Raw genomic sequence first — 71,319 nt, 5'->3', positions numbered from 1 at the left:
TGAGTTTATGTAAACTTCTGACCCACTGGGAATGTGATGAAAGAAATAAAAGCTGAAATAAATCATTCTCTCTACTATTATTCTGACATTTCACATTCTTAAAATAAAGTGGTGATCCTAACTGACCTAAAACAGGGACTTTTTACTGGGATTAAATGTCAGGAATTGTGAAAAACTGAGTTTAAATGTATTTGGCTAAGGTGTATGTAAACTTCCGACTTCAACTGTAGCTCCTAACACTAAAACAAAAACTGAATTGAAATAATATAAAAACTAAATAGAAATATGTTTATRCAACTTCAACTAACAAAAAATGTGCATATCAGGTCTGAAAACTAACTGAAACAAAACTGAATTTCTAAGAAAAATCAAAAAACAAATAGAAATATAAACTATCATATAAACACAAAACTATAATATCTTGKTTGGATGGAAAGCCAGGAAAAACACTGTCTCTTTGCGGGTAAGATTAGAAGCCACTGAGAAGGTATTTATGATTTAGCAAATGGCAGTGATGATGACAGCTTCATTTCGGTCATCAGGTTAAGCTACTCACAGTATCAACACCACAAAGGTTATTTAAATATCCAATATCAAAGTTAAGCTTTCCTGATTGATTCTCATAATCATTGGTTCTCTATAACTCTCACTATCCCACTTTTACCACAATAACAATGTATTAAAATTGATGAGGTTCAAACATGAAACCTTCCGTGTGAGGTTTTCATTTATCTTGTGGTTTAACTGTCAAGCCTTGTCATATCTGAAACCACAAATCTATAATATACACCAGTTTCGTGTTACCTTGATGCAAACAATTATCCCCACTAGATTTCTCGGATTTAGTACTTTCAACCACTGCCTTTTCTTTGTTCCAATAGATTTGGGGCCATAGATGAAAAGTATCAAAGAGAGAGTGAAAGCTAACATGCTAAGAGGTAGAATCTGTGTGCACAGACTGCAGAGAGAAAAATGAAACCTGTATAGATGCTTAGAGAGCCAGTCCAAATCAAACAGACACCATGCCAATATTTTGGCCTCGGCCAACATCCATCATCCAGCCAGGACATTATTATGAACATGTTTTGGACATCTGATGATTCCAGAGAGGYACAAGGAAGTTGGGTTTTTGGGATGTAATTGCAGTCAGAGGGCCAGACCAGACGGTGAGAGAGGATATTAAAAGGGGTTGTCCTTTAAGGTTGGACTATGTCGTGTTTGGAGACAAGGGATTTCACCCTCAGTCCAACTGATCCACAGCCAGTTCTGAGGAAAGGGCTTTTCTGTTCCAACCTAGGCGTTAGCTGGTAGGCTMACAGGGTTGGGGAGTAACTGATTGCATGTAATCGGTTACATGTAATCTGATTGCAAAAAACTGTAACTGTAGTTGGTACGTTACCAGCTAATATATTGTAATCAGATTACAGATACTTTTGAAAAACTAGATTACTTCTTGGATTACTTTGAAATTGTTGTTTAAATTCATTAAATTCAGCATTGAAAATAGGCCTAAGTTTAAGTTTTTCGACCTGAGCGAGYCTGACCACAAGTCAGAGACCATTATCATGACACACCAAATGCATTTGATGGATCCTTTTTGTCTTCTTCTAATGCCTCTTAAGGGGAAAGTAATTCAAAAGTAACGAAAAGTAATTTGATTAAGTTAGTGAGTTTGGGTAATCCAAAAGTTACGTTACTGATTACAATTTTGAACAACTAACGGATTACATTTATAAAGTAACCTACCCAACCCTGTACGCTAATAACGTGTAAGTGCCTTATTCGTGAACTAAGGGAAACGGGAAGTTCGCATAATGGAAATTATGGCAAATACTGTATCTCACGGTCCAATATTTTAATTCAATCTGGTCTTTACTATCAATAGACGCAACAATATCCAAATATTATTCCAAAGGAGCAATCTGGAGAGCAATACTTGAAGCCAGAGAGATGAACTCGGGACTTACTGGATGATCATCATATGTGGATTCATTTTCTCTCTAGTCCCTGGGCTCCGCCCCAGACCAACTTGTTGCAGTGCCAAAAGCCTCTCCGCTTATGGAAATCAGGCCTAGAGGCAGAGTCATTAACAGCTGCACACATCACAAACGCACAGTACAGTCAAACTCAACAGAGCTGTGGATTCCATGTGTGAATGAGGTAATTACACCAATACCTGCCCTATGATAATGCTATGGCTCATTTAGCTCTTCCTACAAACAATTCCCAGTCAAAATGTATAGTCGGAGAGGAATTTTCCCCAAAGAATCAGGGAAGTTTGTGCTTCTCTGTGCAGTGAGCGGAGGGGGAGGAAAAACATCGGATAACACCAGCTGCAACGGATCAGAGTTCCCCTCCTCACTGCTATAAGAAACCCCTTATTCTTTTTGATTTATTGCCTCAGAAAAGTTTGCCTATACAAACGGCTTGCGGGATTCCTTGCTTGCCTCCATTCAAACGGGACATGAACCAGGGAAACAGAAAGAAGATCCCWGGCAATGTATGCCATCACTCTACAGAGAATAACCTAACTCTCGAGCCTTTTGGACCAGACTAAAAGGGTGTTTTAAATGCCAAATACCAATTGTTCTGGCAGTCAAAGGACCTCACAGGATGACTTGTGATAACCTTCTGGTAGCATCATGCAAAGTGCACTACACTTCCTTGTAACCAGAATGGATGGATACAGTCTCAGCCCCGCAGTCTTTAAACTCATTCCCCAGCCCTCACGTCTTTGCCATATGGGATGCATTGAGCTATGACAGCAGCTCCGCTCTCATCCTGAACCAGGCACAGAGAAATCAGCCTCTTTCCAGKTTTTTTTTGCCCACACAACAGGAGCAGAGGCCCTGATTTGGCAGCAAGGATAATTGTGAGGCCAAAATGTGTAAAAATGTGTCTCTTTCATAATCCTAGTGTACATCATCATTGTGTTTATTATTGTTACCGCTATTATCAATCATTTTCTATCTCTATTCAGACAGGATGCAGGTATATACACATGTCCTGTAGTTTGAAAATGACCCCCAATTGCAGCTGCAGTTTAGTTCTCTCTCCCGCCGGACCTCGGGTCGGTTCAAGTCCAGATAGATTCTTTATTGTACTGATGGAAGAGCACCTGCGTTGCATCCTCATAGCAAACAATGGCAAGATTGAGTGGCCGTCAATAGGCCCCACGGTAATAACCCCCGCTCCCTGACTGCAGCTGCACTGCTTCACCCTAAGTACATGTTCAAAGTTATTGAGCTATTTGTTATATCTAAGAGCAGCTTCCCACCAAAATCTCCCCATACTATGCTATCTCGTGCTTTGAGAAAGCCAAGATGTCTCCCCAATAACTTTCCAATCCAAGAGTAGTACATCAGTGTTGATAGCAAGCAGCGGAGTAATGACATCACCAATCACTATTAGGAAGCCTCCTCAGAGCATTTATTTCCTTGCATACTCTTAACACGACGCTGTGGTTCAACTCCTCCTCTAAACATTTCACATAAATTCATGACTCACACTTTTTTCCATGGACTACTGCTGCTCTCCCACACACATTACAGGGGCCTTTTGCCATAGTCTGTACACTATGGCATTAATGATGTCGTAAATGAGGACTGTATTTGCCTGGGTTACGACATGTCATGGAATAGGGCCACACTTAACATAATATAGGCCTTATACCAGTGTAATAACCAGTGTAATTGTCATGAGGTGGAAAAGTGACAGGTTCGTTTGGATCTGGGTCGAGCAGGCAGAGTGAAGAGGCAGACAACAAAAGCCATTTTCAAAGATTTAATAAATAGATATAAGGCATGGTTTCCAACAGTTTAAAAATGTACTTTTGCTCATGTCAGTTACTGGCCATTCTCTGGCTGAAGAACACATTAGAAAAAGAATACATTAGAAAATGAATACACAAACAAACCAAAAAGACAAACCAAGAGGGGCACAGGAAGAGGTKCATCCCAGGAGGCCATTTTCTTCAAACAGTCCAAAGATTTTTATAACTACACGAAGATAAACCACAGCTTGTCATTTCCAATAGGAATAAATTAGTCATAGTGGGCAGAGCCAAGCACGTGCTAGTGATATCCTATTGGCGCGTTCTAGTATACGTTTACATATTTCCGTTAGGGAACGCTTACTCTGTGAAGTGCGGGTATGCAATAACTCAATTCGCCTTTGCACTAAACGCCGCGATTTTTAAAMACTTTTACAAAGGGTCAAGTCTACAAAACTTTTCCCACTCTGTTCATAACAGATTATAGTTTTGGGAACAAAAAACTGTTTTGAGATCTAATGTTTAATCGATGAGAAAATGTGCAGAATGTCGGCAAAAATCCTCCACATATCATCTTCTCCAACTGCCCGGCATTAGGCTTCCTCTCACTACCATATYTGGTAGYGAGTGAAAACTCCAACCGGATGCTTCACATCTATACATCCAGTGAAATATCTCTCTCATGGTTTTATCTGTGTCACAACCATCAGTAGCCACCAAACGCTTGCCACATGCTCTCTGCAAAACAGGGCTCCACCGTGCCTCTGGATTGAATCCCTTCCTGTGGGCGGCTGCCCGGAACACAACCACAAGGGGGTKTAAATACAAGTAGGGAACATAAAATGAACCAATCAGATTGCTTCCTGCATTAACAAAGTAATTTGTCACACCTATAAGGCTGTGACATAATTACCCTGTAACAAACTAGTAATAAGTAAATACACAGTCATACAAGTCCACCATATTTGAGGACTTATGACTTAAATGGGTCTAAAAAAAATTGTATTTAGTACAGAAGTACTATATAAAAACGTATGTAGGTAGTGCTTTTCGTCTCAAATGGAAGACCATAATAGGCAAGAGTCCATGGATCATGACAATTTCAAATGAACACGTTACCATAAAAGTAAATGTAATTGAAAACAAAATAGGCTAAATGACACTGTATGTTTCATGTTGTCCCCCTCTGAAATGACCCCTCATAACCCCAAGAGCAAAAGGCTCTACAAAAACGACAAATGTGAAACTATAGATCACGATCCACAATAAGAGCGGGGTTAACCTTGGAGGTCTGGGGAGCAGTCCGGTTCAAAGAACATGGGTCTTGAGCTATTTGTTTTGGGAGGCTGTGCTGAACAGGACCTACTGAGTTTCCAAAGCTATATCTCAGCCATGGCCCTTTTCCTGCCCGGGTTCAAAGGTCACTGTTGTCCTTTGCCATAGACACAATATAGGGAAATTATCTTGCTTTCCAGCTAATGTGAATATTTGCACACACAACATTTTGCACACACAACAGATTTTTAAAGGKAGCGTTTATGCTTAATAATAGGTGCAAGGGGTAATGATGGTTGTTGGTGGTCAAAATACAACATTAACAGAAGAAGACAATGGTGTTTTATATTCAACCACCAAAGCCAATTTTTACAAGAAAACAGAGGACTTATGCCTTTTTATTGCACTACTGTTTATGTTATCTTAGGTGGCCTCTACCATACAGAATCGCAAACCATTCATTAAACAAATACACATCATAAACTATGCATGGTAGGCATATCCGAAACRCTTTTCCAAGCCCAAATTCTCTGGCAACYTTTTGTTCTCTGAATGGTCCACCTACAAAATGACATGTTGGATGAGAGAGTGCCTACTCTTCCTTCTTCTTCCAGTTCTCATGCCTCCCACRTGTCATCCAAAATGAGAGGTTTTGATTAGACTTTTTTCCCTGTTTTGAAGTACTGATAAACGGCTGAAAGTCGGTCTTGAAGATGGACATTGAATTTGATGTTTCGTAGTCCAGAGCAGTGCCACATGTATGAAACAGGAGAGACCATTCACTTTTTACTTCTCTTAATGTGTCCGTTCCTTTGACAAAAGGCTTCAAGGTGTGACATCAATCTATCTTGGATATTCTGTAGCACAGAACAACGATCAGACACATCTGTGCTTGTTTGAACAGCATGGACTGGGCCGAGCCTATTGGCTTTGGGTATTGTGTTATATGGGATTTTATACTTTTATTGCTCACACTTCAGGCCAATATTGCATTTAAAGTATAGACATMTTTTCTCTGCAATAATTGTTTCCATATTCTTGGTTCTTCTGGTTAATATTGAGCTGTGTTGTTTATTGTCTTAGAAGCTCAAGAAAATGTTTCCTGGTAAGAAAACAGCAGCTGTTGGTTCGAATCCAGATTCTGCTGCCATAAATAATTTCGGACTATAAGGGCGAGTGCAGGTTTATGTCAGATAAACACAGGTTGTGTGGGGACAATGTATGCACATTATTACGGCCATGTTGTTCTTTCCCCTTCAACTGCCATGTCTAAGCCAGCATTAGCACAGCCAGTAGTGTTTGCCCTCACATTAGGACTGCAACTCTGCAGTCTTCCCAAAGTAAGAGTCCGCCAAGAATCCTACGACCAAATTTTGGTTTCCAGCATCAGTCCGTTCCAATGGACAAATAAAGCCATTTGCCTCCAAGGAGGAGGGCAGAAAATGCATGCGGCAGTCCAGTTCAAAGRTTTCTGTTTCTATTTTTCGACAAACCTACTGAAAGATGGGGAATTGTTTGTCTTTCTTTCTTCAGAACTTATGGCCCGATATATCCGCTGGGTCATTCCAGATCTTCCAACCTCCAGTTTATACTATAATAACACTGAAATTCATATGTTCTCAGAGATCCCAGTGTTATAGAAATGTGAAACTTTTCCCTTGGATTCACACGTTGTCTCCGATGGAAAAGTTKAAGAGGGGAAAGGCCCACCCAGGATTTGCAAACGCACCTCTCACTTTTACCTGGCACCCAAAAACACAGCCGTCATGCTGATTACAGGTTTACAGCAGATCTCAATTAGYGTTATTATTGGGTATGAGGCAGTTTTTCTCATTACAGTCTTCTGTGTGATAATTTCATTGTTTCCACACTCAGGCCTTCGTCCAGGGAGACTTTTATTAACAGGCTTTTTGATTACGTCACTGAGAGGATTTTGAATTGCACACTCCAGAAATGTTTCGCCAGCCAAGTGTGTATGTAATTATGATGGAGCATTGTGAGTTGTCAGAACATGTGTGTGTGTGTGCATGCATGCATATTTGCTAGATAAATCGATTTTCCTGTCATGTCAAACACATTCTCGGCAGGACAATTGACAGCTGATGAGGGGGAGTGAGGTTGGGTTCTTGTGAGTGAGGGGTCCACTGCCTCCCAAATGGAGGACAGACAGATGCTGGAAGGACAGACAGTGGAGCGCTGTGAGAGCTCTGGATCCGCCTGAACCTTCCACCTTCACAGAGGTCACAGCTTACAGTGGGAACGCAGCCACCTTAGTCCATTCCAATACATGCAACTTCAAAGCCTCCTCGGTCTTTGTCCTCCATCCTTCACCAGCTCTCAATATGTTACATTCTGGCCCTCACTCAAATCGTGATTGTTTCCATAGCCAAGAATTAGATTTTGTGGAGTGTGATTGTTTTTGGGGAAAACACTTGTTTCTTTGGTAACTATTTCGATGTGCACCATGACAATACAATAAAGGAGTTACTGTTTTCASTAAATGGATAAGAGTGCTCAGATTTGGAACGACGTGACTCCATACATGTTTCTATGCAACCTGGATACTGTCACTTTATTGCAGTCTATTAGAAATGAATAATATTTTATCCATGTAAACCAAGTTAACAATTCTACTACTTAGTTAAAGTTGCACTATGCAGAAATCTCTCTGCCATTTCCTRGTTGCTAAAACATTGTAATACTTCGTCTAATTTCAGTTTATGTGACAAAACAAGCTAGTTTAGTGTAGAGAATCAATGTATCATCTAAACCGCTGTRMAATATATTTTCCATAACCAAAAATATTGTCTTTTCAGCCATTTGAGGCTGGTGTACAAAACCGAAAGTAAAAAACGCAAAAACAAAAGTTAAGAACTGGAAGCATAGAAATAGAGCACATAGAACATATGCAGTGGGGAGAACAAGAATTTGATACACTGCCAATTTTGCAGGTTTTCCTACTTACAAAGCATGTAGAGGTCTGTCATTTTTATTATTAAAATCATATTGTATGATTTTAAGTAATTCATTTGCATTTTATTGCATGACATAAGTATTTGATCACCTACCAACCAGTAAGAATTCCGGCTCTCATAGACCTATTAGTTTTTCTTTAGAAGCCCTCCTGTTCTCCACTCATACCTGTATTAACTGCACCTGTTTGAACTCGTTACCTGTATAAAAGACACCTGTCCACACACTCAATCAAACAGACTCCAACCCTCCACAATGGCCAAGACCAGAGAGCTGTGTAAGGACATCAGGGATAAAATTGTAGACCTGCACAAGCTGGGATGGGCTACAGGACAATAGGCAAGCAGTGCCTTCTGTGAGAAGGCAACCACTGTTGGCGCAATTATTAGAAAATGGAAGAAGTTCAAGATGACGGTCAATCACCCTCGGTCTGGGGCTCCATGCAAGATCTCACCTCGGTGGGCATCAATGTTCATGAGGAAGGTGAGGGATCAGCCCAGAACTACACGGTAGGACCTGGTCAATGACCTGAAGAGAGCTAGGACCACAGTCTCAAAGAAAACCATTAGTAACACACTACGCCGTCATGGATTAAAATCCTGCAGCGCACGCAAGGTCCCCCTGCTCAAGCCAGCGCATGTCCAGGGCCGTCTGAAGTTTGCCAATGACCATCTGGATGATCCAGAGGAGGAATGGGAGAAGGTCATGTGGTCTGATGAGACAAAAATAGAGCTTTTTGGTCTAAACTCCACTCGCCGTGTTCGAGAGAGAGAAGAAGGAGCGTACAACCCCAAGAACACCATCCCAACCGTGAAGCATGGAGGTGGAAACATCATTCTTTGGGGATGCTTTTTCTGCAAAGGGGACAGGACGACTGCACCGTATTGAGGGGAGGATGATGGGGCCATGTATCGCGAGATCTTGGCCAACAACCTCCTTCCCTCAGTAAGAGCATTGAAGATGGTTCGTGGCTGGTTTTCCAGCATGACAACGACCCGAAACACACAGCCAGGGCAACTAAAGAGTGGCTCTGTAAGAAGCATCTCAAGGGTCCTGGAGTGGCCTAGCCAGTCTCCAGACCTGAACCCAATAGAAAATCTTTGGAGGGAGCTGAGTCCGTATTGCACAGCGACAGCCACGAAACCTGAAGGATCTGGAGAGAGAAGGTTCTGTATGGGAGGAGTCGGCCAAAATCCCTGCTGCAGTGTGTGCAAACCTGGTCAAGAACTACAGGAAACGTATGATCTCTGTAATTGCAAACAAAGGTTTCTGTACCAAATATTACGTTCTGCTTTTCTGATGTATCAAATTAATTACTTAAAAATCATACAATGTGATTTAATGGATTTTTGTTTTAGATTCCGTCTCTCACAGTTGAAGTGTACCTATGATAAAATTTACAGTAGGAAAACCTGCAAAATCGGCAGTGTATCAAATACTTGTTCTCCCCACTGTATACCGCTTCTTAGACTGGCTTTCAATGAGAATTACATATCTATAACTCATATTTCGATATGAATTTGATTGGTTCGCACAAAAACATACATATTGCCACTTTAACACCATAAAGGCTTCAGTTAACAACCACAGATTCACATACAATAGCTATGCAGCAGAGACGTCGTTAACGTAATCTTTTTCATTTTTWGTCATTTAGCTTTAGCAGACACTTATCCAGAGGGACTTAAGGGGTCTACACAGTCTACGCAAACTGAGCAGACGGAGGTCCGTTTGCATCGCTCTCTACATTTGTGACGCTGAATTTTTAGAACAAGACGCAAACGTAAGTAAGCATTTCGCTGTTAGTCTACACMTGTTGTTTACAAAGCATTTTTCTTTTTTTAAATTTAACTAGGCAAGTCAGTTAAGAACAAATTCTTATTTACAATGACGGCCTACCCCGGCCAAACTCTAAMCCGGACGATGCTGGGCCAATTGTGTGCYGCCCTATGTGACTCCCAATCACARCCGGTTGTTATACAGCCTGGAATCGAACMAGGGTCTGTAGTGACATCTCTAGCACTGAGATGCAGTGCCTTAGACCGCTGCGCCACTCGGGAGGTCTGTGACAAATACAATGTGATYTGATTTGAAACAGACCTCCGTTTTTTCCATTACAGGAGCAATTATAGTAGGGTTAACTGCACATCTGCAGATTTTTCACCTAGTCGGTTCGGGGATTCGAACCAGCGACCTTTTGGTTACTGACCCAAAACTCTTACGCGCTAGGCTACCTGCAACCCTAATCACCTCCAATCTGTTACACCAGGGTCATTCCACCTGAAAAAGCACAAGAAAGAGGTGTTCGACATCCACTATCTCAGATTGTTCTGAAATTATTTTTGTAGTTAGTAACAGATTAGCATTGCAGAAACATTATTTTGTTAAAATATAATTTGGTCTCTGAGATTTTAATTYATAGGATTCAGATAATATTGAATAACTATAGTACCCAACATCCAATTTGGACCAAACTTACCAATTGTCAAAATCCACCCAAAGACCCCCCCAAACCCCATGCCAATCCCACCCCAACAACCAGTATACAGTATAAGTTATCTTGGTTTGACAAGTAGTATGAAGCTGTRGCTTGGGAGTATTGCAGCTCCATACTATGTAATGTATACCCCTTTGAATCTGGTGATGTTTTTTCCCCTGTTAAGAGAAATAAGTAAACTGATTTGCTTTTATGGAGGACTAGCTTGAATTGTGAGAATGACCACACAATTTATTTTCATCAAGAGCCAAATCTATTGGTTTTCTACCCAAAGTTGCAAATAAAATGCTGTGATCTGAACACAGTGAAAAAAACCTAACCAGATTCACAGGGAATAATTACATAGTATGGAGAAGTAATACACCAATCCACAGCTTCATTCTACGAAAACATAGAAAATTGCTACTGTATGATGGTTATTGGGGTCGGATTGGCAAGGGGTGTGGGAGATCCGTGGATGGMTTTGGACAATTTCTTTGGATTCCAAATGTCTTACTCATTGGTAGGAAAACATTTGGTCCAAATTGGATGTTGGGTACTATATTTATTGAAATGATCTGCATCCTGTAAATTAAAATGGCCAATTTGGGTGCAATAAATGACCTTCATTTCTCAGAGATAACATTTTATGTATACAAGATAATGTTCCCGGGAATGCCAATCGTACCTGTTTCTAACTACAGAAACAACTTCAGAACAATCTGAGATGATGGGTGTCATGGCTTGCTGAAATGTCATGGAACGACTCGCTAGTCTTCTCGTGGAAAGGGCATGGATAATCTTGTTCTGACAGATTTCCTAGCGTCGACCCTCCCCAGCAGCATGCCCAATTTCTCTGTCTGTGTATAGAAGCAGAAGGTTTGAAGTCATCATGGTTGGACCTTGGAATAATATATGTTGTTCTACCCCAGAGTCCGGAGCCAACTACATCCCTCTGTTCAACATCCAGTGGACYCTTCCCCCTTTTTACTGCCAGAAAGTCTCCGCAATGTCTGTTACTCDGGGGGTGGCAAACGTCAACCGCTACCCCTTGACTCCAATCCATAAAGGTTCATTGATAATGAAAATACCTAAAAAGAAAATACCCTTTTATAAATAAAATTGTAAGCCTAAACAGGGAGGATTTAAAAATCAGGGTATGCCACAAAGAAAATACACAGGCCTTTAGATGAATGGATATTCTTTATACACAGTTCTATAATGGTTGTTTCTCTTTGGGAAGCTTGTGGGCTTTGTCGAGTTGGGCCTTAGCTCTGTGACAGAACCATATAGGATTTACAGTAGCAAGGTAGTCCCTTTTTAGTGTCCATTTATTCAATGTGTTTTCAGTGTCTGACACATTTTTATATCGTGTATCAGTGTTTCTGAAACCTCACCCCCATCCCTCCACAAACTGGCACCAGTTGCCTATCCATCAGTTACCTCGCTGACAGCAATTAAATTATTTCTCAAATGCTATTTTAAGGAATCTAGGCCCTCAAAGTAGGTATACATTAGCTAGCCAACTCCCTGACACAAAACACTGTTTAGAAGCAAGTGGGGAGGGGTTTATGTTTTTTTATGTTCTTCAGCTATCGACGACCTGATAAGTGTCAACAATTAGGTGTCAACACGTCAAAGACAAAAACGGACGGAAGAGATGAAGGAAAAGATCCAGCCAGAGTAAAGATGGTAGCTTAATTAAGGAAGTAASATCTRCATCTGCCTTGACTCATGATTTTTWTTTTCTTACTTATCTTTCTTCTTTTGTAMCTCTCTTGCCATTTGTTCGGAGCATCTTTTCCATCCCAGACAKCTGGGCTGGGTTACAGACTGCTTGACCACAGCCCCGACAGACAGACCGAGAGATGCAGATGGTTCAATTCTCATGTCACCCGTCTGCGTGGCAGAGACACCGGGGCAACAGGAAAATAATTCATGCCTACCGCCCCCACTTCTCTGCCCCTGTAATGCCATGGATATTTTTCACATTGCTACTACAGTCACTGTGCCACGCACCATATTTTGCGCCCCTAATTTGCTTTATTCAAAACATACTTCTTGAAAACCGTGTGAAGGCATGGGAGTGAGGTTTTCTTAATCCCGTTTTTTGGAGACCAAAAAAAGCAATGGGCAAGGGAGCCTTCCCTTGAAGGCCTTTCTGGGAGAGGATGGCCTGTGTCGTGTTAGAATGCAGGGACTCAGGGAGGCTCAAGTTTTCCGATTGTTTTGCAAATGTTTTAGAGTTTGTTGTCATACCTAATTTTGGGCGAAAGGGGAGGGAGGCTGCATTCCTGTGGTGGAGGAGACGGTCATCGGAATAGTCAAGGCCCACTCTTCTGCTGGGGAGTAGACTACTGTGTGTGTTGAGCAGAGCAGCAGAACAGACATACAAGGTATCCATAGAGAGAAAACCCTGCTGACAGGGGTAGACAGGTGGGATACATTGTAATAACATCGGAGATGGGGGTTTGAGGTGTGCGTGTGTTCATTTGTGTGTGCGCACGTGTGGGAGCGTGCACACTTCCATGTTTGTGTGTGTGTGTCCGCGTGTGCATGTGGGCGTGCACACTTCCCTGTTTGTGTGTTCTGGCATACCCTTCTTTCATCTGAGCTCCCTGCTGCTGAAGAATCTCACTCAAAGTACTGAGTTCATTTTCTCTTCAACGTCATTAAGAGGTTATCGGGCAGCTGTGCACAGGGAAGAGAAGGTTCTCTATTCTGTCAAGCCATATTTATGTATCGGAAATAACTCGTATGTTTTACTTCAGTAAACTGAAGTGAAAAGTGTTTTTAAGTGCCTTTATCTATAGGTTTGAATCTGCTTTACAAAATATGTCAAGATGTCCAAATAGAATATGCGCCTGTTGGATTTTTATGAGGGAGAAAGGGGAAAAAAGAGGGGGGTTGAATCTTGTTGAATCTCGAATTCAACTGATATTCTGATTCAGTGGATGGTGTGGAGTGGAGCTCTATAATTGAAGACACATTTGAGAGATGTCTCAACAGCTGCCAAAGAGCTCCACAGACAGCAACACCGGTGCAAGAGGGACCTCTACTGGCTTGAGTGTTTTATTCATTTTTTTGTACAGCCCCTCGTGTTGTTTTTGTGCAGATTGAACCTGATAGCTAGATTGAGTTTATGCCAGATACATGCCAATCAAATGACCCCCTTTAGAGTTTTACGACCTGGCTGACCATATTCTCATTATGACAACTATTGTCATGGCTCTCTTCCACATTTAGTAACACATAAGTGAGTGCTTATGCCCTATGGTATATTTGTACTATGTACTTGAGCTTGTGTCCTCAAAAGTGAGTACATCTCAGCAATCTTTTGCCATTTTTATCATAAAGGTGAGTTCCAGACCCTTCTAGAACTATGCAGCATTAGAGACTGTACRTTATTCATAATGAGGGATACCTGGAGAATATTGGACCTCTGAAATAATAGTAAAATATACATTTTTACCTGACCAACCCTGAATGCTTAAAAAAAAAAGTGACCCTCCCCTATACACCAAATAATAATTAAAACATAAAGTGGATAGCAGAGAACATGTCTATTACCCGCACTCCTAGGACAGACCAGAGCCTTAGATATGCAGTTTTAGAAACTGTTCTTCATTTTGTAAGCGTTATATGGCAAAGTAGCCAGAAGGTTGTGGATTCGCAGTCCACCGCGGACAAGGGTCAAAAATATCTCCRTTATAATAAAAGCACTGCATGAATCGATCATCTTATTTGCGGTCCGGGGAAAAAATGTCCTTTTATAAACACATTTCATGCAATTCTACCTCATTTACATGACTGGAGAGAAGCAGAATCTTTTTTAATACCGCAACAGAGCATGACAACAAATGAGCACATGTTGCAGTACCAGTGGCGTCTGATTTCTATACAGGTCATTGTCAAAAAAGAGGACAGTCTAAGTTTGGACAAGTGCTAAAGTTGTCTATCAAGTGTAACAATTGAGCGGAACAGAACCAGTTACAACTGAAGTATCTGATCATCAATGAATTCGAAAAAAAAACATTTGTTTTTAACACAGCAGCCGCATATAATTAGGTAGGTCTATATGCACKTAACWTTTTTTYWYWTKKGRRAMWMKMRYWTTYTMWMWYWTWYTMTWTTWTWYKMKRWKATWKTKKTKWYAMAAMAYGTGTTGACTGTGATTAGGGCATRGGAATATACAGTAAGAGCATCTGCTAGACTAAATTAACAAACTAGGCATGCATAGCTCACTGCATGATCCTCAAACCAAAGACTTGCCAAACTCAKGTTTCTAAAAGWGAATTCAAATGCACTGTAGAATGACTTTATAGCCTAACAAGGCATTTTTCTTGAATTATTATTTAATTGCAAGTAAAAAACATGTTTTACATAAAACGTTATACAGCCTAAATGTGAAATGTACAGGCATGTTGTTGAAGTGCTGTTGTTGATGTGTTTTTGAAATGCTGGGCGCTCCTGCCAGCCTGAAATGTGTCACAAATGCTTCACAAATGGCAGGCTATAGCCTTGAAAGAATAATAATAATAATAATAATATAGCCTAAATAATTCATTTTCGTTCCTTCTTAGTTGCTCCTGACTGATTTAGAGTTAGCATGTAGTTTAATAGCCTGTTTAAAAGTTGATGGTCAATTGAAAGTGACTGAATCACACATTACTTCCCAAGCAAAGTCATTTTTTTGAATAGGTTGAACTGCAGCCTCTAAATGTCATAAAGACAAATTCCATATGCACCGGAGGCACGTCTTTCCCCGGTATTTTACAGCTTGTTTTTAGCATAAAGCATTGATGACTAAAGCATTGTTAACTTGTTATAGATCGCTTTATATAATCAGGTCCATACATTTTTTTCACTGACACTGAAATATTTAAGGAGTCCATGGTGTCTGAAGGAATTGGCTGACAAAATCTATGGATAKTAAACTATAATTGAATCTGTCAAACAGGTAGACCTACCTTTTCTTTCTTGAATAGGAAGAAATAGGTTCCAACACAAAGCCCTCTTGTTTTAAGTAGCCTAAAGTCAAATAAAAATGAAGAGTGTTTAAATTAATTAGGCCTTCTCGAATTATCCTACTTTCAAGCACCCATGCTCTGTCCATCTTCGCAGCTGCCGCCTCAAAGTTATGTATATTAATTGAATATGGCTTATTGTGAGGTCAATAACTCGGATAAATAGCTTCATCATCGTCAACTATAGCAGTAGCAAGCTTACCTCCGGTCCTCCTCCTYATCTTTGCGCTCTCTCTCAAACTGATCAGGACATCAGTAGGCCTAGTCCGCGCACACAGATATTGAATTCTTTGGACAAATAAACAAATATTTTCAGAAGAAGCCTTTGACACCCCTGCTGAAGTGTCACCGTACACAGCACAGCCATTGGTTAGGCAGCACAAAAGGGTTTACATYAGCAAGAGCAGGGCAGGCCGGGGCTCATGATTGGGCTTGCCTATCCATTGCAGTGAGTAATGCAGTGTAGCCTAGTTTTATATCCATCCCAGCAGCGCAAAAACTCAGGAATGACATTTTCTTAGAAATATAATTTTGCCATGTGCGTCTCCGAGCATGCCCTTATAAGGATAGGTCTATAGTATAGGCCAGGGCTACTCAACTCGTACCCTATGAGGTTCGGAGCCTGCTGGTTTTCTGTTCTTCCATGATTATTAATTGCACCCACCTAGTGTCCCAGGTCTAAAATCAGTCCCTGGTTAGAGGGAAGCAATGAAAAAACGAGGTCCAGAGTTGAGTTTGAGGGAATATGCTATGGGTCATTTGATTGAGACCACACTAGGCGCACCTCATATTGCGCGCCTATCAGAGAATCAGGGATGAGCGGCAGCATCGGGCACACAGAGATATAATAAGCAACTCATTCTCAAACACTGAGCAATATGACATTTAAATCGATTACAAATTACATGACCCACCCCTGGACACATTTTTTTTTTTAACTCACTGAAATTAAAAAACCATAACCCTCCCCCGTTTTCCTCTGGGTAACAATTGTGTAAATTTCGACCGCTCCCTTACTAGTTATTGTTTATGGCCATCACATGGAAAATAATTACGTCTATTTAGCGGGAAATCTACATTTTGCCATAACGTTCAAGAGGTTTTAAGTAACTAAACATGCCAACATTTGCAATGTTGTATACTACAGCACACCTTATGTCAACACTACATTTGTTGTGTGTAACAAAACAGTGTTAAAAAAAGGTTCTGCAATGCTTATGAAGCGTTGATACCCAGTATTCTGATACCCAGTATTCTGATACCCAGTATCCTGATACCCAGTATCCTCCTGCTTTTATCAACGCTATACAAGTTGGTGGACTATCATCGTGATTTAAGGGGCCCTGAGAAGAGCTTTGCAGCTGGCCCATCTAGCGGAAATCGCTCAATTCTGCCTCTTGGGCAAGATTCACGAGAATAAAACGTCAACTGGCCTGAGAAGAGGCCTTACTATGCACCATGATAGATTTCCCCAAAGAGTGGAGGGGGCGGTAAGGGCAGGAGCTCGTTTTTAATGGGCAAGAGGAGGGAGAGGGAGGGAAAAAAGGGAAAGGACAAGAGCGATAAGACATCCCTCCCTTTAGTGATGGCTGACAGAACCTCCAGATTTTTTTCCCAGGATACTTAGCAGGCTCTTCCCTCATTCCTTCTTTTATTGTTGAAAAAAAATCCAGTTGGGTATCAGGAGTGGGAGGCTCGGGAAGATGAAAAGAAAAKAAACACCGCTGAGCAGAAATGATGCTTCAGAACCTGCCTGGCACTAAGGTATTTAGACCCTGTGAGAAAATAGATTACAGATGGCTCCTAAAGTTGCAGGGCAAAATATCTCCAGTCTGGTGCACCTTGTATCCCTTATGGGTGCCAGCCAGATGGAATGATACCTTGCTGTTTTCACATTCAAACGCAAATTCAACTCATAGCAAGTAATTGTAGTAGACAGGGTTCCAAAAGTGACTCAGAGGTATATGTTACTCAACACCTGGAATGACATATGGAGGGATGGGTAMAACTCTATTGCACACAATTCCATAGTAAATCCAAAAGGATTATAACAAGCCAAAATGATAGGACTAGAAATTCAAAAGTAAGGGAAGGTATCATACATTCCTGAGGGTCATATACATTCATGGTGACCTACAATTACACAACGGTTTTAACTTTAAACCTCTGAGATTTGTGTTGGGATCTCAAAGTCATAAAAAAACATCACATTCTCTTGTGATTTACCGACCATTTGCAAGAATATTGGCGATTTTTACAACTTAATTAACAATGAAACATATAAGACGTAAAATCAAGCACTCCTTCTTGCCAGGGTAAATAGCCAATTTTGCTAAAACTAGGCCTACGGTCCTCTGCATAACACGTAAAAAGCCCATCTGTCTTCTAGACACACTAAGAGTTGGAGGTGCGCTGACATACGTCTTATACAGCAGTAAACTGAGTCGTTTCTCCCCACCAGCTGAAGGTTGTAATGACCCAGCCTACGTCACTTCACCCTGTGGCGGGCGTTCCGTCACCACCCCCCTCCCCCTCCTAGTCACCGCCCGGTTACCCCCCGGTCACCCCCCGGTCACCCCGCCAGCTGTAAAATAAGCTGCTGCCGCTCACCAACAGTGGGGGTCAACGGTGTGTCAACAATTCTCCGTCGAGCCATGAGTCCCCACCAACCCCTTCTCTGTTTGCACCCCGAGCTCTGAAGGAGCCCCTATCCTCTTTGTTTGGAAAGCGCTACCCTCTTTGTTTGGAGAGCGCTCATTGAAGCTGGACAAAAGGGAGCTGCTGAGGTTGAGGGGCTGTGGGTGCTTACTAGCACACTGGATATCAACGCCACTACTATCCTCACTTGACAGAGCCACTCACTTGTTTTTACGGAGCAACTGTTCTGCGGGTGATGTCATTGTGAGTTTAAGAGTTTAAGACTAAGAATAACATCTTGCTTTCGGTAGTGTTGGTGCCACAGGGATGTTCAGGGATGTTCAGGGATGTTCAGGGATGTTCGTGTGGAAGCATAGCGCCGTGTGGCCGGGCAGCCCCTCTTCAAATCCCGACACCTAACCCCTTGTGTGTGTTTACTCACTCCAGGGTTAAACATTTACATATCCCTCTAAACACGTCAAACAACCACATCATTCCACTCTGTTTCGCATTAACATACAGACGGCGAGTTTGTCTTTTCCTCCGAGAGAGACAGAAAAAGCCCCCCAAACATCCACAATAATGAATCTGGTCTAACCGAAAAGTGAGACCTTTCAGTAAACAACTTTCACCTCGTTTAGGGTGAAACCTCATCTGTGAGAACCGTGAGGAACCAGACAGGTCTCAACGTTCTGGCGATATTTTCTCTTTAATGAGCAAGAAACCTCTGCCAGAAGCCATATGTCTGTCGCTTGTTAGAACCAAAGGTCAGGAACGAGTTGAGAAGTGAAGTGTTTTCTGAGGAGACACGTAGAGGCATTCCTTAACATGAACCCTGTGTCCCCCCATAAAGTGGCCTATTTACAAACAATCGAACAACTCCCAGCCACTTCTATTTATTACCGCCAAGTGTGGACTTCATACTTAGACAAGCAGCCGAATAGACAAACGCATATTTCACACACAGCAAAATACAAGTCACTGGGTCTCACTTTTTTTAAATTGGATTTATCATGGTGTAAATGTACATGTGTTTTCCCTGGCTGCGACTAAGGTTAAACATAAAAATGCTATTCTTGTAATACTTATAATGGTGCCATTAATAAACCCTATAAAGAGTGCTCTTAGAGGTTGGGTTCTGCATGGTCGGGTTTATAACGTTTTATCGTGTGCAAATTCAACGAGTTTCCAGCTGCCACACATAGTTAATCCTTGGCTACACCTTTGCCTTCCAGAACACCTTAAGGTCATGTGACTTTACACCTGGGCGGTGRCACGGCAGCTTTTGGAATCCTCTTGTGGGTGACATAGAAATGAACTAGACCATGTCTTCGAAAACAAACCCCTGGCGAATTGTGAATGAGAGGAGTGAACGTGCAWCGGCACGTGTTGTTTTCTGCTCATCAGCTAGAGTCATCATCAGGATTGGCAGAGGGACAAGACAATCGCAGGTCTTTTTATACGTTTTTCCTTGTTGATTACTATGTTCCACCAGTGTGTCTGGATATAGACAATGACCGGAACGTGTGGCCAAATAGGAAAGCACTGTGCAAAAGACAATAGACTGTGACACAGCTGCATATCACTCTCCAGTACAATCATGGTCATGGAGTGCTTTCAAGACAGGTAGCCCAGTGGTTAAGAGTGTTTGGACAGTAACCAGAAGGTTGTTGGTTCGAATCCCAGAGACGACTAGGAGGAAAATCAGTCAGTGTGCCCCTGAACAAGGCACTTAACCCTAATTGCTCCTGTAAGTTGCTCTGGATAAGAGCATCTACTAAATGACTAAAWTGTAAATGTCAAATGTAAGACAGGTAAACAAACAATGACAAAAACAATAGAACGGTGAGGGTATATGGTTCTTCGCAACAGTTGGGTAACAAACAGACAAAACTGAGGAGTGCCTACGCTGGGTTGAAGAGAGAAAAAAAAATGTCATGGTTTTCTAACCTCGGGGAGGTTTTTGGCATCCGTCGACAGTGTACCCCCTCTGAGAACGCAAAATAAACTATAGGTGAGCCCAGCCAAAGGCAATGAACATAAACCACACACACACACACACACACCTACACGATTTACAGTGAGAAGAAAAAGCATTCTGGAAAATTCTACATCTGCTTTCTCTGCAAACTTTCACATAAGTAACGGTATGATATTTTTTATCTCCCTCAAATTTAAGAGTCACAACATGAGTCCGGTCTCCCGTGTGTGAATCGACCGTATAAATCATGTAAAATGGTAATAGATTTTAGCATGGTCGCTTGTCTCGCTTCCTATATCTCCACTTCCTTGTCTCTCAGGCTCACTAGAGACTACACTAGAGGCGAAAGAAACGTACACCTATTTAGGCGAGGTGCTGACTAGCGGAGTAGAACACTTGAAAAACTGAAGGAGACCCGCACACTCTAGGAGCTCAGATGCAATCATTTAATAACCTAATAACCAACGTTTCGACAGACAAGCTGTCTTCATCAGGGTATAATGACAAACACTGCGGGGTGACTAGTTTATATGGTGTCAAAGGACACACACAGGTGTCTGTAATCATGGCCGGGTGTGGCCTGATATCATTGGTTAATTCTCAGATATAAAAATAACATACCAAAAACATGAATGGATAGCATATGATCATAGATACAATTTGGCTACATAGGCCTACAAACATAGCAAAATCACAATAATCACAAGAATGGCTATAGAGCAAAGTCTGCATTGAGACCGATAGGAGCAAGGGCCTTTAAATTAAAGATCTAGGCAACCTCTCATTTTAACAATAAATTGTCGAGGTCATCCCCTCTCCTAGGGAGGGTGACATGTTCGATACCGATGTAACGTAGGGACGAAATAGAGTGGTTTGCTTCCAAAAAGTGGGCCGCAACTGGATAAGTCAAGTTTAGGGCTAGTCAGAAGGGAACAAAGCAAGGAGACCACTAGCAAACACCTACTCCAGTCATTAGTCATCACTTTCCATTGGTTTAGAAGAGCACCCCGTTGCCTGGGACACAGCCATACAGAGCACAGACTGCCCGAGAAAACCAGAGAGATGCCCAAGAAAAATCAAAATTCACTTAACATAAGATTCCATAGATCCTAGGCAGTCATATTACTCATGTCATGTCCATTTAGACCAGTGCTGCACAACTCCTGTCTGTAGTCAGGGTATATTAGTAGTACCTTCTCATTCATTCTAAACCTTGCAAGCGAACTAGCAGTCAAACTCATCTGTTAGCAACACACAGCAAGACGCAACTCTCTACAGCCCCTGAAGACTAGAAATGTGCAACCCGTGGCCCATGGTTTGGACAAAGGCGGTGTAGGCTATGCTTACTTGGTGGGGTGTGAACTGGCTGAGGAAGTCCTCACACAGCCCTCTCCATTTGTCGACCTGGGTTTGCAGGTCAGCCATCTCATCTGATTCCCATTAGGGAATTCTGCAGATTTGGAAAGGGAAGGAAACAAGTTCACATGGACATGTGTGACTGAGAACATCCTATGTCTATAACCGCTGTTCCCAATTACATTAGCTATGTCTAAGATAACTGTTATGGGCTCTGTTTTGCTGTGTCACACATAACTGAACTGACTGTCAATGATAAGTTGTTAAAAAAGGCCCAAGCTCATTGAGGACAAATTGCTGTTACCTGTCACAGTGCTGGCTGTCCATGTCCACAAGGGGGMAGCACTGTATCTGGGTGGGGCTCTCTGAGCCCTGTGAGCTCCACCTCAACTCTTCTACCTCCTTCTCCAACTGGTTCACCTGATGAAACAGAGCCGTCTTCTCCTTTAACAGGCAGTCTTGGAGTCTGGAGGTTTTATTCAGATATCAAATCTGGGGTCATGTACTTACTGTGTCCGTCCGTCCGTCTGTGCTACATAACCAATGACAACAGAGTGATGGGTAGGGCATAGCTACCTCTTGACGCAGCACATCCAGTAGAGCTGCTGTTCACACGGCCACTCAAACTGCTCAGCCGCCTCCTGGAGCTTCCTCAGGCTGCCCATCATTTTCCCGCTGCAGTTCCTGCACCTTCCTCTGGTTGGCACTGCACAATTTGACATTTCCTCTAATGGGTGCTGCTCCATCTCCTGGGTGCTGGTGCCATAGCGGCACTGAGGCGTTTTCAGCTCCCATATCTTACTATCGGCCAAAAACACATTAAGAGTGTTAAAAGTGAACTTATTAACCTCTATGGGATCGGTGTCCCCTCCGCGGACGGTTGAGCTAGCGTAGGCTAATGTGATTAGCATGAGGTTCTAAGTGTTAAAAGTRAATTTTTCCGGTGCTACCTGCATTTATAGATGTTTCTAATATGTGGTGTTAAAAAAAATCAATTTTGCAGCATTCTTCCTGAATGTTGCATGAACAGCCAATATATCCAACCAACATGTTACCCCCCTGCTGACGCCATTTTCTTGTACTATCAATCATGAAAACATTCTTTTTAGAAAGACTATGATTCCCCAGTTTATCTTTCACAGGCAAACAATGAATTTCAGCTCAAGGAAGGGTTTTGAGCTGAGCTCATGTGAAACTGCCCTCTCTCCATCATCCCCATAGTGCCAGAGGACCRCTGGAATCATGTGATAACGTATTCTGGCCGTCAGCCAACTTTCCAAACTGGGGATTCGAAGTCAGCGAATTACGGCACAGCATGCTTAAGGGCGTGTGTGTTTTCGCTGACTTAAAATCACAAATTCAAAACTCAATGTTTTTCTTTGACGTGTGACAATATGACTAGCTGGAGATATGTTCGACGTGTTGTTGAAACAGTGGGGTACGGCTTCACTTTGTGTTTGCAGGAGATGGTAATCAAAAGTTAGGAGTTTCATACATTTTTATGTGTCTTTGCTTAGACTGGGTTTACTACATTATGTCCATTTGTACAGCTGGCTTAATACTGCTGCCATTTAAAAAAAGTATGTCTTATGTGTTAAACATTCAGGGGGGTTGGGTACACACACACAGCCATTTTACTTGCCATTTCCAACAGTGCAGAGCAGTGTAGGCCTACCTGTACAGCTGCGCAAGGCCCCTTCGTAAGTGCAGCCCTCTGCAGGGCCTCAGTGTGCAGCTCCTCCACCAGGCCTTCCAGCTGCACCTCCAAGCTCTGCCAGCGCCATAGCTCCGAGTGGACCTGTTCCAGCTGTAGGCCCAGATGTGCAGCGTCTCTGGAGCTCTCCTACACCACAAGATGCACCCGTTGCTGCAAGAACACAACCAGGTCCTTGGTGAGGGCCACATAAACCACGCAGACAGAAACACAAGAACACAAAAGATATGTATTCAACACATGCTATGGTAAAGACTCTTTCAGAAATGGGAGGAATGTTCATGACATTTCCCTTTATTGCACCATTAGTATTCACRTCATCCACTAGACAGATTCTGGAGATGTTACCAGAGTATTTTCCATAAACACCTATAGATAAAGGTGGCTAGCGAGCCCATACTTGATAGTTGAAAATAATTAAGATTTGACAGGAATGTGTCAAGGCATTTTGTATAGYTTCGATTGCATCGGAATGTATAGTTTTTTTGCATTGAGATTCTACGTTTTGCCAATTGAATGTAGACCCTTAGAAAGATTTACAAAAGTAAATGATTCCTAATCCATGCAATTAAGATCACTTTATTCATCAATTGTACACAATGTCGAACCTGTTCATGATAAATCCTGTAGAGCAGTTGGTCATGTTTGAACATTAGCCATGTTAATCTGCTCCTGTTGGCAGAGCTGTGCGGAYAGAGCCTCCGGCTCATTCTGCAGGCTCCTCTCTCTCACTGGCCACCAGGCATTCCCCCTCCAGTACTGCCGTACCAAAAGAAGACGACACTGTGAATGGAAATCTTGTCTCCCCCTTAACCACCATCCCTCCACATCAGAGGACAACTTTCTCTTACGTATTCAAATTATTCTCTCAGTCACTGTACAGTAGGTTTGGAATTTGAACACTGTAAAATGTGATTGGGCTTAACTAGAATATACAGGATCGGTACATCCGAACATCACACCTGCGGGACAGGTACAGGATGGCAACAACAACTGCCCGAGGTACACCAGGAATGCACAATCCCTCCATCAGTGCTCAGACTGTCCGCAATAGGCTAAGAGGCTGGACTGAGGGCTTGTAGGCCTGTTGTAAGGCAGGTCCTCACCAGACATCACCGGCAACAACGTCGCTGGACCAGACAGGACTGGCAAAAAGTGCTCTTCAATGACGAGTCGCGGTTTTGTCTCACCGGGGGTGATGGTCGGATTCGCATTTATCGTCAAAGGAATGAGCGTTACACCAAGGTCTGTACTCTGGAGCGGGATCGATTTGGAGGTGGAGGGTCCGTCATGGTCTGGGGCGGTGTGTCACGGCATCATCGGACTGAGCTTGTTGTCATTGCAGGCAATCTCAACGCTGTGCGTTACAGGGAAGACATCCTCCTCCCTTATGTGCTACCCTTCCTGCAGGCTCATCCTGACATGACCCTCCAGCATGACAATGCCACCAGCCATACTGCTCGTTCTGTGCGTGATTTCCTGCAAGACAGGAATGTCAGTGTTCTGCCATGGCTAGCGAAGAGCCCAGATCTTAATTCCATTTTGCACGTCTGGGACCTGTTGGATCGGGGGGGAGAGGGCTAGGGCCATTCCCCCCAGATATGTCTGGGAACTTGCAGGTGCCTTGGTGGAAGAGTGGGGTAACATCTCACAGCAAGAACTGGCAAATCTGGTGCAGTCCATGAGGAGGAGATGCACTGCAGTACTTAATGCAGCTGGTGGCCACAAGAGATACTGACTGTTACTTTTGATTCTGACCCCCCCTTTGTTCAGGGACACATTATTCCATTTCTGTTAGTCACATGTCTGTGGAACCTGTTCAGTTTATGTCTCAGTTGTTGAATATTATGTTCATACAAATATTTACACATGTTAAGTTTGCTTTAAATAAACACAGTTGACAGTGAGAGGATGTTTCTTTTTTGCTGAGTTTATATATGAATCAGCTTATGTATTGCTTTGTTTCATGTKTCAGTTCCTTGCCAGGTGGGGGAGACAAAGCACAGCTATTCCTCAWTTGTTAGTACTTGATTACCTGCTTCCATGTGAAGTTAATAAACATGTCAAGCACTACCTTACATCACACACACGTGTGGAACGTATAAAATAAACWGTTTAGAGTCAATGGTTGGATCCTTGTGAGATCTGAAGGTTCAGTAGTCAAGGAAGAACAATTAAAAAACTGATGCTCTTCAAAAGTCTCATACCGAATGCAACTAGGACGTGTTGATATTGGAGTTTGATGAATAATTAATTMAATGACAAGATGTTCAAAAATTGCATTTATTTAGAAAAGAAAACCACCATGCTGACTTCTGCCTCCGAACACAAAACTCGTAGATAGAAAATTGGACATCTACACAGTGTCTGCTAAAACGAATAAATAAAATATTACAGGTCTGTGAAACAACATATCTTTTATAAAATAAATCAATGACAAACCCATCCCATGATTAGAATGACCTGAATCAGCAGTTCGTTTGTTTTGAATTATATTGGAATTTGTTGGACATTTCTCAGACTTTCACTATGCAGTACTCGGTCTATAACGATCATTTTGTGGTTTAAAACAGTATGGAATACCTTGGATGTCCAAAAACTGTAGATATACCATCAGTGCATTGCTGTAGGCATAAATGTACAGTATCAGTCAAAAGTTTGGACACACCTACTCATTCAAGGGTTTTTATWAATTTKTGACTATTTTCTACACTGTAGAATAATAGTGAAGACATCACAACTATGGAATAACACATATGGAATCATGTAGTAACCAAAAAATGTGTTAAAAAATTAAAAATATATATATTTGAGATTCTTCAAAGTAGGCACACTTTGCCTTGATGACAGGTTTGCACACTCTTGCATTCTCTCATCCAGCTTCATGAGGAATGCTTTTCCAACAGTCTTGAAGGAGTTCCCACATATGCTGAGCACTTGTTGGCTGCTTTTCCTTCACTCTCTGGTCCAACTCATCCCAAACCATCTCAATTGGGTTGAGGTCGGGTGATCGTGGAGGCCAGGTCATCTGATGCAGCACTCCATCGCTCTCCTTGGTCAAATAGCCCTTACACAGCCTGGAGGTATGTTTTGGGTCATTGTCCTGTTGATAAACCATTTTATTGTCCCACAAAGGGCAAACCAGATGAGATGGCGTATCGCTGTAGAATGCTGTGGTAGAAATGCTGGTTAAGTGTGCCTTGAATTCTAAATAAATCACATAGTCTCACCAGCAAAGCCCCTCCACACCATCACTCCTCCACTGTGCTTAACAGTGGGGACCACACATGCGGAGATCATCCGTTCACCTACCAGTGTCTCACAAAGACACAGCGGTTGGAACCAAAAATCTCAAAATTGGACTCATCAGACCAATGGACAGATTTCCACTGGTCTAATGTCCATTACTCATGTTTCTTGGCCCAAGCAAGTCTCATCTTCTTATTGGTGTCCTTTAGTAGTGGTTTCTTTGCAGCAAATCGACCATGAAGGCCTGATTCACATTGTCTCCTCTGAACAGTTGATGTTTAGATGTGTGTTATTTGAACTATGTGAAGCATTTATTTGGGCTGCAATTTCTGAGACTGGTCACTCTAATGAACTTATCCTCTGCAGCAGAGGTAGCTGATTCTAAATTTCCTGTGGCGGTCCTCACGAGAGCCAGCTTCATTGTAGCACTTGATGGTTTTTGCAACTGCAATTGAAGAAACATTCAAAGTTCTTGACATTTTCCAAATTGACTCACCTTCATGTCAAAGTAATGACAGACTGTCATTTCTCTTTGCTTATTTGAGCTGTTCTTGCCATAATATAGACTTGGGTCTTTTACCAAATAGGTCTAACTTCTGTATACCAACCCTACCTTTTCACAACACAACTGATTGGCTCAAACACATTAAGAAGGAAAGAAATTCCACAAATAAGGCACACCTGTTAATTGAAATGCATTCCAGGTGACTACCTCATGAAGCTGGTTGAGAGAATGCCAAGAATGTGCAAAGCTGTCATCAAGGCAAAGGGTGGCTACTTTGAAGAATCTCAAATATATTTATTTGTTTAACACTTTTTTGGTTACTACATGATTCCTTGTGTTATTTCATAGTTTTGATGTCTTACTATTATTCTACAATGTAGAAAAYAGTAAAAATAAAGAAAAACCCTTGAATGAGGAGGTATGTCCAAACTTTTGACTTGTACTGTATATTTGATTATTTGTTTTGATGTATGGAAAGTTCCAGATTCAATTTGACTTAAATAAAAGGATAACAAAAACACCAAATGCCATTTGCTGTGACATTACCTTTGTAAATTAAGGTAATAAATATTATTTAAAAGTTCAGCTAAACTCAAAAAGGTGCAAAAGAGTTTTCATTATGATACAATTAATACAATCACTATCTTCACTGAGGTTGTGGTCTCTGGAAGACYGGAAATAAGAATGACAAACTGAGTGACACAAAGAGATAACCGATTCATGAGTGCTTCCGGTTATATCTGGAATATTTGTCTCTTCCAGAGACCACTCAAAGATAACTGTTCCTCCCGCAAAATAAAAAGAAAGAGATCATAAACACGCAACCCTTCCACCCAGATGAACAAACCAGTGCACATAGGGTGACAGCTGCTTAATACCTTGGTTAGCTATGACTAATTCAGTTAAATGTAACAAACTCCAAAGCTGCAGCACACTGTTCACTGAGACCTTTAACTAATGACAAACTACACTGAGAGAATGTATGGTATCAGCACACCCAATGCAGGTATACAAAAAAACACATAAAAAACTAGTTTTGGCCTATACGGCGAGCTCATTTCCTCCAACAAGAGGACGCAAGTACATTTTAGTGCAGCTGTACAAAATATAGGCCAAAACAGGATGTGAATTGGTAAACACTGGGGATAATCCACATTTATCTTTGAAACATAATTACAGTGCAGCCTTCGTTTCCTACTCCAGGTATAGAAACCAATAGAATACCTGGTAAATCCAGGCCTAGCAGTATTACCCATGGTTATAAGTAGCCTAGATCTTAAATTGGCCATGTTTCCACCGGCTAGCCCTAATCCTGGGCTGTCTAACGAAGGTTTTTGATGATTTCTAAACCTTGCGCCAACAAATCGATGCCGACTTTGTTTTCGAGAGAAACGACGACACCGGGGTACAATGATTTCTAGACATTTTTCAAAAGGGACAGAATATGCTACACTAGGCTTAACAACAAAGCACAAGAGGCCAGTATCAAATTAACGTATTTGAATAGCCGAGTCATTAGAATTGATCACTGCAATAGGCGACAGTGCATTGTATAATGTATTATATCAATATACGCTGTATGTACGTTAGTATTGAACGGTTTCAATCTGAGAGACTAAAGCTCACAGCTTTCAATATGCTCTTCAAAAACARCACATACTCCATACAAAATATCCTGTGCTGTCAGCACTTGGAGGGAGAAACTTTCCTCAAGACTGACCARCACGCTATTGTACACCGTCAATCCCAAAGGAGTAACAACATTTGTCAGTTAGATAGATATCTTTGTCACAGGAAAAGCTTCCACCTTTCAGACAATCACAATCCCTCCCATAGGTCAATCTGAGTCCAGGTTTACATTAAGTTTGACATCTTTGCATTTTCACAGATAAGATGGACATTTATGATTTCAACATTATAAAGATTTTGACTCTCAAAAGATAAACCTGTACAGTACATAAATGGAGAAKACTCAAACATGGAGCAAATATAAAGTACAAAGGAAAGTCAGCACATCCACCTGAAGTCAGTCTGACGTGCCACATGACAGTTAAATCAAATTATTGCACTGGTTTAATGTGTCTATGGATGGGAGGTCATAAATATACAACAAACAACAATAATAGTAATCATAATGACAATAATAATAACAATTCTAGTAATATAAACAGTTCAGACTTAGTCCCCCACCTCACGCTCCCAATTTTACCACTGCTGCCAACTAAAGTCGTCGTTTGATCCGAAGACCAAGAAGAATCCCAGAATGGTTGCGAAGATCACTACATTGCCTGTTAACACAAGCGCACATGCTCCCCAGGCAATCTGTAAACAACAAACATGAATAATTCAGTCCGCACATGTTACAAAATTCTGCTTTGCACACTTTCAATCTGTAGTTTGGACTGAGCAAAACAAAGTCCTTTTTAAACTGTTGTTTAGTAATGGAGTTTAGTAAAGGAGCATTTATTGTTATTACACAAATGGTAGCCTATAAGATTTAAAAGGAATGGTCCTTATTCCATTTGTGTAACAAGAAAAATGCATGCAAATAGAAAGCAATTACTTTAACAGCAAAGCAAACGCAATGTTTTAACTCCACAGGTATAAGTGCAAAGTGTTGCCAAACACCACTAAGCCTACACATGCAAAAATYCCCAAAATGTGTACTTACAACATCGGCTCTGGCGAAAATGATTGGCAGGCCGAAAGCTGAAACCACTATGCCTGTTGTGAGAAATAAAGCCAGCTCTTTGCAGGCGTTGCTTGCCGAGTCTGTGTCGTCAACAATTCTCCGGGAAATGCCGTAAGGGATTGGGGCGAGGATGTAGAAGAAGAGGAGGAACAAGGGCCAGTATTTACTGTGAAGAGAGAAGTTCCCAGCAGTTATGACTGGAAAAATACTAAATCTGGGCGGCATCATATTACAAAGGCCTGCATCATGACAGTCAGGTTGAATATGATGGAGATACTTACTYATACACTGGAAGGGCACATCCTAGCATCAGGAACATGAGTCCAATGGCCCCACCAAAGGACAGGCTGATCAGAGCTAGAAAGGAGTGGTAAAGAAACTAAGCAGCTGTGTGTGTAAGACTAAATCCTTTGGTCATAATTGATCATCTGACCGTTGGCCTAATGCTTGGGTGAGGGGATGCTGATTATTTTCAGCTMCCATTTATTATGTGAATTGGTGGCTAGGTGCTATTATTATCGTTTGATTTGTAAACTCCAGCATGTCATGTTATTTAGCTAGTAGCTAGCTAGCTGGTGAGGATTGAGACAATGCTATAGCTAGCTAGTTGGTGAGGAGAGACAATGCAATTGCTATCGAAGTCTAAGTCATCGTTGCATAGCTAACTAGCTTGATAGCATTCTTAGTTAGCGCTATCTTCATTGCCTGGCTTGACATAACAACCAATCAATAACACAGAAGGTTTGGCAGGAAGGCAAATATAGTTTTTAACGTGGATTTCATTGATTCAGATCATTAGCTATCTAGCTTAGTTGACCATTCGAAACTACGCTACCAGAACTAGCCTGGTACCAAGCTAGCTAACATTAGCTTTACTGCTTCATCTCTCGTTTATATGTAGCTAGCGAAGCGGCAAAMTATTTATTTAGATAGTTAGCTACACTACTATTTATCGGCCTGTCAAAGCTAGTAGACGTTAGCTTAGCCGGCTAACTAGCTAGTACTCAGTTGTTAGCTTAATAGCTAGCAGCACATCCATCCTTTCAGCGTTTATATATATATGTGTGTGATTTATTACTTTTGTTGCAATCCTGTTAATGTATTATCTTAAAGTATGATAGTAACTTCCTCACCTTTAATTCCGGCCATTTCTGTAGGACATAAACTTGTCACACAGTCCACGACAACAATACACCCTTGCTACTGGATCAAACAGTCCGTGCATACGATTTCAAAGAGCTGTCTGTAGCTAGCATCGCGCATGCGCGAAATCCGTCACTCAAAACAATAMATTTGTCTTTGAATAAATAGACAATAATCAATTTATCGCAGACAAAATCAGATGATTTATGCATGTGTATGCTTAAACTCCACCCTGTATCAGTATCTATACATTAGCTCATTATTATTGTGTTGATGAGAGAGTTTATTCTTAATACTCTGTTAATATCAATGCCATTTTTATTGACAAAAATGTAATAAGCTAGTATAGTATGCTGTATTATGATGTTTGTCTTTGTAAATGCATGGGGATTCCTCACTTGTTTTGTTTTCTKTAGGTACAGTTGTGATTCTATCAACCCGGAAGAAGAACATTTTGCTTCCGGCTACAGTTTCGCATGCAGCGAAACATGTCGAGTGGAGGAGGCTCCGTTGCTTCGCTGTGGACTGAAGTGAATCGCTGTGGACAGAATGGAGACTTCACTCGTGCCCTAAAAGCTGTCAACAAAAGTAGGATTTTGCTCTTGTTCACATGTTTGTAACTGTCAAGCTATGACCTAATGTTTAAAGGCTGACTAGTTTGCTAACATAGCTAGCTACAGCTGTTAGCACTTAGCTAAAGCGTTACCTAGCAGAAATAAGCAACTATACGTTACTCAAGCTAATCACTAACTAGTTTCTGTTTATATTTGAGTAATTTTACCAACTGACGAGTCRGAGTCTAGCGTATATGTTGTTGAGGACAGTAATATCACATTTTGACCAACATGAATTATTCAACACTGTGACGTGTCCCAATTTAGCTAACTACTAGCTTAGCCACACTATAGCAACATTCGTCCTAGACGCTTAGTTATCACTTTTTTAAATTTAACCTTTATTTAACTAGGCAAGTCAGTTAAGACGGCCTACCGGGGGACAGTGGCTTAACTGCGTTGTTCAGGGACAGAACGACAGATTTTTACCTTTTCAGCTCGGGCTGTCCCAACTCTCTAACCACTAACGTTAGGCTACCTGCCGCCTCATCATACCGTAGGTAGCAGCCTTGTATCTACCAGGAAACTGTGATTTAATAGATTTGAGCAAAAATATTTTCCATGTGCACTACAAATTGAGATTTTATTAAGTTAACTAGTTTGATGGCGTTGACYTGAAGAAAAAGTATACATTTTAATGTAAATTGTAATCCCGAAGTGCATTTCTTCCACAGTTTTGCATGAAGTCAAGGAAGACGTGACAGCCCTTCACTGTAAAATAGTTTGCCTGGTGCAGAATTGCAGCTTCAAAGAGGCACTGAATGTCATGAACACTTATTCAAAAGTACTTGGCAGGTTTGTTGAATATGACAAATTACTGGATCATATTGTTACATTTTGATAATCTTGTAGCAATGCAAAATCTATAAATACTTGACTTGGTCAGAGAAATTCCTGGTTGTACCCTTTTCCAATGTTGAACACTTATTTTTTTGTTCTTCCTCAGTGAGCTTATTGTGTTTGAAAAAGCCTACTGTGAGTACCGATTGAACAGAGTTGAAAGTGCCCTGAAGACCATTGAAAGTGTTTCAGAACAAACAGACAAGCTCAAGGAACTCTATGGCCAAGTGGTAAGACTTTTTGAAAATAAGACATTACATGAGTTGTTGTTAACGCTGCTTGGCTGTCTACCCTTCAGTGGATAATCCTGCCAGCCACAGTAAACTGGCCCAATGTACTGGCCTCAAGTCATTACTAGTTATCTCAGCCACAAAGTAATAATGATCAAATCAAATTTTATTTGTCACATGTGCCAAATACAACAGGTGTAGACCTTACTGTGAAATGCTCACTTACAAGCCCCTAACCAACAATGCAGTTCAAGAACTAGTTAAGAAAATATTTACTAAAATAAAGTAAAAATAAAAAGTACCACAGTAGAATGACATAACAATAACAAGGCTATATACAGGGGGCCCGGTACCGAGTAAATGTGYGGRGGTACAGGTTARTCGAGGTAATTTGTACATGTAGTTAGAGGTAAAGTGACAATGCATAGATGATAAACAGAGAGTAGCAGCAGTGTAAAAACAAAGGGGATGGTCTGGGTGGCCATTTGATTAATTGTTTAGCAGTCTTATGGCTTGGGGGTAGAAGCTGTTAAGGAGCCTTTTGGACCTAGACTTGGAGCTCCGGTACCGCTTGCCGTGTGGTAGCAGTGAGAAMAGTCTATGACTTTTGTGACTGGAGGGTTTGACCATTTTTGGGGCCTTCCTCTGACACCGCCTGGTATAGAGGTCCTGGATGGCAGGAAGCTTGGCCCCAGTGATGTATTGGGCTGTACGCACTACCCTCTGTAGCGCTTTATGGTCAGACACCGAGCAGTTGCCATACCAGGCGGTGATGCAACTGGTCATAATGCTCTTGATGGTGCAGCTGTAGAACATTTTGAGGATCTGGGGACCCATGCCAAATAGTTTGTCTCCTGCGGGGGAAAAGGTATTGTCATGCCCTCTTCCCAACTGTCTTGGTGTGTTTGGACTTTGATAGTTTGTTGGTGATGTGGACACCAAGGAACTTAACTCTCCACCTGCTCCACTTGAACCTCATTTATGTAAACAGGGGCCTGTTTGGCCCTCCTTTTTCTGTAGTCCACGGTCATCTCCTTTGTCTTGCTCACGTTGAGGGAGAGATTGTTGTCCTGGCACCACACTGACAGGTCTTTGACCTCTTCCCTATAGGCTGTCTCATAGTTGTTGGTGATCGGGCCTACCACTGTTGTCATCAGAACTTAATGATGGTGTTGGAGTTGTGCTTTGCCACGCCGTTGTGGGTGAACAGGGAGTACAGGAGGGGACTAAGCACACACCCCAGAGGGAACCGGTGTTGAGGATCAGCGTGACAGATGTGTTGTTGCCTACCCTTACCACCTGGGGGGCGGCCCGTCAGGAAGTCCAGGATCCAGTTGCAGTGGGGGGTGTTTAGTCCAAGGGTCCTTAGCTTAGTGTTGAGCTTTGTGGGCACGATGGTGCTGAGTCACTGAACAGCATTCTCACATAGGTGTTCCTTTTGTCCAGGTGGGAAAGGGCAGTATGAATTGAGATTGCATCATCTGTGGATCTGTTGGGGTGGTATGCGAGTTGGAGTGAGTCTAGGGTTTCATGGCTGCCGATGTGAGTGCTACGGGGTGTTAGTCATTTAGGCAGGTTACCTTCGCATTCTTGGGCACAGGGACTATGGTGGTCTGCTTGACACGTGAGTATTACAGACTCGGTCAGAGCGAGGTTGAAAATGTCAGTGAAGACATTTGCCAGTTGGTCTGCGCATGCTCTGAGTACACACCCCGGTTTTGAGTTTGTTTTCCAGTGATTGCACGTTGGCCAATAGAACCGATGGTAGTGGTGATTTACTTACTCGCCTACGAATCCTAACAAGGCATCCCAACCTTCTCCCTCGGTCTCTCCGCCTTTTCTTCACACGAATGACAGGTATTTGAACCTGTTCTCTGGAAAGCAGTATATCCTTAGCGTCAGACTTATTAAATCAATTGTGGTAACTGGTGACAACCCTGGCCTCCCCTTTTGTTCTCACCTTAGCTGTACCGTATGGAGCGCTATGATGAGTGCAAGGCTGTCTACACGGACCTGATCAGGAACTCCCAGGATGAATACGAAGAGGAGAGGAAGACCAACCTATCAGCCGTGGTGGCTGCTATGAGCACATGGGAGAAGGCTTCTCCGGTTGGTCTTCTGCACACAATTAGAACAGACTTCTATTTATAATGGTCCTCTGAGACACTTGGTTATTGAAGCCCTGGCATCCTTAATCTTCCCAAATGTCATTCCACCCTGTTTTTGCAGGATGATCTTGGCCTGTCTGAGACGACATACGAGCTGAGCTACAACGCTGCCTGCACTCTAATTGGTCGAGGCCAGCTCACAGAGGCTCTGAACAAACTACAGGAAGCAGAAGGTCAGGGCCACAGACATATTGCAATTCATCCTGCTACATAATGTAGCACTTAAGGTTTTTGTCCAGCCCTTTCGTGGTTAATGTTGACCATTTTTGTTWATTTTTTTCAGAGCTTTGTCGGGTTTTCTTCTCAGAGGATTCGGTGAGTGCTCTATGCCTGTGAAATAAATATGTTCACAATGTCATGGCTGAGCGTACAGACAGAAATGTCACCMCCTGTTTTTTTTTTTCAAGTTCTGAATCGTAATTGGCTTGTCTGGTTCGTGCAGGATATAACTGAGGAGGACGTTGAGTCGGAGCTGGCTGTCATCCACTCCCAGATGGCCTACATTATGCAGTTACAGGGTCGGACAGAGGAGGCGCTGCAGCTCTATAACCAAGTCATCAAGCTCAAGTGAGTGTTCCTCCAAAGTGGAATCAATTGAGCCATTACATTCCATTGTAGCTGATGTGCAATTGTAGGCACAGGAAGAGAAAAGCGGAAGAGTTGTCTCATTATTATTTTTGTTGAATCCTAGGCCGTCAGATGTGGGACTTCTAGCTGTGACTGCTAACAACATCATTACAATAAACAAGGTGGGTACATGCATGAACATTCCCTGTACTGCTAGGAACGACTAAACATTGAAACAGGCTTAGCTGTTATTGACCGTGTTCTCTTATTGTTTGAACCCATGGTTTTGATCTTGGGCCAGAGCTGTTGCTCATATCCCCTTTTTCTCCTACAGGACCAAAACGTGTTTGACTCTAAGAAGAAGGTGAAACTGACAAATGCCGATGGCGTTGAGTACAAGCTGGCTAAGAAGCAGCTGCAGGCCATTGAATTCAACAAAGCTCTGTTGGCTATGTACACTAACCAGGTATCGGATTTGAGTTGTATTTTGACACGTAGTTATACACACTCATGGCACAATCTGAATAGGTTAGACTGGAAATCCAAACAGTCATTGATGACTTGCGCTACATTATACCCCACAGGCGGACCAGTGCAGAAAGCTGTCGTCAGGCCTCCAGTCCCAGAACCCAGGCCACCCGCGGCCAGTTTTGATCCAGGTGGCTCAGCTGTGCAGAGAGAAGCAACACTCAAAGGCCATAGAGCTGCTTCAGGTACTCACTCTGGGCCAAATCCTAACTTGAGATACGTGTAGTTGATGTATGAATATAAATAGGACATTGAGAAAGCTCTTCCTTTGCCTCCCGAGTGGCACAGCGATCTAAGGCACTGCATCGCAGTGCTAGAGGCGTCACTACAGATCCGGGTTTGATCCCGGGCTGTGTCGCAGCTGGCCGCGAACGGGAGACCCATGAGGCGGTGCACAATTGGCCCAGCGTCGTCAGGGGAGGGTTTGGCCATGTTGGACGGTGTTTACTCCGATACATTGATGCTTCCGGGTTAAATGAGCAGTGTGTCAAGAAGCAGTGCAGCTTTGCAGGGTCGTGTTTCGGAGGACACATGGCTCTCGACCATCGCCTCACCCGAGTCTGTACGGGAGTTGCAGTGATGGGACAAGACTGTAACTAATAATTTGGGTATCACAAAATTGGGGATAAAAGGGGGTAAAAAGTGCACGCACAAAAAATAAATCTCTTCCTTATCCTGCAAGTATAATGCTAACTGTGTGATTCTGTTTTTAAAGCGTTTCTCAGACCAGCACCCAGACAGTGCATCTGGTATCAAATTGACGATGGCACAACTCTATTTGACTCAAGGTAAACTTCTCTTTCCAAATCCCTTTTTTTTTGTCACTGGGTAATAACCCCAAAAATAGGCCTATTGAAGATAAATTGGATTAGATTAGTGCTAAACATTGCCTTTACTGATGCCTGGTACTGTTATCTTTTCATTTGTTTTGGCAGCATTTAGTTCTGTTGTGTTTGCGCATATGACAGACTACAAGTTAACCTCATAATAAATAAATGTATCGGTGTCTTCCCCAAAGGTCACGTTACAAAAGCATGTGACATCTTGAGGTCGATCGAAGATTTCAAGCACAAACAAGGGATGGTTAGTTTTTATACTCTTCTATTGTTCTTAATCTAATCATAGATGTAACATTTTCTGAACAAACATTACAAGGATCATAAGACTAAGAAATTGACATTGTTTCACAGATCTCAGCTCTGGTAACAATGTACAGCCACGAAGAGGACATCGACAGCGCAATTGATGTCTTCAGCCAAGCTATTCAGTACTACCAATCTGAACAGGTATTATACCCCTTTGACATGGAATGTGACGTCTTGAAAGCACCTCGGCTATGGTATGTTTGTTTGTCTGAAAAGGTACACTATGGCTTTTTAAATGCCGCCACGAAACCTTCTCTGCAGATAGTTTTGAAGTGTCACTGAACGGACATTTAACTTGTCTGTAAAGGAATTCCACTTCTGAAGCGGGACTAATGTCCATCACTAGGCTATCAGAACTGTCAATCAAATTATCTCGTGCTGCCTGTGCCCACCCTGCTGCCTGCATGCAGACCACTCGCTCCTAAGAAAAGTACTTCGACGTTCGTTAAATACAATGACTTAACAATACATTTAGTAGAAAGAAAACACATCTCTACCCTAACAAAAAAAAAAACATAAATCAGCAACGTTTGTTGTCAGGGAAACAATACTGAACATCCTATGCAGGAGCAGAATTCTGCTTGGAAAAGTTAGACGCTTCTGACGCAGCCCTTTTTTTTGTTGTCTGGAAGGTTATCAATTGTCGCTATGGACCCGTTACTAGCGGCTTCCAATGTATGAAAGGGGTATAAGTAGACGAGCACCTTTTTAGATTTATCACGAAGTCGATGTAACTTTGAAAATGTGCTGCCATAGTAGCACTTCATTGTCAACTGTTGTCTTCTGCCATCCCAGCCTGGTTCCTCTGTTCACCTGGCGCTCGTACGAGAGGCCGCTAATTTCAAGCTAAAGTACGGACGGAAAAAGGAAGCCATCAGTGACCTGGAACAACTGTGGAAGTGAGCGATGTTCTGTTTCTGTTGTGTTGTGCGGTGGTGATGCTGGTGAATGTTTTGCTTGCTCTTCAATGTAATACATTCAATGTAATAACTAGTCCCCCCCGCTCCACAGGCAAAACACCAATGACATCCACACTTTGGCACAACTTATCTCGGCTTATTCTTTGGTGGATCAAGATAAAGCCAAGTCGTATCCTTTCTTTGCTCTCAGTATTTTAAACTACACATAGGTTTGAGTATTTGAATGACTATCGCTGATTAGTGCAGTTTTAAATTCAGTCAAAGCGTTTTTTATTTTTTATAACCATTGTTATCATAAAGTACATACAACTGCCTAGTAAATGGAAAGGCATGTTATATCCTTAGCCCTTTGTCCCAGCCTCAGCAAGCACCTCCCCTCCCCTGAAAGCATGTCGTTCAACGTGGACGTAGATGAGCTGGAGAACTCTCACGGAGCCAACTATGTCAGAAAGAAGGCTGCTAAAGTAACGGGGGAGAACCTACCCAAAGAACAAGGGTGAGGAGACCTGAAGCTTTTTAAAGCACTTAATTAAGCTGCATACTACCTGTTCTACACATTCTGTGTACATAGGCGTTTCTCTCACTATCAATATTATCTCTCTCCACAGCCAGGGGGATGTTAAGAAGAAGAAGAAGAAGAAAAAGAAGGGTATTGAAAGTTGTGTTGTATGTGAATATCTGCATGCTGTGTGGCCCAAAGAATTGTCCTATCTGATTTAAATAAAGTCAGCATCTCTGAATGGGATGGGGAATCACTGTTTGGCTCCTGCCTCTGTTTAGGCAAACTGCCCAAGAACTACGACTCAACGGCGAACCCTGACCCGGAGAGATGGCTGCCCATGAGAGAGCGCACCTACTACCGGGGCAGGAAGAAGGGCAAGAAGAAGGACCAAGTGGGTAAAGGCACGCAGGGGGCCACGTCAGGAGCTGCATCCGACCTGTGAGTAACGCATCCGTGTTTCTTATTGTTGGTCACTTCCACAAACTCTTAATGTATATAAATCTAATAGTTTAATTCAGGAAAAATCAACGCAACCCTGTCTGATTCCCGATTTGTTCATGTGGCACCTTTTTTATAGTTTTGAGAATGACACAAATATCAATTTCCACAAAGTTTGCTGCTTCAGTGTCTTCAGTATTCCATTGTAACATCTGACAAAAATATCTAAAGTATAATTACAAGCATTTCATAAGTGTCAAATGCATTTTATTGACAATTMCATGAAATTGATGCAAAGAGTCAATATTTGCAGTGTTGACCCTTCTTTTTCAAGACTTCTGCAATCCGCCCTGGCATGCTGTCAGTTAACTTCTGGGCCACATCCTGACTGATGACAGCCCATTCTTGCATAATCAATGCTTGGAGTTTGTCAGAATTTGTGGGGTTTTGTTTGTCCACCCGCCTCTTGAGGATTGAATACAAGTTCTCAATGGGATTAAGGTCTGGTGGAGTTTCCTGGCCATGGACCCAAAATATCTATGTTTTGTTCCCCGAGCCACTTAGTTAGCACTTTTGCCTTATKGCGAGATGCTCCATCATGCTGGAAAWGGCATGTTGGTCACCAAACTGTTGGATGGTTGGGAGAAGTTGCTCTCGGAGGATGGGTTGGTACCATTCTTTATTCATGGCTGTGTTCTCAGACAAAATTATGAGTGAGCCCACTCCCTTGGCTGAGAAGCAACCCCACACATGAATGGTCTCAGGATGCTTTACTGTTGGCATGACACAGGACTGATGGTAGCGCTCACCTTGTCTTCTCCGGACAAGCTTTTTTCCGGATGCCCCAAACAATCGGAAAGCGAATTTATCAGAGAAAATGACTTTACCCCAGTCCTCAGCGGTCCAATCCCTGTACCTTTTGCAGAATATCAGTCTGTCCCTGATGTTTTTCCTGGAGAGAAGTGGCTTCTTTGCTKCCCTTCTTGACACCAGGCCATCCTCCAAAAGTCTTCGCCTCACTGTGCGTGCACACCTGCCTGCTGCCATTCCTGAGCAAGCTCTGTGCTGGTGGTGCCCTGATCCCGCAGCTGAATCAACTTTAGGAGAYGGTCCTGGCGCTTGCTGGACTTTCTTGGGCGCCCTGAAGCCTCCTTCACAACAATTGAACCGCTCTCCTTGAAGTTCTTGATGGTTGATTGAGGTGCAATCTTACTGGCAGCAATATCCTTGCCTGTGAAGCCCTTYTTGTGCAAAGCAATGATGACGGCACGTGTTTCCTTGCAGGTGACCATGGTTGACAGAGGAAGAACAATGATTCCRAGCACTAACCTYCTTTTTAAAGCTTCCAGTCTGTTATTCAAACTCAATCTGCATGACAGAGTGATCTCCRGCCTTGTCCTTGTCAACACTCACACCTGTGTTAACGAGAGAATCATTCAAACATTCTGGAGTAAATGCAAATTGCCATCATACAAACTGAGGCAGCAGACTTTGTGAAAATTTATATTTGTCATTCTCAAACGTTTTGGCTACGACTGTATATTTAAACCGCCCTAATGTTGGAAACAAACATCATTATTATGTTGTCATCCAGAGTCATTATGTTCCTAGCTATGGCACACAATATTTTACTTACAGCAGGTTTTTAAAGGACCAAAGAGTTTGGGCTGCTTTGTGTTTTCATTTTTTCCATGGAAAGAAAAATGTAATACTGGTATTGTCACAGCTCTACTTTTTACCTGTACTGTTGCATTTGGCCGGTAACACATTATTCTTCTGTGTTTCCAGGGATGCCAGTAAGACTGCCAGCAGCCCCCCCACCTCCCCCCGGCCAGGGTCAGCCCAAGCCTCTGCCTCCACCTCGGCCCCCGCTGCCAGCAACGTGGTCCCTCCACGACAGCAGAAGCCCGCTGCTGCAGGGCCAGGGGCCCGCAAGAAGGCCCCTCAGAAGAAGAAGAAAGGAAGCAAGGGTGGCTGGTAGACTGGAAGAACGCTGCAGATATGGAGCAACACATTGGCAACCACCACCACACGGCCCGAAACTCACAGAATCATGTGCTTTGTCATTTAAGTTGATTAGCTTGTTTTTTTTTTTTAACCACAAACATTGTCCAATTTGTAGTTGTTGAATAGGTTGCGATGAATTGAGTAATAGGCCTCAATTCCCTGCCTGGTTCCTTCACGGTTAGATAAAAAAAAAAATTGAAACAATTGTCGGAGAACTAATGGAAATGGCCAGAGACCTTATTTGTTTGTTGTAGGCAAGTGGGTTCTCTAGTTATCTTCTGTGCAGAGGAAATTTACTGTTTGTTTTTTCTGTTCTCTGAGCCTGAGTTTTTGAAAACTGTTCTTTGACCGTAAACTAATTTCCTTGACTTGCTCACTCAAAAAGAGCCAAGCTTTGTATGCAAAAGTTAGTATATATTTCTTTCCTGCATTGGTTTCGTCTAAAGTAAAAAGCCTTTTTTTTATTTTTTATTATTGCGTAGCAGTACGTCATTTGCGTATTGTTTTAGGRAAAATTATGAAAGCAAACGATTTTGGCCAAAATGTGTGTCCCATTATGTCTYAATAAATACGCTTCCTTAACTGAAACTGATCTTTGTGTTAATTTGTCTTTGGAAAGTCTTATACATTTTTATTTTTTTTTTATTTTACCTTTATCTAACCACTAGGCTACCTGCCGAACCATCAATGATGTGTATATACAGTGCTAACGGAAAGTATTCAGACCCCATGACTTTCAACGTTACAGCTTTATTCTAAAATGTATTCAATATTTGTTTCCTCAATCGACACACAATAACCCGTAATGAGCAAAAAAAKAATTTATATATTTTTTAGCAAATTTTATTACATACCTTATTTAAGTAAGTATTCAGACCCTTTGCTATGAGACTTGAAATTTAGCTCAGGTGCATTCTGTTTCCATTGCTCATCCTTGAGATGTTTSTACAATTTGATTGGAGTCCACCTGTGGTAAATTCAATTGATTGGACATGATTTGGAAAGGCACACCTGTCTGTACAAGGTCCCACAGTTGACAGTGCATGTCAGAGCAAAATCAAAACCATTCGGTCAAAGGATTTGTCCGTAGAGCTCAGAGACATGATTGTGTCGAGACCAAGAACCTGATGGTCACTTTGACAGAGCTCCAGAGTAGAACCTTCCAGAAGGACACCCATCTCTACAGCACTCCACCAATCAGGCCTTTATGGTAGAGTAGCCAGACAGAAGCCACTCCTCAGTAAAAAGGCACATGACAGCCCACTTGGAGTTTGCCAAAAGGCACCTAAAGGACACTCAGACCATGAAAAACAAGATTCTCTGATCGGCTGAAACCAAGATTGAACTCTTTGACCTGAATGCCAAGCGTCACGTCTGGAGGAAACCTGGCAGCATCTCTACGGTGAAGAATGGTGGTGGCAGCATCATGCTGTGGGGAGGTTTTTCAGCGGCAGGGACTGGGAGACTAGTCAGGATCGAGGGAAAGATGAACGGAGCAAAGTACAGAGAAATCCTGGATGAAAACCTGTTCAGGACAGCAGACTAGGGCGATGGTTCACCTTCCAACAGGACAACGCAGGAGTGGCTTCGGGCCAAGTCTCTGAATGTCCTTGAGTGGCACAGCCAGAGCCCGGACTTGAATGTGATTGAACATCTCTGGAGAGACCTGAAAATAGCTGTGCAGCGACGCTCCACATCCAACATGACGGGGCTTGAGAGGATCTGCAGAGAAGAATGGGAGAAACTCCCCAAATACAGGTGTGCCAAGCTTGTAGCGTCATACATAAGTAGACTCGGCTGTAATCGCTTGCAAAGGTGCTTCAACAAAGTACTGAGTAAAGGGTGTGAATACTTATGTAAATGTGATATTTCTGTTTTTTGCAAAAAATGTCCACACCTGTTTTTGCTATGTCATTATGGGGTATTGTGTGTAGATTCATAATGGAAAAAAACKATTTAATCAWTTTTAGAATAAGGCTGTAACGTAACAAAATGTGGAAAAAGTCAAGGGGTCTGAATACTTTCCGAATGCGTAAATCCTGGATTTCTTTCGTATTTATTGGCCAATGAGAGGCTTTGAAGCCACCGGTCAGACATATTGGCACTCCTCAGAAGAAGCAGTCCTTCATAGGAATAAATGGAATTCTACAGTATTTCAATTAAATGTTTCAAGGACAAAAATACATGTATTGTTGTAGTGGGGACAGTAACATTAGTACTTTTTCTTTTTAAATTGACAAAGGATTTAAAAAATATATTTGTTTCACTCACAAAGTATGCATTAAACATTAGTACTTTTTCTTTTTAAATTGACAAAGGATTTAAAAAATATATTTGTTTCACTCATAAGTATGCATTAAAGGTGTCTGTACTAGAATAAACTAGTCAAAAACAAATGTAGAGATTAATAAATGCATTTCTAAAGCTTCTAACATATTATTTTACCAATAGAGTGCTAAGATGGAAACCAGGGTGGCTTCAACACAACCCCCAGTCAGTCATCTAGTGTATATATGTCATTGGTCATTGAACATCTCATCAGCATTGTTCATCAGCATTGTACGCAGTGTGCCCTCTTCGATATCAAGCGCTGCCTGGTGGACTTACTATGGAAATGCAAACAAGAAAGAATAATTTAGCTGCATCATTCATGTTGCTGATTTTCTATCTGTTATTTTTCAGTTCTACGTTTTGAAATTGTGATGCTACTACTGCGTTTAGACGAGCAGCTCAATTCGGTTATTTTTTCACTAATTGRACCAATCAGATCAGCTCTGAAAAAKATCTTATGTAAAAAGATGGAACAAATAACATAATTGGGCTTCCTGTGTAAACGCAGCCATACATCCCCTTGAAGGTACTTGTGCAAAGTCTCTACATGTCAATCAAACTGATGAGCCGAAACAACTCTCATGAGTCTTCTCGGCAGTTCGAGTGTAGCAGTGACTGGCTGCATTGTAGAACGTTCATGTCTTGCGTTTGATGTTTTTTATTTAGAAAATGTATTATATTGTATCTATATATATTCATCTATTCTAGCTCCTGCAAACATTATTTTCTGTATGCGCCTTAACGTTACTTCCTGTGTGCTCTAAGCACCCGGATATCCCCTATCGCATTGAGAGCTTAATCTATAACTGGGGGATGCAAACTTATTGATACGTAACGATTATCACGATGCATAAAGACATGTGAAACAGTTCTCCGAGATTTCGTAACATTGTTTCGAACATGCCTGTTGTCAGAGAAGCTGCGGTCGTGGGTCTTGCTCTTGCAGTAACCGGAGGAGTTGCGTATGTCATCTGGACTTATGTGTCTTCGGGGGAAAAGCCAAAACAAGAACCAGAGAAAATAGAAAAGGAGAAAAGGAAAGAAGCACAAAAAGCACCAGAACCCACACAGCAAACACCAACAATCGTAACAGAGGTACTTTTTTGGTCATATTGTGCTTACAAAATGTCTATTTYGAGGCACGCCTACTTGACGGATGTTTGTGGTTGTTATTGGAAATTACCTCGTCGCCACAGAAAAGTACTTGTGTTGATATTAAACAAGTTAGACTTTTCAAACTAGAGACTTGCAAACTAGAGGCAAATATCCTGTGCAGGTTATAATAAATAGGGTCCATAGATAGGCAATATATCAGTTGTATACAAGGGCGCCRCTTTGGTTTTAGAAGTGGGGGGCGGGTGGCATAACCTGGCGGGACTTTTTGGGGCATCTAAAGCTAATTTCCTGCATTTCTACATAATCCAATATGCCTTCTCTATTTGAACAAAAGTAATCAAAAATGCCCACAGTCATCAAGCTAGGTAAGAGATCATTATTAAATATGTTTTTGATTGATTAATAAGTGATTAATAAGACTGAACTAGGTCAATATTTTCTATTTTATTTCCAATATTTTCCTTGGGAATTGAAAAGAATGAATGGTGGGAACTGGGAAGGAAATTGTGTTGCGAGAGAGTTGAGTTATTGACTAGACTGGTGTGGGTCRGGCGTGCAGGCTGCTTGGGCTGGCTGAAATTTGATATTGAGGATGTCTTAATAAAAACAATCAAAAGTTTGTATTTTTTTCCAAGTTGTTCATTTGTTAGGCTATTGGTTTAAAATTCACCTCCGCTCCATCACAAACTGGTCTTCCCTGGCTGCCTGACCCTGCTGAGACCCCTGTCACCATCTGATCCGTGCTCTTAACTGACTTGCCTAGTTAAATAAAGGTAAAATAAATAAAAGATGAAGCATGACAAAGAATTACCTTAGTGTACATTTATACATTATATTATCCAAGAATATARTTAATGGTTTAATAATGGAAATGACCATTATTCACAGATCCTAGACTGTAACTTTAAGCTTAAACTGCTGTCCTGTAGCTATGCCCATCAATTCAAGATGGAACTTTGTATCATTCACTGATATTGTTAATATACTGCAAAATTCACCTGAGTTCTGTAGACTGGTCTTCCCTGGGTGTGTGACCCTGCTGGGACCCCTGTCACCATCTGATCCTACATGATGAGCAGTGTTGTGTACTGACTGTGCACTCACGGTCTGCCATCCCACGGGATGCCTGCGGGACATGCGGGTCTCGACAGAGATCATTGCGGCACGGTCTGCATTTCTCATGCTGTGTGCGGTCAGACAGATTACTTTTGGATGAAAGCATTTTTGTATCCACAGATTATTTGGAAATGGTCCTCTTTCTGCTTTGTATGCGTTAGCCTACCTATTGTATTAAAAGCAMATTTTTCGCATTATTCACACACTCAGAATTCGCTGCTTCAAGGTCTGCCATCCTTAAGTGGCCTACCTCTCCTAGTTGACAATGAGAGTTCAAGTACGCTTAGTATGTGTGGTCTCATTGAAATGGAGTAGGCTGCATACGTGGGCGGGGAATTACTTGGCAGTTAATTTAAATATGAAATTAACTTAAATATGATTAGACTGTAGTTTACTAAATTGTCTKTAAATAAATAGGCTTGATAATGGAGTAAAGGAGAGCGCCCAACCAATGTGAGTCGGAAGTGCAATTAAAAAATGTAATMATCATTGAAAAAGAAAAGGCACAACTCGCACATTAGTTAGGCTACTATGGTGAGCGAGCGTTGCACMTTTACATTTTCAATAATGATTTATTAACTATTTATTTGTCTCTGGCTGCAAATTGTCCTCCTAAAAGCTAGGCTATATCCTATAAGCCTATGAAAATGAAGTAAGTGTGCGTGCCATCATTCGTGCTGCTTCCAGTTCAGTAGACATACCTGTGAGATCAGGTGTGGTCTCAAATAAATAGAGTAGGCTATAGCCTATACATGGGCGGAGAAGCACGGGCAGTTATCTTTCCAAGGAAATGTACTTCCTAAATAGCTTACTACGTTTCCTAGAAATAGGCCTAAATATTGATCACCCATATTTCTCSGTCTGAAAATCTTCCCACTCCTAAAAGGTAACTATAAAAAGAACTCAAGAGAATGTGGAAGTCTTTCCTACTCTGCTCTCTTCAAACTACATCTAGCATATTGGCTGATATAGCCCAGTAWTAAAAATAGCCTAATATAAGGGCCATGTGAGAATCTCTAGTAATTTAAACAATTTCTTAAGTAATTTTTGCATTTGATATTCCCTATAGGGCGCAAAATTAATGGGACCAGGGCTGGCATGTCAGCTGTGTCACATACGCCTAAAATAACATTGCGGGACTGCAGTTGGGTTTGGGACCAGTTCTTGGGGTAGCGGGTGGGAGTCAGACAGAAAGCCAACAGCTRACGCGGATTCCGGTATGAAAAGCTGCGGATGGGGGCGGGAGCCGAATGAAGAAATCAGTCCTGCGCAGACCTCTACTGTGCACCATGACAGTGAAGCCTTTAACGTTAGAGCTGTTTATTACTGTGTCAGTGTGAAAAGTAGGGAATTAGCTCGGGAACTGACAGATAAATAACATTACATTGCCATACTGACTAATAAAAAYGTACATTGCACTGAAAAAATGCCAGAATATAAATCTTCAATCGTTTGGCTGATAGTTCCATCATTTGATTCAGGTCTAGTGTGATTTGAGGCAAAAATAATAGCTAACTTTAGCCAACTTTTGGCCAGCTCTCTCTAAGTGTACATCAACGGACGAAAGCTAGCCAAGTTCATTTACTTCTGTTGAAACGGGACCAAACAAAGGCTACAAAACATTTCTATACAAACAACTGCTGTTAGCTATATGAGGTGGCTATTATTACTATCTATTTGACAGATAGCTAGAGGTTAGAGCTGACCTGGCTGTGCTAGCTAATAGCTAACGTAGATAATTCATTCACCTCAGTTGAGAGGGGGTGAAACATTAGCTAGCGTTACATGTCAGTTACAATACTAGCTCAGCACGTTTTTTTTCTGTTAAGTTCAACCGCAGTTACCTTGCCAGCTACATCGGTCAACTGAAGAGTATCCCGTTTCTGCTCTGCTTGCCTTTACAACTCGCCGAACGAGCGCAACACATACACACTGAACCATGCTCAACTCTCCCGTGCTGTTCCACCAGCAGGATAGTTAATGGCGTTTTGTATAAGCTAACCTGTAACACCCAGTAAAGGAACCACAATTATCACACATCTGGTGTACAAACTGTAGCTAGGTCCAAGTCTTATCTTGATATTATAATCTTGCCACACTGTTTTATCTATTCTTACTCAGGCAGTGGTTAGCTCGAACTGACCACATGCTGATGTAATGTGACAGTTCAGTTAAGCCCCCTTCAGTCTCTTTGACTTCTATGTGATAGAAAACTAAGGCTGAAGTAAAGATGAAGCAATAAAAGTTCATTGTGGGCTTAAATCGATGGTTCACTATTTGCAATGACCAGTATCATGGCCCAAGCTTTATAAATGTTCACATAACACATGATTCCAGATCAGCACTTACAGGAAGGTATTAATATGCCATATTTAAATATATTATTATCTGGGTTGTGTTAACTTGTGTATCTGATGTGCTTTTATTATTATGTGCCATCTAAGACAAAGGCCACAGGAAAGCAAGTCCTGGTGCTTGGCCTCGAAGGGGCAGGGAAGACCAGCTTGCTTCACTGCTTTGCCTCGGGGAGTCTGGAGCAGGATGTGACCCCAACACAGGGGTTCAATGCCGTCTCCATCAATAGAGAGGACCTGCAGATTGAGTTCCTAGAAAGTAAATGCAACTTGCACATGATAATATTGAGTACAGTTACTGATAATCATCTGGATGACCATGATATGAAGAACCAACATGAGTTCATCACTCGATATGCATTCATAGTATTTTCTTGTGTTTAATAAATGTTAAAAAATGACTTACTGCTCTGATACCTTATGGTGAAGAAATGAACTAAAAACATGCCATCTTTTGCAGTTGGTGGCACAGAGAATCTGCAGCCCTATTGGAAGAGGTACATGTGCAAGGCTATGGTGCTCGTGTTTGTGGTGGACTCTTCCAACGCCGCCCAGTTCCCTTTGGCTAAGAAGCATCTCCACGAGCTGCTCGAAACTGACCTCTACCTTCCCTTAGTGGTACTAGCCAACAAGCAGGTGAGACTGACATACTGATTTAGGGCTTGCATCTCAGTTGTCTTTCCTTGATTCCTCACGTCTTATCTCCTCGCCTCCATCTCAAAACGCGTTGAAGGAGAATGTCAGAGGGGAGTAACCTTGGATCTTTTTCAAGCATTTTAAGAATGAGGTGAGGAAGGACGTGAGGAACCCAGGGCAGACGTGAGAACGAGCCAAGAGTTGCATTTCAATAGTCTTGTGGCGTTTCCTTTCCTCGTTGCCTCTTTTTCATCCTTGTGAGATACTGCACCTGCTCCAGTGTCTCACCTTGGGTTTGTTCCTGTTATTCCCCTTAACTCCAGGATAACCAGGGGGCCTGCAGTATCACAACACTCCATGAAGCCCTGTCCCTGGAGGAGGTRGGGGACCAGCGCAAGCTCTTCCTCATCGGCACCCATGTAAGGAAGGGGGACACCGAGGTGAATTCTGCTGTGCAGGACGCACGGGACCTGATCATTCAAATAGTGCAGGATGGTAGATAGACTCACCATCTAGTCATCAGATATGAATGACCCACTGGTTGAGAGGTGATAGGTTACTTTAGTTTCACCCCGTCCTGGCTTGCCTTCATTTGTTTTGATAGCACTAGCTACAATCTCTACTGATAGACTGCATGATAGTGAAAGGCCTCATTCACATCCAAAGAAGCCATAAGCTGACAAGGTTCTTATGGTCAAACTCATTCACTAATTGTATTAGCACAAATGAACAATAGCACAGAGTTKATCATTTACTTGCCTCTGTAGTTTTTCACTTTCAGACACAATAATTCAAGGATGGTCTCAACATCCTTACCTATAGGGATTGAATTGATAATGCTTTGTTGTTATCAAAGATTATTCTCGTAGAGCTATCTACAACTTGCAGAGCATAATGCAGGTTCATTTTAGACAAATGGCTGTTAGGTAGTATGTTGAAGACTCTTGTGGTACATAGGATTATTTTTGTTTATATTTTGCATAGGAACGTGATGTATTGACTATATTGTCTTAAAGGGACCTTGCTACATAGTTATATTTTCTTAAAACCGATGTGATATTTATTTAAACAAAGCAATCRACCCAAAAATTATTTTTGAAGAACTGAACAATTCCAAAGTATCATTATTCACTTGTGTCTGGGMATTTGGCTAACAATGTTTTGCCTTGGTGTAGGTTGAATCGTTTACATGCACTAAGGAATACATCTACATGTGAGCACAAAATGTGCTACTCATTTTCATGTTCATCACTTGTAAAACTACCGGTATAATCTTGAGTAATAAGCAGGTATGAAGTGCACTACTGAATTTCAAAAACCAATGGAACAATTATTTGTATGGCATGACTATAACAGACCTCCAAACTGTTTCTGTCATTTAAGCATAAAATACCTCATTTTTCCCCCACTCTTTTTCTGTTTTGTCACACCTGGTGATGTAAATTAAAAACCTGGTTATAAATACCTGTGTGTCTCAAATTGTTGTCTATAGGCTTATGCTGACATTTAGTTCTCACTCCTCAAATATAAATATCTATATGTTTATTTTTGGAGTTAAAATATAGCTAACCATAAATATTTATGTCATTGTTGACCTCCGATATCACTTTTCATTTGACATCCTGGATCGGAACTCTTAAGAAAGAAGATAGACGCACTCCCAAGAGGGGCTTGTACACTCCGGTTTCAACCCGCCACACTCAAGTAGTCCAGTCCTGCCATGTGATAAGTTGCTAGGGACTCCCAATGCCATAGCAACAACACAGACCATTGTGACCCAGCAGGTGAATTCAACCGGGTACATTTATAAAGACTTTCCATCAGGCAGATATGGTATCTGGGAAAAAAGGTACGTATGGGGGGGACCATGTTGTCCGAATGCTTATGTTGAACATCATTTTAATGTTATCCTTAAATTTTGTAAAAATGTTTTAATAGAATTTCCATTTTTATCATGAGGGGCTAACCCAATTGCGTATTATTCTCTGAACAATCCTCTCTTTTGTAGGACTTGAATCGAGATCATGTCCATCAAACAGGTGCACATATTTTCTTTATGAATTCCTTGTTTTCAGATCAAACTGATGTGCAAAAAAAGTAAGGTACTACAACTACTGTCTAGTTGTTGGTTGTCTTTGTATTGTCAAGATACATTTTAACAGGTAATAATGAAATTAAACATTCTTGTAGGATTCTGGAACTTGCACAACACAAAGAATACAAAACAGTGTGGGTCACAACACCTTGGTGAGTAGGCTACTTTTTGAGTATTGGCATTTGCAAATAATTGTATGCTCATTACATTTGACATGTTTCTATGACAAGTCTATCAGTGGAAGAAAAAAAAAACATTCAAGCAAGTACTTTTTTGTTTATACGTTAGCATTCATAGTGGAGATGTTTATTTGACTGATTTCCCCCCTGAAAGTTGATCTCCTCATTGATCTAGTCCAAAGCTTACCTGGGGAAATCAGGAGTCAATATGGCCTCTGTCTTACTCAGCGCTGGGTGCAGTTCCAACAGAGAGAATCCAATACCTAGCTAAGCACAAAAGAGACTTCTCAGCATGGGAGGACCACCTGAGGTAATGCATGTATACTAATTACACCCAGGCTGAACATTATTGATGACTCTCTCAAAAAAGTATGAGCCAACAGTTTGACTAAAAAAGCACTGTAAGTAGGTATACTCAATACATTACCATTATATTGTGCAGTGTCACCACAAAACAGTGAAAATGTTTGCTAAGTCTTATATTGGTCTGCTCTATAAGCTTGTGTAATATACAGTACATTTGGCTCTGAGCTCAAGCGCAGGAAATGGTCCTCCAGAGTGAAAAGGGATGTTAAGGCTACTTGCCAATTTCCTGCATCCTCATTGGAGGTGACTGYTACAGAGATGTCAATTCGAAATCGAGAAATGTCTGTTAGTCAGGTTCAGACAGACCTGTATTAGATAATACCCCCCCAAAAAGTAGGTTATCATTCAGCTGCCAAGCTAAACGTGCAAGCAACATTAGACAAATCATTCAATCAAAATTCTTCTCAGGAAGCCCTGCCTTGTTAAGTAAGCTATTTGTTGAATTGAAGAAGGCAGCATTTGCCAGTAAGTGAGAATGAATGGCCAGTTTGGCCACAGGAAAGCTGCCATCATTGTTTCTGTGCTCGTTGAATTTATGTTTTAATGTGCTGCAGTTTGTTTTTTGTGTGGTTTTGACAGAGAAACAATGCCCGAGTGTTCCAAGTGGTTGTAGTTGCACCACATAACCTCACCAACCTACTAGAAATTGGAGACAGATATTTGGCATTCTTCAAATGTTCAGTTTATGACTAAACCATTAAGTGTAATAAGATTACGGAAAAAGTGAATTTAGCTGCCTGCAGGAAACCGAGGTGGTATGTCACACAATGTGTCATGATCTATATCTCGCATAAATGTGAAGTGAAATTGTTCAGGTTCAACGCAGTCCGATCTGTCTATTCACCCCTCTAAAACATTGCATCATTAGTGATGCATTTAATCCTTTCAATTGTCCATTGAGACAGGAGGTTAAGTTTCTTACCCTCTGGCATGATGAGACTTCTTTTAGCCCAAAGAAATGGACGGTAATTGCTTGTATTTTCCTGCAGGAAAGACGAGGAGGTGATCTCCTCCAGGAAGACATTACGTTCTTCCTCCAAGACGGCCCAGTACGAGCGCGTTGTCCGCCTGTCAACACCTAAGACCAGGTCCCGAAGCTCCCAGGAAATGGGGTAAAATCCCCAAGAAAACGTGACTATAACAAAATGTGCCCAGTCCACATTGTTAAATACTAGAGTATACGCAAGCATGCCCCTTGGCCTAAGAAGCCGATATTTTGACGTGTTATTTCAGTTGCGAGCTGTGGCTCTGGGAGAGAGAGGAGACGATGATGAGATAATAGGGGCTATTGTCCAAAGCTCAGGCCCCTGGGACATTCAGAGACGGCCACGGAAGTCTTTTTATAAATCTTAAAGCGCAGCAGTGCACATTTGGCCTCAAGCCTTCTAGAAAGGACTGTCAGGCCTGCACACTGGAGCGAATATAAAAAAACAATATGCCTGTTTGTTGTCATGCCTCTGTGGAACACACTCCCATGGGAATGGTCTGAAAAGATGAGAGGTTTTAGTTCAGGGCAGAGGGCTATGTTGTGGTGTTTGTGTTTGTTTTATGGTGATCTTGCATATAGAAATATTAGAATCTCCGTGGTTCCACAGGCCTCCTCACACGTCGTGTTGTGAGTACAGCTGCCCTATCTGGCACATAGACCCCAGAGTGAGAACTGCTGAGACCACTYCACGGCTACTACAGCTAGCCAATCCCAAAGCGAACCACCTCAACTTCAAAAGCAACAGGGAGGTAAGTGCCTAGAAAGGAAGGTAAGTTATTCATTCAGTTCAATGTAATTGAAAGTGTTGCCAAAGGTGTATATCAAAGGTTTACAGTTGCTGTACCTTTGGATAACATTTGGATAACTTATTCAGAACTGGAGGGGGGGGGGTTTGCCTTCAAGGCTTGAGGTCGTTTTCACAATTGCATGTTTGATTGGGAAATCATACATAAGTCAGTGATTCTTCTTTTACTTCTTTTTTTTGTTGAAGAAAGTGGAGACGTACATTTCCTATGCTGCCAAAACGGCCCAGACCACTCACAGGCTGGACCAGCTCTCGCTGCCCAAGTTGAGGGACAGTAAAATGTTCTTTGAGCGGGGACATCCAGAGGACTCCATTTGGCCAGTGAGCTCATCGCCTTTACTGTCACCCACACAACACGCTGGAAAACAATTAAATTCCTAGACCTAGAATGATGCTCTGCACCAATGTGTAACATTGTCTCAATGTTGTTGTGATGTGAGGTTTTGTTTTTCTTCTATAGTTTGAAGAAAGATGCGACGTGAGAAAGAGTATGCTTTCAAATAAGTTTTCTAGATCCTTGGAGAGAACTCACTGAAACATGCATTCTCAACAGGTGTCAAGGGGAGCCCGTCAAGCCACAGCAACTTTACGACTTCAAACTCTATCAGCTCCTAAGGGACTTAATAAGGACTACATCCCTCTGAGAGACCTGCCACCTTTATGAGCTTGCTTCTCCGTCAAGGTCCATGTTGGTGCACAATGTACTAGGAAAATGGCCGCTGAGAAAAGCAAAATAAATGGGTACCAAGTACTCAAGGGGTCTCTAATAAGACAACGTCTTGTGCTTTTTWWAAAATCTGTTTGGCGCCAGAGCCGAGATGGGAAAACCGGACTCTTTTGTCCCCCACTGGTTTTGCAATCATGTGCATTGAGATGTGTGCTTGGAGCTCTTTTTGACGAAATCGAAGCAATACATTACATTGCCTTTAGCAAACAGCCAAACCAAACTGTTGCTTTACTCCAGTAGGCTCTCTTTCCAGAAGAATGTGTTTTCGTCTTTTGAAATGAGAGCAAAGGTATGATAAAAGGATCCACATGTGTTTCTACATTTCAATCATTCTGGGTTCTCTGTTTATATCAAAACCACCTGTTGTAAAGATTCCTCACGTGTTTTCCTTGAGATAGTGAAATCTCATAGATTGATTCAAAACCACATTCTCGCCCCAGGAGCTTTAGATGTCAGCCTCCCAGTCTATGTGACCACTGTTTAATTTACAAAAGGCACCATGACCTCTGTTTTGAAATACACCGTAATCCCGGTTACACCACAGGCACATGTGAGCATTACCTAAAAGTGGACACAATGGCTTTCAATGGGGCCATGTGGATTTAGAGCGGTGCGGGAGGGATGGCGGAGCCGCCATGAGTGTAGGGCCCGAGCGGAGAGGCGAACGGACCTCGGAGGCTAGACTTCAAATCAGATCCAAGCGTCCAACTGGGACCTAATCTTGGATAAGCCAGCAATGATCGTGACCTTGGACTGCAGGATAAAGAGGGATCGAGTGGAAGGTGGAGGAGGCCGAGGAGGAAGGAGGAGTGTAATGACCGYTGGTGCCTCCCACTGGTTGACTCACTTCCCATGGAGCACCTGTTCCTAAAGAGGAGCTCTGATCTATGCTTCTGGTTATCTGTCTGTGTGGCAGCCAGCTCTGACACATTCCTCAAGCTCCAGCTGACACTGATAGGCTCTGAGTGGGGTGGCTGTCTCACTGTCTGGATCCCGCCGGTTAGATGAGATGTTGACGCTTGCAGAGTATTAGTGAGACTRATCTGGTTTTGGCAGAGAACTGCAACGCTATATTAAACTACACTTTTTATAAAGGGTTTCTAAACTGTCCGTAAGTAGTTTATAGACAGTTCTTTATGGATGTAGCAATTGGTAATAAACTGTGTGTAAATATATCCCCTCTTTAAACACCTGAATGAAGATCACATTTTTAACTACTGAGTGAAACTAGCTACTTTCACATTTAGCCACTTAAACCCTATGAAGAGCTGTCTGTACACATCTATTTCCTATCAACTCTTCACTTCCTCAACAGTTAAGTATGCAAACAAATGTCATGGTCCATTTTGTGTCTTATCGGCCTTGTTAGATCTTCTCATATTATCCTGGACTATTCAAGGCTGCATTCAAATACCCTTTGATCAAATAAAATCTAAAATATGTGGTAGGCCTACATCTTCAACCCCCACACATACACACTTCCTCCTAATGCAGGGATAACAACAAACCAAGACATCCTCTCTTGCCCCTTTTGGTTGAACTTTAAATCAAGTGAAAATCRACAAGAAAATGTCATCCTTGTGAGAACTGTTGTCGCTCATACATTGAAGCACATGTGAATCGTATTAGTCTAGCAGCTTCTTGAGTCCTGGAAAGTGCGGTTTGGACAGAGTGCAGTTTGGACACTTCTGGAGTCAGTTCCTGGGGCCAGCTGGACCAGGTTCTGACGCTCACCAGTCTTGGGGTGACAGATTCCACACAGGCCTGCTAAGTCCTCTTAGCAACAGACAATGCAGGGCCCATTCAAATTCCATACACACCACATTGGCCTCTTATAGAACGCTAACGGCCTTTCATTCCACTGAATTGTAGTTCGGAAATTACATAAGCGGTATAGCATTATCTTCCTGATATACTTTGCCAGTTATCAGTACATATCAATAAAGGTGGGGTGGGGTACAGGTGGGGTATAATTTTTTCAAATATCCATTTCTTTATTGGTTTGTTTACTTATTTTAGTTGTTTTGCAGCTGCAACACAAATCATAAGATGGCACGCAATGATTTAAGAGTGACGTGCAAGAAGGGACAATATGCGTTCAGCTGGAGCTTGATGAATGTTCTGCATTTGGTGAGTTCGCTGCTCCACTCTCAACAAACACACTTGTTTTTCCTCTTTGGGTGTGACTCTTTTTTACACAGTCAGCTGAACAGGCGAAACAAAACAGACCGGGACAGGAAGAACAGTATATACCACTGTGTGTGTGCAGTATGTGCAGCCAGGCCACACAGMTATCTGTTATAACACACTGTAAAACAGAGAGGGGAGTTTTATTCGGACCAGAAGTACCCGAGTTAGTATACATTTTTGTTGGGCCTGTTATGTCGGCAGTTCCCACAATCAGTCCATCATTACCCTAAGTTTGTTGGCAGGATATCACTCCCTTCTCTCTTTCCTTCACCTGTTATTTCCCCTAGACAGATATTTAGAAACTGTGACAACTGAACCGACAAGTAGGTGGCATCACCTGCTGGTGGTTGTTTGCTCTTAACCCCAGCTTACTTGTCTAAAGCCTTTCCCTCCAAATTTGCCATCGTCCCTGTTACAGGGCCAGCTGATTCTGTTGAATCTGTCGTAAAATGAGTGCTGCCTCACATCTTTTATAGTCCCATGAAAGCCCAATGTTATCCCGCTCCCTGCTGAGAGACACACAAAACAAAGCCTCACAACAAAGTCCCCCCCGCCAACTCTTCCCGTCATTGTACCCTACTTCCTCATTGCATTCAGCAGCCCCCTTATACAGATGACATGAAGTATGAAAGCAGGCTACCATAACGTATATTATAATATATGTTTATTTATTATTATATGCAAACATGGCGGTTATATTGGCAAAAAACAATGACTCACATTACACTTTACATTCGGTAAATAGCTTAGATACAAAAGAGAGAGAATGATTCAAGGAAGGGGGTATTGGTCAGTAAGGGCGTGGTGGGTGGGTCAGAGGAGCAACGGGATGAGGGGGAGGTTTCCTACGCCATTCCAATCTCAGTCTTTCACTGATCCCAGTTGAGCTGGAAGGCCCTCGGCCTGTCTCCACTGTGCGTTGCGTAGCCTAAACCATTTCTGAAACAAACAAAAAGAGCCCAAGGGAGGTGTCAGAGACAGATGACGGCACACCACGGCATTGTTGCTATTGTTCAACCAGGTATTCGTTCCAAATACCATTACTATTAGTCAATTTGTTTAAAACCTGAACTGACCTGGGTGAGGTAATGGCGGGTTACAAACTCAATTAAGTCATTGTGACATGAATATTCCTGAGAAATGACATTCTTCCCCTAGGTGTTTTTCCTTATGCAGGGCGAAGAGGTTCCTAAAGCAACACCYAGGGCTGCTTACATCTAAATGTTCAACTGAAACAAATAAACTCTGATTTTTAGGGGGGAATTTCTGTAGCAGTATTTTTCCAGCTAGGCAATTGGGGGAGTAGTCAACTACACTCAGACAACGTTGTGGACAATTAGTTATGTCTGGAAACAGGGTTTGGCTGTGTCACCGACTGTGAAATGCGTTCTCAACTGTGATTTCCCCACTCTATCTGAATGATGCCATCATTGCTGTGGATTCTCTTGACAACTTGGAATTCCAAACAATGACAGAATGGCATGGATGGTCAAATCATTAAGCAAAATCGTGGATGGTGAAAATTGTTAATGTGGGCCAATATATATATTTTTTTTAGCAATACCCCAGTTGAGAATAATTGGTACATTTCCAAATGAAAACCTACATATGATTGACATTTGAAATGTCCATGCCCTAAAGGGGTCAGAATAGCCTATWTCAAACCTGTCACGGGTGCTTATTCACAGATGGCTAGAAGTATTAATTGACACTGTATAGCTAAATTGTGCTTCATTTCTGTTCTCCCAGATGGATTACACAGAGAAATCACTGCAATAAACTCCACATGACCCCATTGCCTCCGTGTGCTTTAGAAAGCACAGAAGGTCTAATAATGAGGTACTGTATGAAACACCTTGTAAAGGGGTAGAAACATGTTGCAAATGCTCTTTATGCACGAGAGGGAGTGGTAACAGGGTGTGCCCTTTCCCTTAGGTGTACTGTAAGACCTATCAAACATCCAGTGCTTTGTTCAAACTGAATGAGACAACAGCAGGTGGTTAAAAACATCCGCTGTCAATGAAGTCAGAGGGCCAAGTACTCAACCTCACCCAGAACCACATTTGCCTAGTCAAGTTGGCTGGGCTTCTTCCAACTTTGTGCACTCACAATGGAAATACTCAGTCACCAGTGGAGAGAGCAGGCCAAACCCGTTTGCAGAGGAGAGAGAGGGACAACCTTTTGAGAGTCGTGTCATACTGGCACCCATGATCTGTACATAGTTGTTGATGATCCTCCATTTGATCATGCAAATAATGTGCAGGACAAAATCTGCTCAAGGCAATGGGTTGGTTACGTTCTTCTCTGTCACACACACCACTGTATCTGAAACGTGCGTATAAAATGATCCCAGCTCACGTCTTCCTCCAAAACAACAGCAAATGAATGTATGTGAAGCCTAAAACTGATCGTGAACCCTGAAACTGAACATTGTTTCTCCGTCAACTGTGYTAAAAGGACAACAAACAACAGAGTGCATTACAACAAGCATCCTAAATACGRAATTAGAAGAACTAGCCTCTGCATAAGTGGAATGCTATTAGATAGAGATGTCTGCATAACTTCACCATGTTCTCAACACCTTGGAGTATCACTGACCCAGCCCTCAAGCAAAGGATAGGCCCTACCCTGAAACTTTGCATATGTTTATGTCATACTATATGGTTACTCAATGGCTTGGTTATTGCATAATCAACGTTGACTCAATTAAATGTATGTTGTGACTGAATCCAAAACTGATCCAACTGGCAACGTTATGTAAGGACCACTGGTGTTCAGATTTAATATTAGAATGTTTGGAATTTCTGGAATGAGTAAATACTCTTTAAAACTGTCATCCTCGCGGGACAGTGACATGGCATGCGAACCAAAGAGCCGTCACTGGACGCGCGCGCTGTCAGCACTGTCCGAATCACGCTATTCTCTTTTGACATCGTTGCCACAGCCTAATAGAGGTCGATAATATCTCATCAAAAACATTACGCCTGTTCAGTGAAATACCAATTGCCTCTCTTTGGAAATTGCTACATAGTATTTGTTCAATGGTGCGTGGGAAAAAAATATTTWAAAAGTACACTGGGGTAGCCTGCGCCAGCGCAGAAATGTATCAATACTAAGTTAAATGTACAACAACATTGTAGCCAATAGCCTATAGGTTCCCAAAGATGTGTAACTCTCAAAATTATGTTTCTTTTCAAGATAAACAAGGTATTCATTTGATTGTTGACATTATATTACACATTGAAAAGACAGACACATTACACATGAACCTAATTTGAGTTTTGACAATAAATGCCTGTGGATCATTTTAGGCGGTTTCTAGCCAATTCACCCCATCCTCAGCAAAGTTTATTWCCTCGCAACATTGTTTTCATCATACAAAACGAATCTCTTCATAGAGCGTAACATTATCATTGTTGAAACAAAATCGAGAACATCATTGAATACTCACCGCTGTCTCTTCCTCGGTTAGTCCACTTTCAGCTGCGATCAACATGAGAGTCGACTCGTCGGGATGCTTGCTGACTCTGGTGAAATTCTCCTCCAGAATTTTGATCTGGTCCTCCGCTAACTGCATACTTTCCATTCCATTTGAAGCCATGTTCCCTCTCCAAAAGAGCTCTCAGCCACAGAAGTCGTTTTTATGATATAGGCTCAAAATTATAGCACTTCGTGGTATAAGCTCCAATGCAAATGACGTCCGTTTGCCAGTAAATACCAGTGGGCAACTAGGAAATAATGCTGGAGATAAGGACCAACAACAATCGCTTAGCAATTACAGCCCCTGAAAAACTAACAACAAAAACGCATGTCACACTGACTKAATGTCGACCGTGTGAAAGCTCTACTACTGTCAACAGTGTCTCTCAGAGCGTTTAATAGAACACTCCCCTTCTATATGAAATTCAATTAAAGTTTGACGCAACAGAGTATGAACAAGTTTTAAAGTGACATACTCATATGTGAATACACATACAGAAGTTTAGATATTTCCACAATGCTTCCTTTAGCTTATTTCTCTCAACTCAACTGCTGATAAGCCTGGTCTCTCCACATTATATGCAACATATGCTTGATGATGTCAGGAATACATGACGCTGTGCGCTGGAGCTGCTGCCCCAGCTGCACCTGTAGCCTATCTAAAGGGCCTGCTTAATGCATGGGCTTACCGGGGCTGAGAGAGAGACAAGAAATACATAAACAAAAAAGAACAGTGGCCTCCATCAATCTTTAACGGAAGAAGTTTGGAACCACCAAGACTCTTCCTAGAGCTGGCCGCACAGCTCTAGGAATCGGGGGAGAAGGGCCTTGGTCAGCGAAGTGACCAGGAACCCGATGGTCACTTTAACGGAGCTCTAGAGTTCCTCTGTAAGGATGGGAGAACCTTTCAGAAGGACAACCATCTCTGCAGCACTCCACAAATCAGGCYTTTATGGGTGAGTGGCCAGATGGAAGCCACTCTTCAGTAAAAGGCACATGACAGCCCGCTTGGAGTTTGCCAAAAGGCACCTAAAGACTCTTAGACMATGAGAAACAAGACTCTCTGGTCAAGATTGAACTTTTGGCCTGAATGCCAAGTGTCACGTCTGGAGGAAACCTGTCACCATCCCTACAGTGAAGTATGGTGGTTGCAGCATCATGCTGTGGTGATGTTTTTCAGCGGCAGGGACTGGGAGACTAGTCAGGATTGAAGGAAAGATGAACGGAGCAAAGTACAGAGAAATCCTTGATGAAAACCTGCTCCAGAGCACTCAGGACCTCAGACTGTGGCGAAGGTTCACCTTCCAACAGGACAACTCAGGAGTGGCTTCGGGCCAAGTCTCTGAATGTCCTTGAGTGGCCCAGCCAGAACCCGGACTTGAACCCAATCGAACATCTCTGGAGAGACCTGAAAATAGCTGTGCAATAACGCTCCCCATCCAACCTGACAGAGCTTGAGAGGATTTGCAGAGAAGAATGGGAGAAACTCCCCAAATACAGGTGTGCTAAGCTTGTAGCGTCATACCCAAGAGGACTTGATGCTGAAATCGCTGCCAAAAGTGCTTCAACAAAGTCCTGAGTAAAGGGTCTGAATACTTATGTAAATGTGATATTTCAGTTTATTTGTAATAAGTTAGCAAACATTTCTATAAATCCTGTTTTTGCTCTGTCATTAGGGGGTATTGTGTGTACATTGATCAATTTTAGAATGAAGCTATAACCTAACCAAATGTGGAAAAAGTCAAGGGGTCTGAATACTTTCCAAAGGCACTGTATAGCCTAAGTTAACTATGTATRTACAATCTTAGGACACCATAAACCAGGAGGACCATGTAACAMACCATTAAATCATTACAATGGAGGCTTCATTTATTTATTCTTTCTTAAGTTTCCCTTTGTGATGGTGACTTGGCTATAATTGCAATTACAACAGAAAATTACCTTGTGGTGTTGTTGATTTTCTCAGGGGAAAACAGTCAATACTGCCACACAAATGTTCACCAGTTTCAAAAGCAGGTTCCTTTTAATGCTATGTTTAGATTCAGATGTGGCCCATCATTTTAAGTTACTCTCAATGAACAGCTGGAAAAGAGGGACGCAAACCAATTGATAAGGCCCAGCCTTGCCTGTATAAATCAAATCAAATCAAATCAAATTTTATTTGTCACATACACATGGTTAGCAGATGTTAATGCGAGTGTAGCGAAATGCTTGTGCTTCTAGTTCCGACAATGCAGTAATAACCAACAAGTAATCTAACCTAACAATTCCACAACTACTACCTTATACACACAAGTGTAAAGGGATAAAGAATATGTACATAAAGATATATGAATGAGTGATGGTACAGAACGGCATAGGCAAGATGCAGTAGATGGTATAGAGTACAGTATATACATATGAGATGAGTAATGTAGGGTATGTAAACATAAAGTGGCATAGTTTAAAGTGCTAGTGATACATGTATTACATAAAGATGGCAAGATGCAGTAGATGATATAGAGTACAGTATATACATATACATATGAGATGAGTAATGTAGGGTATGTAAACATTATATTAAGTGGCATTGTTTAAAGTGGCTAGTGGTACATTTTTACATAATTTCCATCAATTCCCATTATTAAAAGGGCTGGAGTTGAGTCAGTATTGTGCAGCGGCCGCTAAATGTTGGTGGAATGTTAACAGTCTGATGGCCTTGAGATAGAAGCTGTTTTTCAGTCTCTCGGTCCCTGCTTTGATGCACCTGTACTGACCTCGCCTTCTGGATGATAGCGGGGTGAACAGGCAGTGGCTTGGGTGGTTGTTGTCCTTGATGATCTTTATGGCCTTCCTGTGACATCGGTGTGTAGGTGTCCTGGAGGGCAGGTAGTTTGCCCCGGGTAATGCGTTGTGCAGACCTCACTACCCTCTGGAGAGCCTTACGGTTGTGGGCGGAGCAGTTGCCGTACCATGCGGTGATACAGCCCGACAGGATGCTCTCGATTGTGCATCTGTAGAAGTTTGTGAGTGCTTTTGGTGACAAGCCGAATTTCTTCAGCCTCCTGAGGTTGAAGAGGCGCTACTGCGCCTTCTTCACAACGCTGTCTGTGTGGGTGGACCAATTCAGTTTGTCCGTGATGTGTACATATAGGTGCTAAATAGATTATTTATGTTGCCCATATCTTTAGTGTTTGCGGTATTCTGCACCTGTTTGGTCATATTATATAGTGTAACTGAAATGCCTTGAAAAGTTATTACCGATAAAACCATGAGCAGCATTGATTGGCAAACAAAAATCTTTGCCTTAGTACAGACGGATATAAATGTTATAATGACATCGACCTGTCAATTTAGGACTATTATATCACAAGGCAAATATCCATAGTTGTTTCAAGTAATGAAAGAGAGCGCTGCATTTGATTTGTATTACTCACTAGCCTGTTTGACAGGTTGTACAAGCCACAATCACTGATAAGACTTGTAGCACCCGCATGGTCAATCCAGAATTCAGCAAATAGCAACTGTTAAGAGACACATCGGTTGGCACGTGTTGCAAACATTTTGAACCGATTATGAATGGACTATGTTTAGAAACATTATGTTGAACAATTCAAATAKAAATAACCACCATGCATTTTGATAGGCAACAATATTGAACTGAGCTTTGTTGAATTCAGGAACACCAATGTACCCAGCCCAACAAGCAGTTTGTCCACTTCAGCAGGCCTACTGTAGATATGCAAAGATATGGTAATTCATTTTGAGTTCAAAATGGATATGAGGCCTGTCTAAATATATCAGGGGTTAGGACYTCCCTGCCAGTAGAATGAGTTGTGTGCGTGTGACTAATCAGCATATCCTCTCCTGACTTACACAACAATGCCCTCTATTTTCTCAAATTCAATTACATTCAACTAAATTAAATGACATATCATAACGAAAATGATTAACTGAGACCAAAATACTCAAATCAAATGACTTAAAACAAATTTAACTGGAATGGATAACATGAGCTTGATCCTGTGGTTGTGCTTAGTAGAAATACAGAGGTTGAGTAACTCATAATCACACATTGCCGTCTTCTACTGGGACCAGAGTCATGTCTTTATGGCTTGAAGCGAGACTATTGCTACATGCAGGTCAGAGGTAAGGTGTTGTTTTGAAACATAATTAGGGTGGCAAATTCCTTCTACAATCACCCATCACTGAGGACATAGACATGACTGAGACGGGATAACCCTTTGGTATAGATGTGGGTATTTACTAGTGAATGAGAGGGTGATGTCATGCGACACAACTATGTTACCATGATTGGTAACTAACACGCTGTACGGTTTGACTCTGACATGATATGCATAATGTTGTGGTAAGAAAAATAATGCTTGTGTCATAACATTCCATGRCAATTACTACCAGCTGTTAGACTTACTGTTGATGAGTGAATGATTCAATGATTTACTCTCATAGTAGTCCTATGACATAGTTATAGTAGGTCACTACTAGTCACTACAGAGATTTGTTGCATCAGACACTATTCTACKGTTATGACAGCGCAATGTTGAAAGGTCTCTTGAGTCATCTACATATTTTTTACTGCATACCAACACTTACACTAGATTGGTTTTGAGATGTACTGTTGTCTCTAAATAAATTGGACAAAAATAAGAAAAGAAAAACAGGATGTTCAACTATCCACATCGCACATCCTTACGACCACCCTTCTACAACAGGAGGATGAATAAGGAAAGATACCCAAATAATAATAAAGGAAGTCTAAAACAAACACCCAACTCTATTTCCAGAAAAGGAAATATGTTCGCACAGTATGCAAAAAACAACAACAATAAATCTGTAGATGGACTGACATGTAGTAGGCCATACCACTACTAAATCTCTAAGGCCTCCGAGAGGTTGAGAAAWCAGAGCTCGTCTCCCCCTGGCTTTAACCCCCTGAGCCAAACATCTTGTTTCCATTAAAGAGCATCTGTAATGGCCTCAGAGTCACTCTGGAAGGAGCTCCTGCACAAGTCAGTTATTTAAGGAGGCCGGGCCGTATCACATGGGCCTTACATGACAGTATTGTAGTCCGGTTCTCTCCTACGACTTCCCTCGTGCCTCCCCCTCCAGAAAAATAAACATCTGGAAATTAGGAATCAAATTCGCCTGGACCTGGTGGAGGAAATGAGGCTGCTGAATTATGGAGGAGCGTTAGGCTGGGGACAGAGTGAGAAGCATTGGAGCGTGCCCGTTTGGTCTGCTCTCGGTGGTGGCACACTCAGCTCCTTCATGGAGGAAACAGTAAAGAAGGCTGCAATAAATCGTCAAGCTGGGAAGCCAGACTTTGTGCAAATGGCAGGAAGCGACTTCCTGTGGTCTTAGTAAGCTGGCCAATGAAGATGTGTATAAGGGTGGAGTGGCTCTGTTTTAAACAGTGCGAAGGTAGGATGTCTGACGCAATTGGGCAGCTTTATTCATGGTGATGTCAAGATGGGGCCAATATAGGCTACCGCTCTAGKCCCCAGGGTAGGGACCGAGTTGAGTCTTACTATTACTTATTCTGCTGGCCAAGCACAACAATAGCTACTGTCACACAGATGGAGACAAGGGCGTCATGCACCCCAAAAATYTGAGGSGGSACAAAGTACGTGAGGGGGGCTAGTTGGAGAATTTTGCAAATTTCCCCTGAAACACCAGTAAGTTTTCTCYTGCAATCTAGAGCCATAATCATTATGATTAATTGTAGGTGAATAAAAGGTATATTTTTCTGCATATCTAAACATACCTCGAGTGGTCTGTCCCCACCAGACTGCTTCTCTGCATCTCTGCTTACATATGGGTAAAAGATGTAAGCAGAGAGCTGTTGTAAAATATGTTTTACTGCTGCTCTTTAATTACTTGTTACTTTAATCTCTTATTCTTGTCTGTATTTTTTAAACTGCATTGTTGGTTGGGGTGCTTGTAAGTAAGCATTTCACTGTAAGGTCTAAACCTGTTGTATTCGGTGCATGTGACTAATAGCATTTGATTTGAAAATGGAAAGGAATGCTTCTTATTCAGTAAATTTAATTATTGCTTGCTTTTCTACCAACCTTGCCAGCAGGCATGCCAGCTAAAATAGTTAAACAAAATAGGTAGTCTAACTGGGCTAGCTAAAGCCAACGTCATAAAATTGTCAAGTGGCTAGTAGTATTACAAAGAACAAACACACCTGTTTTTTTAAAGGACAAATTGAGGGGGCACGTGCCCGTGCCTCCTATAGGCATGACGCCTCTGGATGGAGGCACTGCTATTCCTTTCCTGCATTTCCAAAACAAAGAAACAATGTAGTGTTTAATCCCAATGACATGGCTTTGAAATTCTATAAATCTTGRTAGGCTATCTATTCTGAACACTCAACTCTATTTGACTTACCCAAGCTGCCTTTCGTGAGAGAAATATTGTATTGACTGAGTAAGCAACAGAATTGATATACTGTGGGCCCCCATGTCTCTATGAGAGCCTCCTGCCAACAGCGCTATGGGAGTCTCTCACAAGTCGTTCTGCATATGGTTAAAGTTTAGAAGTCAGGCCTGTTCGAGGAGTGCTCATCCAAATAAACTCCCAGCCGACTCTCTCTCTGACGGTTGGAGAGGTTGATGGAGGGGGGGAGGAGTTTGTGTCAAGCTGCGGGAAAGCTGTACAAACACTGCTGTTTGTTCTGCCCATTAAACCATACACAAATAGAGGTGATGAGGCTTGCATGAATTGCATATGATGACCTCGATAACAGAGCGTCATGAGCTCCCTTTTGTTCACGGTAATGCAAACATTTGAGTGTTGTAAAGAAGTTGGTTTGTGTATTTCAACTGCTAACGGCAGATGTGGAAGCGGTCTGTTCATTACCATGGAACAATAAGCTATTACTACGTCGTCAAGTCTATGACTTCACAATATGCTACCATGTGAAAATAAAAGAGGCTCTTGGTTAGATGCTTTAAGCTGCAGAAGGGGTATAAAAAGGAGACTTCTGGGTATTATCTGGGGTTCAACTGCAGTTTTTCACTGGACTACAAATAATAMTTTTTTCTCTATTTTGACAACCACTACTATCTGCAGTTTATCCTGTCAAACAATACTCCATTGTAAGCTTACAAGACAAGCACAGAAAAKACCTTTYGTTGAAGCMAAGATTACACCTCAAAACCACAAGCAGCGTATCACTAGTAGATAGTTCTTACCACATGAGATAAGGGGCCTGTGTGTGTAACAACTTCAGTTTGCTTTCAGGAGACAAAGCGGAAGAAAGGAGGGAGAAAAGCATACATTTAAAAAGTGGTCTCAAATCAGGTGTACGTTTGCAGTAATAGCCACCACAGGGACATGAAGCTACTGTAGAAACCCCTTTTCTGSATATCAAGATGAGAAAATGTAGTCATGATGCAAGGCTGAATGGGGAAACTGTGACATCATGCCCCATGAAAATATCTGAGGTACTGTGGTGGTGGGGAAAGGGGGTTGCTGGTGAGTGAAAGGGGGTGTTGAAGTGGGTGTGTCCGGGGGCCGTCCAGTCAAAATGGTGTTTAAATATAGCTGGTCAACAGCAGTAGCTTGTTTGTTAGTGAGGGGCTCATGAATTGTGCTGTGACACCTCACTGAGTAGGTTCAGTTAAAAAGCAAAGGAAATACCATTAGACTTGATGTGCTTTTTCAAGGACTGTGTGTGTGTGCACATACTTGGAACACTGCAGTGACAAAACATTTGTGCACTAATTGAATGGTCTAATTACTTTTTGCCATCTTTTTGAAGCGTGAAAAGCAACAAGTACTGTATGTTCTATGTAAACTGATTTGTGGCTTTGGTGGTTTGTCTCAACCGTAAATGTAAAAAAAACTTGATGCAATGGAGAAAAACATTCTTTCCAGTTGGATGGTGATAAAGAAACAGTATAACGTCGTTATTATGGCTTGCTAAAATAACTTTACCCCGTAGGAACCAGAGATGTTTGCAAATGGACCAGGAAGGCCCAAGGAGTCCGCGAGGCAGGCAGGACGGTTCATTTCTTTGTATATTTACAGAGTTATCTTTAGTACATCTGAGCCCCCCTTTTGAGTTGGTGTATTTTCCAAGACTAGGTTGACTAACTTTGAAAATGAGTAATTTACTAGGAGACATATGGTGAGTAAAATGTAAGAATGTCTTCCAAAAACATTGGTCTAATTTCTGAGAACACAAAAGGATGGATGTTAATACTGTTTCCTTTTCATGGGATAAAGCTAAAGGATTCCTAGATCATTTTATACTACTGAGAGTGAGACATACATAGCTGGTGAAATAAAGATGGGAACTTAGTCACAGAAGTGCTTTTTAAAGTATGCAGCGCAGATACAAATCCTTATAGTCATTAGCGAAGTGGTTCATTGAACATGTCAAATGTTTACTATTCCTAACCTTTCCATCAAGGAAACAGTCCATTCCATTTCTTTTAACCATTGTGGCTTTTCTCAGTAGTCCTCTGAACAAAAAATGCAATATGCCTCTAACTTTCCTGTGATAGGCATCTTAGAGAAATCAGTAGGGAATGTAGATGTGTTTAGCCAAGATAGTTCACTTATCCAAAAGAAATGCAAAGTCCCTGCCAATCACCTCACCATAGTTGTGTCCACCAAAGCAAAACAGTTTCTGTCACATGATACAACTGTAAATTTCCCCTACAAACCATGAATGAAACATTGATGAGCKCCCTCTAATGTAGCAGACAGATTCTGCAACACCTGAAGGGTATACTACAAGCAGGATTAATGAGTTAGCCAGACAAACCAGAAATAACTTGCTTTTCTGGTTCATGATCTTTCTTAAACTTAGATATGTGTTTTTGGTTACTGAGTCATTAGACCATGCCCAATTCAAGCTTACATTTCTAAAGAATAAAAAGTCATTTCAGAATATTTCCACAAGTTAACTGGCTAACTCATTGATCCTGCTTTCTAGTATACCCCTCTGCAAAATATGTGAATGAGGGGGGGGGGGGAAATCAAGTGAAATACTGTTTCATTTTATTTAATAAGCTGGTAAATTATAAATTATCGCACATAAAATATTATTTTCAATAGTTACAAAGTGGATAGCAACGTCTGGTAGCGGATCAAAAAAACAAACGAGAGGGTGGCAGTTTACAAAGGTTTCAGTTTCATCTGACGACACAGGATTTGAACAGCTGGGAGAGGAGTCGAGGTGCAGAGGGGTATTCAGCCACTGTTGACTAGCATCCTGTTAAGCAGAGGGTAGCCAATTACCCGACTAGCAGCAGCAAACACAATGGTAACAGAGGTAGCTCCAGAACACACTGAAAACAAAGAGGGGGGATGCTGTACTCTTATGTCAATGAGTTTGAAGATAAGATGGAGGAAATGGGAGAAGGATGTGGAGGATGTATGACAATAAAACATTTTTAAAAAAGTGGATCATACCACAACATGCGGGGGCGTATCAGAAGGGTCAACTTAATCAGATGAGGAGGAAGTAGCATCTTTGGCTTTCCCTTGGAGAGAGATGCTACGTGGAGCTACGACAGCGGCTGAGAGACGATAGGGGAAATGTTCAAGGGAGCGAGCTGGTTGAAGAAGCAGCCCGTTCAGAGCGCACCACTTGATCTGTGAGTCCAACGGCCTATTACTTCACTTCAACACCAGAAGTCATCTTCACTTTAACACCAGAAGTCATCTTCACTTTAACACCAGAAGTCATCTTCACTTTGTCACTCTGATTTTTCATTTTCTTTCTGATCCTTCCACCTGCCTCCCCCGGGTCATAGGCCGTGGTTGACCGGACCACTAGGGTGGGTGGGGTTGGGTTGGTTGTGTTGTCCCCTCTGTGGTCTGAGGGAACTTCCTGTTTACCATGTGCCACGTTCATTGTTTTTTCTACACAAGGCCCAAGGGGCCTTCTGCTCTGTGTGTTCTACTTGGACATCTGTTGCTGGATGTGGAGCAGGAACTCGTAGTAGGAGAAGGCTGATTCCGACCGGTCCTCTACCAAGTGCTGGAAAAAGCTGGTCTTAGCTGAAGCATCATCCCTACGGGGAGAAGTAATGAAATAAATAAGCGCATATAGTCCGAATACATTTACATTCTATTGAAATTACTTTGATACTCTTAAAAAAGGMCTCTTTGAATTTGTAAGACTTCCATTTGGTATGAAGAATTGTCCTCTGGCCCGTAGACATTCGTAGCAAACAGATCCTCACAGCAGCCTAATGCCGTTGTGCAACAATGCCCAATAAGAAGCATGAGCTGGCGCACACCCAGAGAAAATGATTTAGTGTAGAGGTGCTGACTAACGGTGAATAAACTGTAAGCTATAAAAACAAAGAGTCGCACACTATGTATAAATTACTGGGAGTTTAAACATAGTGTGCGACACTCTGTTTTTATAGCTTATAGTGCAACAATGCACCAGCATGACGTAAGAACACCTGATCGTTCCATGACGTAGTCTGACCAGGTGAATCAAGGTGAAAGCTATAATCCCTTACTTATGTCATTTGTTAAATCCACTTCAATCAGTGTAGATAAAGGGGAGGAGACAAGTTAAATCATTTTTAAGCCTTGAGACATGGATTATGTATGTGCGCCGTATAGAAGGTGAATGGGCAAGGCAAAATAATTAAGTGCCACGTGCACCAGTTTGAAAAGGGGGTTTACAACTCAATACTAGGAAGGTGTTCCTAACGTTTTGTACACTCACTAYGTGGTCACCGATGGCTTCCTACACGACACGGACCCAGGCACTCACTAGCAACAAACACACACACGCGTCAATGGATCAGACCAGGGGTACTTGACTTACTTCACGACGTGAAGTGTTGAGCTGAAGGTTCGCGAGTCCTGTAGCCAGGCGAGGAGTGCGCGCAGTCGTTCAGACAGAGGGGTTTCCAGCTCAGGAATTTGGGTCTGGTATTCATAAGAGACAAAGAAGAAAAAAACAAGACCCACAGCTTTGTCTTTACTACTCAAGACAGTCTACACTGTGTGTGTGTGTGTCTGTGTGCGTGTGTGTGTGTGCGTGTGAAAAAACTAAAAGATAACTAGTGGTTGGTTTCAATCCCAGATCTCCACAAGTCTGTCGTGTTTGTGATTTAATGAAATATGTATGTGTGGTTCGGAATGTGAAGCATAACTGTGGTTTAGGGATGTGTTGGTCTTTTCCCCAAAGATGGAATCAGAAACGCAAACAAAACCTCGACAATTGCTACTCGGCCTGTGTTTGGTTGTACCCCACGTTGTGTGGTATTACATTATTTAGGTAGCCACGGGCCTTTTGTCAAAAAAGTAGAACCAAATAAACAAACCTACTAAAATGTAAATTACTCCCTGGCTGAACTGACTAAGTACAGTACTATTTCATTGTGAAGCACCATCTGGACACAGCACAGAGTAATACACAGCAATAAATGTGTCACATTGTRTCTAATGAATGTTAGTGCCCCACTAACCATGTTAGGGGGTATTGAAGCATGGTTTGGGCAGCCCAGCACGTCTCGAATGAACATATCATTACAGCATTTCCCAATCCACAAGTAAAACACCTGGAGAAGAGAACAGAGAGGAAGTCAATGAAGTRTACATTTCTACACGGGACAGTAACAAGGATACTTCTTCAAATACATGAATCTTTCCTCCATTCCCTTCCTTGAGGTAAACACTGATCTACACYGAGTGTTAAAACCATTATGGRCACCTGCTCCTTCCATGACATAGACTGACCAGGTGAAAGCTATGATCCCTTATTTATGTCACTTGTTAAATCCACTTTAAAATCAGTGTAGACAAAGGGAGGAGACAGGTTAAAAATAATTGCCTTGGATTGTGTATGTGTGCCATTCAGAGGGTGAATGGGCAAGACAAAAGATTTAAGTGCCTTTGAACGGGGTATGGTAGTAGGTGCCAGGAGCACCGGTTTAAGTGTGTCAAGAATTGCAATGCTGCAATATTGCCTTCACCGAGCCAACCTTGTCAGATCTGTTATCATCATGGAGGAACAGATGGAGGAGTTCATTGCTAAAAAGTCCTCAAACAGAGACGARGTTCATTTTTTCAGGGACTTCGGTCAATTGACAGAGCATAGCAGGACTTACGCTGCCACAGTCCATGAGGAAAGCGCCTTCTCTGGTCAGCTTCTCAGCCGTAAGGTGCAGCAGATGGGGCTGGGGCACTATG

General features: G+C 42.0%; 6 protein-coding genes across 8 annotated transcripts in view; 3 read left to right on the top strand and 3 right to left on the bottom strand.

Moving 5' to 3' along the window:
• Nucleotides 1-29,020: 29,020 nt before the first annotated feature.
• Nucleotides 29,021-30,900, bottom strand: LOC111967546 (leptin receptor overlapping transcript-like 1). The gene is made up of 4 exons (XM_023992639.2): nucleotides 30,791-30,900; nucleotides 29,939-30,014; nucleotides 29,637-29,823; nucleotides 29,021-29,287 (listed from the first exon to the last, which is right to left on the bottom strand). The coding sequence occupies exons 1-4, from the start codon at nucleotides 30,804-30,806 to the stop codon at nucleotides 29,171-29,173; spliced, it is 396 nt and encodes a 131-aa protein (XP_023848407.1). The 5' UTR covers nucleotides 30,807-30,900; the 3' UTR covers nucleotides 29,021-29,170.
• Nucleotides 30,088-41,347, top strand: srp72 (signal recognition particle 72). The gene is made up of 20 exons (XM_023992637.2): nucleotides 30,088-30,108; nucleotides 31,217-31,388; nucleotides 32,089-32,209; nucleotides 32,361-32,484; nucleotides 34,450-34,593; nucleotides 34,714-34,825; nucleotides 34,936-34,967; nucleotides 35,095-35,219; nucleotides 35,344-35,401; nucleotides 35,554-35,685; nucleotides 35,804-35,932; nucleotides 36,463-36,535; nucleotides 36,766-36,830; nucleotides 36,938-37,033; nucleotides 37,688-37,791; nucleotides 37,904-37,981; nucleotides 38,171-38,308; nucleotides 38,421-38,461; nucleotides 38,593-38,752; nucleotides 40,541-41,347. Exons 2-20 carry the CDS (start codon nucleotides 31,277-31,279, stop codon nucleotides 40,731-40,733), a joined length of 2,037 nt encoding a protein of 678 aa, XP_023848405.1. The 5' UTR covers nucleotides 30,088-30,108; nucleotides 31,217-31,276; the 3' UTR covers nucleotides 40,734-41,347.
• Nucleotides 41,348-43,699: 2,352 nt separating this feature from the next.
• On the top strand, nucleotides 43,700-49,493 carry arl9 (ADP-ribosylation factor-like 9). Its single transcript, XM_023992636.2, has 4 exons — nucleotides 43,700-44,185; nucleotides 47,767-47,935; nucleotides 48,137-48,312; nucleotides 48,636-49,493. The coding sequence occupies exons 1-4, from the start codon at nucleotides 43,991-43,993 to the stop codon at nucleotides 48,813-48,815; spliced, it is 720 nt and encodes a 239-aa protein (XP_023848404.1). The 5' UTR covers nucleotides 43,700-43,990; the 3' UTR covers nucleotides 48,816-49,493.
• Nucleotides 49,494-50,041: 548 nt separating this feature from the next.
• Nucleotides 50,042-53,496, top strand: LOC111967542 (sperm microtubule associated protein 2-like). The gene is made up of 8 exons (XM_023992635.2): nucleotides 50,042-50,161; nucleotides 50,321-50,351; nucleotides 50,503-50,559; nucleotides 50,762-50,896; nucleotides 51,942-52,064; nucleotides 52,548-52,689; nucleotides 52,932-53,066; nucleotides 53,299-53,496. Exons 1-8 carry the CDS (start codon nucleotides 50,143-50,145, stop codon nucleotides 53,407-53,409), a joined length of 753 nt encoding a protein of 250 aa, XP_023848403.1. The 5' UTR covers nucleotides 50,042-50,142; the 3' UTR covers nucleotides 53,410-53,496.
• A 2,813-nt stretch (nucleotides 53,497-56,309) lies between these two features.
• On the bottom strand, nucleotides 56,310-59,693 carry hopx (HOP homeobox). The gene is made up of 2 exons (XM_023992634.2): nucleotides 59,114-59,693; nucleotides 56,310-56,601 (listed from the first exon to the last, which is right to left on the bottom strand). The coding sequence occupies exons 1-2, from the start codon at nucleotides 59,261-59,263 to the stop codon at nucleotides 56,524-56,526; spliced, it is 228 nt and encodes a 75-aa protein (XP_023848402.1). The 5' UTR covers nucleotides 59,264-59,693; the 3' UTR covers nucleotides 56,310-56,523.
• Nucleotides 59,694-68,858: 9,165 nt separating this feature from the next.
• The window catches only part of sec24b (SEC24 homolog B, COPII coat complex component), a 14,742-nt gene continuing 12,281 nt past the window's right edge, over nucleotides 68,859-71,319 (bottom strand). For all 3 annotated transcript variants that reach the window (XM_023992628.2, XM_023992629.2, XM_070444784.1), the window contains 4 exons: nucleotides 71,238-71,319; nucleotides 70,596-70,688; nucleotides 69,950-70,053; nucleotides 68,859-69,176 (listed from right to left, as the gene is read on the bottom strand). The exon at nucleotides 71,238-71,319 is cut by the window's right edge and continues 23 nt beyond it. In XM_023992628.2, coding sequence (XP_023848396.1) covers nucleotides 69,062-69,176; nucleotides 69,950-70,053; nucleotides 70,596-70,688; nucleotides 71,238-71,319 — 394 coding nt within the window. In that variant the 3' untranslated portion in view covers nucleotides 68,859-69,061. The remainder of the gene's footprint in view (nucleotides 69,177-69,949; nucleotides 70,054-70,595; nucleotides 70,689-71,237) is intronic.

Source organism: Salvelinus sp. IW2-2015, linkage group LG8 (assembly GCF_002910315.2).
Source record: "Salvelinus sp. IW2-2015 linkage group LG8, ASM291031v2, whole genome shotgun sequence".
Taxonomy (NCBI): domain Eukaryota; kingdom Metazoa; phylum Chordata; class Actinopteri; order Salmoniformes; family Salmonidae; genus Salvelinus; species Salvelinus sp. IW2-2015.
This window is presented reverse-complemented; position numbering and strand designations above follow the sequence as displayed.

What these genes read in the sequence shown, in the direction of transcription:
- srp72 (XM_023992637.2), top strand. Translation starts at nt 31,277, where the DNA reads ATGCAGCGAAACATGTCGAGTGGAGGAGGCTCCGTTGCTTCGCTGTGG. An exon ending in TATTCAAAAGTACTTGGCAG is followed by an intron (nt 32,210 to 32,360) that starts GTTTGTTGAATA and finishes GTTCTTCCTCAG; the next exon opens with TGAGCTTATTGTGTTTGAAA. An exon ending in GACCTGGAACAACTGTGGAA is followed by an intron (nt 37,792 to 37,903) that starts GTGAGCGATGTT and finishes CCCGCTCCACAG; the next exon opens with GCAAAACACCAATGACATCC.
- hopx (XM_023992634.2), bottom strand. Translation starts at nt 59,263, where the DNA reads ATGGCTTCAAATGGAATGGAAAGTATGCAGTTAGCGGAGGACCAGATC. An exon ending in TAACCGAGGAAGAGACAGCG is followed by an intron (nt 56,602 to 59,113) that starts GTGAGTATTCAA and finishes TGTTTGTTTCAG; the next exon opens with AAATGGTTTAGGCTACGCAA.